Source organism: Aegilops tauschii, chromosome 6 (assembly GCF_002575655.3).
Source record: "Aegilops tauschii subsp. strangulata cultivar AL8/78 chromosome 6, Aet v6.0, whole genome shotgun sequence".
NCBI lineage: Eukaryota > Viridiplantae > Streptophyta > Magnoliopsida > Poales > Poaceae > Aegilops > Aegilops tauschii.
The window spans coordinates 158,085,448-158,156,189 of NC_053040.3; the positions used below are offsets into that span (position 1 = coordinate 158,085,448).

Sequence of the window (70,742 nt, forward strand, 5' to 3'; positions counted from 1 at the left end):
CTTCTCGTAGGGAGACGAGAGCGGATCCATAGTGGTGTATTGATATGGTGAATATGTGGACTCGTGTGCGCCACCTCAAAAGAGTTACTTGCAGTCGTAGTTTAGGATAGCCGCCGAGTCAAAGCTGGCTTGCTGCAGTTAAACTCCACCACCCCTTTATTAATAGAGATGCATATGTAGCTAGTTCTGATGTAAGTCTTGTTGGGTACATTTGTACTCACGTTTGCCTATTTTATGTTTTGCAGAGAGACGTCAGTCTCGCTAGTAGTTCCGTGTGGACTTCGACGTTTAGCTTGATACCTCAGCTACGATCTTGTGCCCTCGGCAGGATCTGGTAGATAGTCAGGCTTCTCAGCCTTTTTCATTTGTAGATGTCTGTACTCAGACATGTTAAGCTTCCGCATGTGCTTTGACTTGTATGCTCTGAATGTTGGGTCATGAGACCCATGTTTGTAATATCTCGCTCCTCGGAGCCTAATGAATAAATACTTTGAGTCGTAGAGTTTTGTTGTGATGCCATGTTGTATTTACACATATCGGGCATATTGTGTGTATGATTGAAATGCTTGGTATGTGTGGGATCCGACAACCTAGTTGTTTATCCTTGGTAGCCTCTCTTATGGGGAAATGTAGTCTTGTGCTTCCATGAGCCATAGTAGTCCGCTACAGCCCGGTTCACCGGAGTCCTGCTAGCCCAGCACTACTACTCCGGAACACTTGATTGGACGGCATGTGATTCACTTCGTTCCTGTGTCTGTCCCTTCGGGGAAATGTCACGCGGTGACATCCAGAGTCCTGCCTAGCCTGCTACAGACCGGTTCACCGGAGTCCTGTTAGCCCAGTGCTACAGCTCGGATTCGCACGCTGCTAACCGACATGCTCAATGTTGATTCATGTATGCCTGTCCCCGTAAGTTAGTGCCACTTTGGGTTCACGACTAGTCATGTCGGCCCGGGTTCTCTGTCATATGGATGCTAGCGACACTATCATACACGTGAGCCAAAAGGCGCAAACGGTCCTGGGCCATGGTAAGGCGACACCCATGGGAATACCGTGCGTGGGGCCGCAAAGTGATATGAGGTGTTACCGGCTAGATCGATGTGACTTGGAATCGGGGTCCTGACACTTCTGGCCTCTACTGTTCCAGACCATGCTGCCATCTTCACCATCTTTGATGATAGTTGTAGATTTCTTCAAGGACTAGCTAGTTCTGAAAATCGACAAGCTCCTACTCACCTGTCCACCATCGTCGCTGTCATGGTCCTCCTATGGGCCTTGCTAAATTTATCGCGTCTACATCACAAATACAACATACCAACATGAGAGCGGAGGCAGAGATATTTAACAGAAATTACAACCACATCCTCTCTTTTTGCAAACAAGACTTCGTCAGAGCTGCTTTTGCCACCAACTACGGTTGAACCTTGCCATCACCATGGAGGTTGGATAGGGTATGCCGGAACTTGCTTGTTTGATCTCTTGTTCCAAAGGTTGATCTTAATGTGGGCAAAGAAGATTGACATATAAGCATTCATGTAGCTTTGAAGTCCCTAAGGATACGAGATATGAATGGAAAAAACATATATCCACCCTCCTCCTTCTTTCCGCCTATACAGCGATGTAGAAGGAGGAGAGTGAAAGTCTGACGCATCGAATCAACCACTCCATGAAGCTTGCCAAGGGAGAGAACGAAACAAACTTCCTTCCTACTTCGCTAGCCACCGCCGCCGCGGAGAGGAAGGAACAATCCACTAGCAACGGATGCCACATGTAGGCACTAGAGTACATCTAAACCGCAACGCCAGTTGCCACCAAGGCTACCCTAGAATACTCATAAACCTAGCCCTAACATCTACAATGACAACCTCGCCAGCTATCCCACTCCCCTGCTAGCTGATGACGCCGCCCGAGGAAGAGGGAAGAGGAGATAAGAAGCTTCGTGGCGACTCTCAAGATGTGGAGGAGACAAAATGAGGGGCCTCCATTACCTCTCCCATGTCCCCCTTTATTTTCCATGTGGCGGTAATATATGGGTTTGATCAAATAACGAAAAAGGCAAAGTGGGTACTTAACCTCATTTTATACTAAAAAACTACGTTATGTTGAACTTATTCTATAGTTTTTTTAGTTAGACAAATAATAAAATACACAAAATAATTTAATCGAGCATGTAACAAATTATCCCTCAAAACACTAAAGGTGACCTTGGGAACTTTAGATATATGGTACCACACACACTCTTCTTTCAAACATGCTTTCAACCTTCCTCACTTTACCAAAAACATCGGCCCCATTCAATGACAACTCCATCAAATTACTTAGGGCTTTAATTTTGTAGTACATCAATGTAGGATCGAAAGTAGGTCTAGAGGGGGGTGATTAGACTACTTGACCAAATAAAAATCTAACCTTTTCCCAATTTTAATTGTTGCCAGATTTTAGCAACTAGTACAAGTCAAGAAATCAACCAACACATGCAATTCTAAGAGTGTAGCAGTGGAAAGTAAAAATTGCATATGAAGGTAAAGGGAAGGGTTTGGAGAAGGCAAACGCAATGTAGACCTGGAGATTTTTGGCGTGGTTCTGATAGGTGGTGCTATCGTACGTCCACGTTGATGGAGACTTCAACCCACGAAGGGTAACGGTTGCGCGAGTCCACGGAGGGCTCCACCCACGAATGGTCCACGAAGAAGCAACCTTGTCTATCCCACCATGGCCATCGCCCACGAAGGACTTTCCTCACTCGGGTAGATCTTCACGAAGTAGGCGATCTCCTTGCCCTTACAAATTTCTTGGTTCAACTCCACAATCTTGTCAGAGGCTCTCAAGCAACACCTAACCAATCTAGGAGACACCACTCTCCAAAAGGTGATAGATGGTGTGTTGATGATGAAATCCTTGCTCTTGTGCTTCAAATGATAGTCTCCCCAACACTTAACTCTCTCTCACGGATTTGGCTATGGTGGAAAGATGATTTGAGTGGAAAGCAACTTGGGGAAGGCTAGAGATCAAGATTCTAGTGGTAGGATTGGAATATCTTGGTCTCAACATATGAGTAGGTGGTTCTCTCTCAGAAAATGAGTAGTGGAAGTGTAGGCACGTTCTAATGACTCTCTCTCTCAAATGGAGAAGGGGGTTGTCAGGACCCCGATTATAAGTCACACCGATCTAGCATGTAACACATCATATCACTTTGCGGCTTCACGCACGGTATTCCCACGGGTGCCACCTTACCTGGCCCGGGACCGTTTGTGCCTTTTGGCTCACGTATATGATAGTGTCGCTAGTATCCATATGACAGAGAACCCGGGCCGACATGACTAGTCGTGAACCCAAAGTGGCGCTAACTTACGGGGACATGCATACATGAACCAGCATCGAACGTGTCGGTCATCAGCGTGTGAATCCGGGCTGTAGCAACTGGGCTAACAGGACTCCGGGAACCCGGGCTGTAGCAGACTAGCAGGACTCCGGAAATCACCGCGTGACATTTCCCCGAAGGGACAGACACAGGAATGAAGTGGGACACATGCCGGCCAGTCTAAGTGTTCCGGAGCAGTAGTAACTGGGCTAGCAGGACTCCGGTAAACCGGGCTATAGCAGACTACCATGGCTCACGTATATGATAGTGTCGTTTTGGCTCACGTATATGATAGTGTCGCTAGTATCCATATGACAGAGAACCCGGGCCGACATGACTAGTCGTGAACCCAAAGTGGCGCTAACTTACGGGGACATGCATACATGAACCAGCATCGAACGTGTCGGTCATCAGCGTGTGAATCCGGGCTGTAGCAACTGGGCTAACAGGACTCCGGGAACCCGGGCTGTAGCAGACTAGCAGGACTCCGGAAATCACCGCGTGACATTTCCCCGAAGGGACAGACACAAGAATGAAGTGGGACACATGCCGGCCACTCTAAGTGTTCCGGAGCAGTAGTAACTGGGCTAGCAGGACTCCGGTAAACCGGGCTATAGCAGACTACCATGGCTCAGTGGAAGCACCAGACTACATTTCCCCATAAGAGAGGCTACCAAGGATAGACAACTAGGTTGTCGGATCCCACGCATACCAAGCATTTCAATCATACAAACAATATGCTCGATATGTGCAAATACAACTTTGCATCACAACAAGACTCTACGACTCAGAGTATTTATTCATTAGGCTCTGAGGAGCCAAGTATTACAAACATGGGTCTCATGACCCAACATACAGAGCATACAAGCATCAAGCGGAAGCAAAACCTGTCTGAGTACAGACAACTACAAATGAAAAAGTCTGGGAAGCCTGACTATCTACAAGACCCTCCCGAGGGTACAAGATCGTAGCTGAGGTTACAAGCTATACGTCGAAGTCCACGCGGAACTACTAGTGAGACTGAAGTCTCTCTGCAAAACATAAATTAAGCAAACGTGAGTACAAATGTACCCAGCAAGACTTACATCAGAACTAACTACATATGCATCGGTATCAACAAAGGGGGTGGTGGAGTTTAACTGCAGCAAGCCAGCTTTGACTCGGTGGCTATCCTAAACTACGACTGCAAGTAACTCTTTTGAGGTGGCGCACACGAGTCCACATATTCACCATATCAATACACCACTATGGATCCGTTCCTGTCTCCCTACGAGAACGCCATCCATAGCACTCACGCTTATCTAACGCATTTTAGAGTATCCACTTTCACTTGTCTATGAACTGTATGGGCAACCCAGAAGTCCTTTTCCGCGGACACGGCTATTCGAATAGATGATGTTAACCCTGCAGGGGTGTACTTCTTCACACACGCTCTCGCCACTTACCACCATGTACACGTCGTGTATCTCGGCAACCTTCAAGCGGAAGCCTGGCGAGGGAGTCGGCCACGACCTGACTAACCACACAAGTCTCTAGTCCAGGTTTATCGCCTATTCGGGTTCCATCCGCAAGGAGATCCGGCCGGGGTGTCGCTCACGGCCCCAAACGATGTGAGCAGGGTTCCCAAGCCCACCTCGACGGATGGATCTACGCTTGGTACACCGTGCCACGGTGCCTAGTCTGTCCCAAGCCCACCTGTACCGGGTACCACTTGGTAGACTACTAACACAACCTACAAACACCAGAAACTAGTTGCAACTCTTGGACAGAGATCAGGTTGATTAATAAGTCGAGAGAGCTTGGAGCGCCCGGAGCCCAATGTGTGGTAGTAACTGTTCATGGATCACAAACACAGAATTCAGTTCCTGAGGATGGCTGCAATGAGACAACCCACCATGTACTCCTACATGGCCTCTCACCGCTACCTTTACCAAATCGTGTTCACACACTTAGCTCTCAACAGTAGGACATGTTCACACACCTCCAATTCATCCCCGATGAATCGGACCTGACTCAACTCTAAGCAGTAGCAGGCATGACAGACAAGCATGAATGAGTAGGCACATCAAGGCTCAAGCAACTCCTACTCATGCTAGTGGGTTTCATCTATTTACTGTGGCAATGACAGGTCATGCAGAGGAAAGGGGTTCAGCTAACGCAACATGTAACAGTTGAAACGTTGTTGTCCTAATGCAGTAAAAGAGAGCAGGAGCGAGAGAGTGGGATTGTATCGGAATGAACAAGGGGGTTTTGCTTGCCTGGCACTTCTGAAGATAGTATAGCTCTTCATCGGTGTCATCGATCTCATCGTCGGAACCACGTCTACTGAGGGGGAACAATTACCGGCAACAGAGAGGAAACACAATCAATGCAATGCAACAATATTATGCATGATCATGACATGGCAATATGCTGTGATTTGAGCTAATGCAACTAACAGCGATTTAAATGAAGTTGGTTTGAATACAAGATTCAAATTCAAACTCCATATGTGATTATTCAAATGCCATTTAATTGATTTGACCTGATCAGTAGGCATAATTTGCTCAAACATGCATGAAAATGGTATAGATGGATAGATTGGATTTTTCTGATGATTTTTCATATATAAATTATTTCATTTGGAGTTATAGATTAATTTCTATGGATTTTTGAAGTTTTGGATATTTTCTGAAATAAATAAATCATTTCTGATTTATTTAAAATCCCAGAAAATATTTACTGCGTCAGCATGACGTATCAGTGATTTCAGCAGGTCAACATGCTGGTCCAGGTCAAACCTGACCAGTAGGGCCCACTGGTCAGTGACAGAGTCAGCTACACAGGCTGACACGTGGGACCTGGTCAATGCTGATGTGGCCAAGTCAAAGGTGACAGGCGGGGCCCTCTGAGATTAGTACTAATTTAACAGAGAAGTTAAACTAATTAATTTAGGCACGGGGGCCCACTTGGCAGTGGCTCTAGGGGGTGATTAGCTGGGTCTTTAGGCCAGCCCGATTCGCATCATTGTGCTCAAAGGAATGAGAGAACCCCCAATAGAAAAATATTGGAAAGGAAAAATACTTCTAACATGGATCTGTTCCCATGCAATAGCCAAGAATTCTTGACGGTATCTAGCCGGAACAACCTGTTCTTCCTGAATGCCTTGATTCAAGGACAAAGAATTTCATGCTGCTATCATATAATATTCATCTCTATTTGGTGATAGATAAACCACCTGTCTCTCTTTTTTTTCTTTTGCTTTCTCAGCAGATATTTCATAAAACGGACTCTCTATGGATCCCCACAAGTGATCAATTCTCGCATGAATTGCTAAGGATCCAGTAAGTCCAACATTGATTCCTTCAGACGTGTCAATTGGACAAATACGCCCATAGTGACTCGGATGAATATCTCGTCTCCGAAAACTTGCGGTTCTCCCCGTCAACCCTCCAGGACCTAAACAACTCACTTTTCGCCCATGAACAGTTTGTGTCAATGGATTCGTTTGATCAAAAACTTGAGATAACGGGTATGAATTAAGTGGCCACATCGGCGGCTAACCGCCGGTGACACACAGACGCGGCGGCGGCTCTCGTTCCGGCGATTCCGGCGACGAGAGGAGGCGGGGTTGGTCTCTACGGCTGCTGCACGAGGAGGCGCTTCGATTGGTGGTTGTGGGTGGTGCCGGGTAGGACTGCAGCGGCGGCCGGAGCACGGCTATGCGCGGGCGCGGTGCTGCAGCTCGAGGGAGAGCGAATGGAGGCGCTAGGCAACACATAAAGAGCAGCAGAATCATGCAGGAGCAACTGGTTGGAGTGGAGGGGCTCGGAAGCACGGAGCTCACCGGCCATGGCGGCGGCCGGAGCTCGGGTTCGCGGGGACGGCAGCTAGCGAACGGGAAGGGAGGGGTGAGCAAGGGGGAAGGGGCAGGTGCTCACATCAGTCCAGATGAGCAGCTCAGCCGGCCCGGGGAAGCTCTGGAGCGGACGGAGCGGCTGGATCGATATCGGCGAGCCGAGGTTAAAGAAGACGGTGTGGACATCGCTTCGGGGCGTCCGGCGTTGCTTGGCTCGGTGGAGATGACGAGGACGATGTCGCGGAGCTCGTAGGCACGTCAGAGGGGCGAGGTGGAGACGGTGGCCGCGGCAGCAGCGATCGGTGGCGACGAGCTCGCTCAGATGCGAGAGAGAGAGAGAGATCCAGGAAAGGGGGTGAGAGCGAGGGAGAGTGAGAGAGAGTCAAGGGGGTCTGCGTGGCGTCTCCAGGGGTCGCGGGAGCAAGCAGGGAGGCAGGAGGTGGCGTGCGGTAGCCGTGCGCGCGTCGGGCACGCGCTGTGCATCCGACTGGCGGGAGGAAGAAGACCTCCCTGCCCCTGGTGGGCTGGGCCGGCCAGATGGGCTGCCAGGTGAGCGCCAGGTAAGTGCTTTCCCCGTCTCTCTTTTCTATTGTTTCAGTTTTCTATTTCTTCTGTAGCTTCAGGGCTTTATTAAAAATACCTAGACATTCTCAAAAATCATGAAACTACTCATGGCTAATGTTTAGAGTATATCCAACAGTAACATTTTAGTTTATGATTATTTGGACATTTAAAATATTTTATGGCATTTAAATGTCCAAATGCAAATAAGATATGATTTAATCCAGTGACCTTATGATGTCCTAGTAAAGTGTGCACCATTTTTGTCAGAGGTGACCAAGGCAAAGATGATGAACATTTTAGAAGGGCATTTCAGGTTCATTGAAAAAGATTTTAGTAAACCGTAGTTGGATTAAGGGGGGTGCTGGGGGTTTTTGTCATCCCCATTTCAACTTTCTGAGTAAAGTAGACATGATGCATACACTCTAATGCATATACTGACTAGGGTTGTGATAGGGGGGAAGGGGTATATATAGCCTCCACACAAAATCCAGCCGTTACACACATTTGACCCAACTCGGTCAGACCGAATAGAAGAACTCGGTGGGACCGATTCAGTTCAAAATGTGAACGTTAGGAATCTTGGTGGGACCGACGAGAACAACTCGGTGGGACCGATGTGCTAGGGCTTAGGGAAAATATCAACTCGGTGGCACCGATTGCATGAACTCGGTTAGACCGAAGTGAAGCAATAAGCCAATAGAGAGGATGTCAAGCAAACTCGATGGGACCGATTGCACATTTCGGTGAGACTGAAATAGTTGCAACAGGAAACAGAGAGTTTGCAAGGCCATCTCGGTGAGACCGAGATCTGTATTGGTGTGACCGAATTGTCTAGGGTTTCTGGCAGTGGCTATGTCAAGAGAACTCGGTGGCGCCAGATAGAATGGTTTGGTGGGGCCGAGTTTGACTTTGGGCTTTGGACATATGTGGAAATGAGAAAGTGGATGAGGGTTTTTGGAGCAATATCACCAAGCACTTTGAGCAACTAGACCATTAAGCAACACCTCATCCCCTTTTAATAGTATTGGGTTTCCTATGGACTCAATGTGATCTTGGATCACTAAAATAGAAATGAAGAGTCTTGAGCTCTTGCCAATCTTTGTCCTTAGCATTTTGAGGGGTCCACATCTTAGTCCATGCCATGCCAATCATTGAACTTTCTGAAATATTTAACTTGAAAGGATATTAGTTCAATGAGCTATATGTTGTTATGAATTACCAAAACCACCCGGGGATTAGCTGCACTTTCAATCTTCCCCCTTTTGGTAATTGATGACAACATATAGATCAAAGCTTCGACAAATGATAATATGAATGAAATACATCGTCCTTTTGAAGTATGTGATAAGCAAGAGCTCCCCCTAAATTTGTGCAATATTTAAAGTTCACTTTTAAATGCAAATGCACAATCGATTAGGATCATGGGTCACTCTTCCATGTCACATACATCTTGGTGGAGCGCTCAAAATGATAAGATTTAAATAACATGCACTCATCACCAAGGGTAAAAGTGATTGATCATACACAAAATCGTGGATATAAGCAAGCAACCACACATTAAGCGTAGTATGATCAAACACATGATCACATAAGTATCTCACGAGCATAGCACAAATAGTAGCATAGGAATCAAACAACCAAACGATTAAAGTAGAAGAGAAGCAAGTAAAACCAACTCTCTCTCTCTCTCCCTCTCTCAGCCTAAGATCTATACACTTTCTCCCCCTTTGGCAACAAGTTACCAAAAAGTTTGAAAACGTATAGTGTTATACGACACTCAAGGCACGATCTTCTGGAGCTCCTGAAGGGGTCTTCTGGCTTGTTGCTCTGGTGTGCGTAGATGGTGTGGAGAGGAGGGCATCTGCAAAAGCTTCGGCAGATGTCTGTGGAGCTGGAGGAGTTGACACTGGAGGTACAACCGTGGCAGTTGCTGCAGGTGCTGAAGTAGTAGTCCTAGAGTCTCTAACAACTGGCACTGCTGATGACCTTTATGCCCTTGGCACTCTCTGTAAAGTATCTGGAGTTGGTCTATCCTCCATGTCCTCAGCTTCTTCTTGGAGCTTCTCCACAATAATCTGTATCTCAGTGACCTTCACATCTAGGTCATGGAATTTAGTCTCAATGCTCCTCTCAAGACTTTCCTGATTTTGAGTCAGGGTGGCCAAGCCCTTCTCAATTCTCACTGTAGCCTCAAGCAGATAACTGAGTTGATCTTGCTTGGCCTTGAGCATCACTGTGGAGGCATCTGGTGCACTTGCTGCCTTTGCTGCTTTTGCAGCCTTTGCTTTCTCTCTCTTCTCCTGGGCTTCTGCACAAGTAGGATGGGAAGGATCCATGACAACCTCGTTGTCCTCAAAATCTGGCCTCAGGGGAAGATGCTCTCTATCAAGAAGATATGTCCCAATTCCCATCTTGTAATTGATCAACATTTGAATGTGAGGGGCATATCCACAAGATCTCTTTTGATCAGCAGCTGTTCTCTTCACTTTCTCAACAATCAAACTCATTACCTTGAACTTCTGAGGTACATCAAACAAGTGGAGCAAGTTGATGGAGTGACCACTGATCATTATATGATCTCCTGACTTGGGCAAAAGAGTGTGCCTCAATATAGTGTTGATTGTGGCCAGGCCAGCAAGCAGGAAGTAGATAGATCCAAACTTGTGAGTCTCCAGGGCATCATCAGGAATAGTGGTGTACATGTTAGCCATGGAGTTGTGATCCTTCCTAGGCTTAGCATACACATCAATGTCATTATCCTCTTCCTCTGGGGCATTGATTAGCTTGGCCCATTCCGAGATAGTTGATTGATATCTTGTTCCTTCAGTCATTTAGACAATCTTTCCATCAGGATAGAAGTGAGCAGGGAATAGAATTGCATGATCATCTCATTGTTCCACTTAGTCAACTTTTGACCAACAAATTTGTCAACTCCATTCATTCTGAAGCTCTCACGCACACTTGGGAAATAGTCCTCATTGTCATCAATGTATTTCCAGTCAACCCATTTCATGTCACATACTATGGGCTTCTTGTCCATAAGGACAGTCTTATAGAAATCTTGTTGTTCCTTTGTGTGAAAGCGGTAGTCCACAGTAGTTCTCCTCCTGGTGGCATAGGATCAGTCTTTCTCCAAAGTCTCAGACCTGCATCATTCTTAGCTTCATATTTTCTGCCACAGGATGATCATCACTATGATCTGGAATCTTGGGCTTGAGTTTTCTGAGCACTAGTGGCTCTTCTTCCTATTGAGCTTCAGGCACTGGGGCCTTATTATTTTCAGCAGCAGGGATGTTTCTGGTAGATCTCTTTGGTGAAGTGGTCTTGGGGGCTTGAGCTTGAGCTGCATGCTTGGGGGCAGACTTGGGCTTAGATGGAGCAGCCCTAGTCCTTATGACATCCCCCATAAGCTTCTGAGTCTTTGCAGGAGGTGCAACAGGCTCTTCCTCCTCCTCTTCTTCATCATCTTCCACCATGGAAGGTTTTCCAAGCACCTTAGGAGTAGTGGTTCTTGCCCTCTTCTTCTTCTTGCCAGCAGCCTCATCATCATTAGATTGTTCCAAAGTGAACTTCATAGTTTCCTGGGTTGAGGCTCTGACTTTGGACATTGGAGCTCTCCTAGATGGAGCTTTCTTGGGCATTCCAGGCTTGGTAGCAGCAGCATACTCTTTCTTGAGTACTTTCTTCTTGGAGGTCACTTCCTCCTCAATCAAAAAATCCTCATCCTCAGATTCAGATGTTCTCTTCTTATTTTGCCTAGTTGCTGCCTTAGGCAAGTTGCTGGGAGTGCTTCTTCTCCCCTCATCATAGCTGCTTGAGGGACTAGTGCCCTCACTGAGGTTGAACTGCTCTTCAGACTTGTTCTGACTATCATTGCCCTCTGACATTTCTGAAACTGACCCTGTGAATAGTTGGGTATAGATAGAGTGGATGAGCATCACAAAGTGCATCTTATTTTGCAAAAATATTGAGACAAAAACTTAATTTTAGTTTTCTGTAGAAAGCATTTCGGAGCTACCGATTTGACAAACTCGGTGACACCGAAGCACTAACAGAGTCTAAACACACAGCTTTGGTCAGACCAAAATGCAGTTCGGTGACTCCGAGATGCCAGAGTTTCACAGAGAAAGTGATTTCGGTCGCACCGATCAGTACACTTCGTTCAGACCGAGTTGTACTTGTGCAATGGCCAGGGCCAATCGATGTGACCAAGATCCTCAGATCGGTCGGTCCGAGATGAGTTCGGCGGAAACCTATCCCTATGTTTTTGTATCAAATCTATTCTAAGGAGTTCTTTTGGTGGATAGATCAATCTCATGCGTGGGAAGAACATAGGCATTATACTTTGTGCAAGAATCGGAGTAATGTAAAGCACAAAGGGTCAAATCTGTACCCTAACTTGGCGACGGACTTGCTACGGCGGAAACGGCGGTGAGGATTCCATTGACGGCGGCGGAGACCAGGGGCATGAGGTCACTGGCGACAACGGTGACGATCTGGAGACCAAGGGTACGACAGTGCTGGGAGGCACAGTCGAGTGGTTTGGAGGAGTTTCCAAAATTTCAACCCGCGGTATATATATACCCAGACGCTGTCGGTGTGACCGAGTGGAACGACTCGGTGGCACCGAGATGCAAAACCGCTAGCAGTTGCTGCAACTCGGTGTGACCGAATTGTTCAAATCGGTTGCACCGAGATAAAAACCTAGATCGACTTAATGATTTCGGTGAGACCAAGTAGGAGTGAGTTGGTCTGACCGAAAGGCATTAAGAGGTTTTGGAGGTTAAGCCCTTGACGGATTGGTGGCTCCGAGTGCTCCTCACCCGGAGGGTCCGAATTCGACTATTCAAACTTTGTGATGTAGCATGAATAGATATTGAGACGATAAAAAGCATAGATAGCTAGAGGGAGTACTTGGGCATTCTTTTTTTGAAAGGAAAGCGGTAGGGGAAGCCCCCCACAGCGATTTTTTTTAATAATAAGAACCCAAATTCGCGCCCGTGAGGACTTGAACCTGGGTGGCTGGGTTGCTTAGGCATTCTTGTCCATCCATTTGGCATAAAACAAAATCCAAACAATCAAAGCAACAAATGGATGTCCTCGAATGGAGAAAAATATGCAACCAACATGCTCACACAATAAGATGGCAAATAAAACATGTGGCAAAGCATGCACATACACTCTAGCATCTATCAAGCGATTGGCGATGACTAGGTCATCTATATATGAGTATATTGACTGAGGAGTCAGATGAGAACATTTGATCATAGGTCATACTCATCGTTTAAGCACAAGTAGGGTTGCCACTTTTACATAAAGCATTGGTGTGTTCACACCATTAGAGTTTCTTTAGCTCAATTCTTAGAGCAAAGCTCTCCCTAGATGTGATATCCCTCCTTAGAGGGATGAACCTAACCTTGGGTTTTGTCGATGATGACTTCATGTAGGCGTTGAAGATGTGGATCCTCAATGTTGATGTAGATCATTTGGAGCAATCCATTGGAGTGAGTTGCACTTTCAATACCTACATGGGTTAGTCCCACAAGGAACACACAAGGATATCCATAGAGATAGAGTGACACACACATATAATGATGTCCATGAAAGCATTAGGTTACCTTGTCCCTTGTCTTGCCAACAAGAGGGTTTGTGACTCCATGAACTAGTGCAAGATATCAAAGTTGATTGCACTTGTCCTTGCCAAAATGAATATGAGTGAAGTATGCTGGCGGAGTCACCCTCAAGAACTCTCTAGTTCTTCTTCTTTGGGATCCACATCAACTTGATGGGAATCCTTGGAGTTGTAGTCATACTTGATGAAGTAGAACTTGATGTAGTCTTGGGAACCCACTTGACCAAGGACTTAGGAGCTTCTTCAAATGAATCAATCTCTTCTTGAAGCTTGTCCTTGCCTTTTAGCTTGTGGTCTTGTAGTGGAAGATCATCTTGAGCTTGTGTTCCCTTGAAAGAAGTGGGGTCATACTTCTCTTGTTGAGGAACAAACTTCATCTTGGGGTATTGATCTTCTTCCCACTCAACTCCATTGGCATTGAACTTTCGTTCAAAACCAACACCTTGATTCTTTCGGTGCCTTCCTTGCGTGTGTATAATTTCCTCAAATTGCTTACTTCCGGCAAGGCTCTTGTAAACACCTTTCTCTATAATTCCCTTCAATAAGCTATTTTCTTGCTCAAGTGTAACTTGGCTAAGAGAATCATTAGTGGAATCAAGAGAACTACTAGAAGCAACAATATTGGATTTAACATGATTATTGCTAGTACTAGAAGAAGAATCTTTCTTGCTCTTGTTGCTAGATTTTACTTGTGGTATAAGTAGACAAGAGTAAACGCTTGGCAATGTAAGAAGAATTTTTCTTTCGAATATCATCATTGATTGCTTTTAAGAACCCATACTCTTGCTCTAAATTTAGCTTCTTGAAGCATAGCTTCTCATGAGTCATTATAATCTCTCGATGATCCTCTAGAGTTGTTTCATGAGCTAACTTAAGAGTGTTTAGTTCTTTAGTTAGACGCTCAATCTCCTTCTTATCATTGTCATTTGTTTTATCTTGATTAGCATGATTAATAGCAATTTCATCATAGTTTTCATCACTAGTGTTGTCAACAAGTAAATCATCATCACCTAGCAAATCATCTTCATCACTATTGAAATCAACATACTCGGGGTGTGATACCTTAGGGCCTTTAGCCATGAAGCGTCTTCCAATTCCTTCATTTGGTGAGTTAAATATGGCGTAGGAGTTGGATGACACAAGTGCAAGACCGGCAACACCTTCATCTTGAGTATATTCGGAGTCGGAGTGATAACTTATCTCGGAGTAGTTGTCAGAGTTGGAACCGGATACCCATTCACTAACGTGAGCATGATGTCTTCGTCTTGTGTAGCTCTTTGATGACTTGTCCTCTACGAATCCTTGCTTCTACGAGAGGGTCTTCGTTCATAACGATCATCTCTACTCCTTCTCTCTCTTGGTGGTGATTCATCGCTTTTACTTCTCCTCTTAGGTGAATCTTCTCTTCTTTTGTAGGGAGCCGTACACTCATTGTAGTAGCGTCCGGGTCTTCCACAATTGTAGCAATTGCGATCACGACTAGAAGATCTTTTATCATTGTAGGACCTTGATTTGGAACTTCTCTCTTTGCTTCTATTTTTCTAGAATTTGTTGAAATTCTTCACCATTAAGCTCAATTCTTCATTGAAGACTTGTTTCTCACTTGATGTTGTAGGAGCATCACATGAAGCTTTATAAGCACCGCTAGACTTGTTGTGGAGCTCTTCCTTATCCTTGAGTGACATCTCATGAGCAACAATTCTACCAATGACTTCCGTTGGCTTGAGATCTTTGTAGTTGGACATCATTTGGATCAAGGTGCACACGGTATCATATTTTACATCCAAGGATCTTAGGATCTTCTTGATGATGAATTTGTCAGTCATCTCTTCGCTTCCTAAGCCGGCAATCTCATTTGTGATGAGAGCAAGCCTAGAGTACATCTCAGTGACTCCTTCACCATCCTTTATTTTGAACTTGTCAAGTTGACTTTGAAGCACATCCAATTTGAATTCCTTGACGGACTCGGTACCTTCGTGCATATCAACCAAAGTATCGCAAATTTCCTTTGCATTCTCAAGGCAGCTGATTTTGTTGAATTCCTCGGGGCACAATCCGTTGAAGAGAATATCGCAAGCTTGAGCGTTGTATTGCAACATCTTCAATTCTCACGCGGACCTTCACGATACGGTTCTCTTCCATCCTCGAAGTATTCACCTTGCAAGCCAATGCGCACAATAGCCCAAACGCGGGGTTATGACCAAGAATATGCATTTTCATCTTATGCTTCCAACTAGCAAAATTAGTACCATCAAAGTAAGGACCTCTACAGTGGTAATTTCCCTCGCTAGACGCTATACTCTTCTAGGTTGTGAAACCAAGATTATGATCACCAAAGCTATGGAAATCAAGGAAAATGGAGACCAAAACTCTGATACCACTTGTAGGATCAAAAGTAGGTCTAGAGGGGGTGATTAGACTACTTGACCAAATAAAAATCTAACATTTTCCCAATTTTAATTGTTGGCAGATTTTAGCAACTAGTACAAGTCAAGCAATCAACCAACACATGCAATTCTAAGAGTGTAGCAGCGGAAAGTAAAACATTGCATATGAAGGTAAAGGGAAGGGTTTGGAGAAGGCAAACACAATGTAGACACGGAGATTTTTGGCGTGGTTCCGAAGGTGGTGCTATCGTATGTCCACGTTGATGGAGACTTCAACCCACGAAGGGTAACGGTTGCGCGAGTCCACGGAGGGCTTCACCCACGAAGGGTCCACGAAGAAGCAACCTTGTCTATCCCACCATGGCCATCGCCCATGAAGGACTTGCCTCACTCGGGTAGATCTTCACGAAGTAGGCGATCTCCTTGCCCTGACGAACTTCTTGGTTCAACTCCACAATCTTGTCGGAGGCTCCCAAGCGACACCTAACCAATCTAGGAGACACCACTCTCCAAAAGGTAATAGATTGTGTGTTGATGATGAACTCCTTGCTCTTGTGCTTCGAATGATTCTCCCTAACACTCAACTTTCTCTCATAGATTTGGCTATGGTGGAAAGATGATTTGAGTGGAAAACAACTTGGGGAAGGCTAGAGATGAAGATCCTAGTGGTAGGATTGGAATATCTTGGTCTCAACACATGAGTAGGTGGTTCTCTCTCAGAAAATGAGTAGTGAAAGTGTAGGCACGTTCTGATGGCTCTCTCTCAAATGGAGAAGGAGGTGGAGGAGTATATGTAGCCTCCACACAAAATCCAACCGTTAGACACATTTGACCCAACTCGGTTAGACCGAACAGAAGAACTCGGTGAGACCGATTCAGTTCAAAATGTGAATGTTAGAAATCTCGGTGGGACCGACGAGAACAACTCGGTGGGAGCGATGTGCTAGGGCTTAGGGAAAACATCAACTCGGTTAGACCAAAGTGAAGCAATAAGGCAACAGGAGGATGTCAAACAAACTGTCACGACCGGATTTTTGGGATAATAATTTCCCAGAAAAACGGCCTTTGTGCTCACCAGCCCCAGGATTACTGTTAGCTGATGAGGCACCAACTTGATACAAGAATTCCAAGCAAGGTACAAAAATATGTAGTACAAGACCATTGTGGCCTAGGAGTACAACATTTGGTTTCTAATGGTTGAGGGCGGAAGCGGTTGGATACATCTGCGTCTATGGGACTCCATTTCCCACAAGAACAGCTGACCAGGATAACTCCTATCTTCGCGAGGCTGCTATCGTCAATACGTAGGTTCCGAGGCTGTCACTGCGATGCTTATCTCCATGCGCGAAAATCTGGCCAAGACAATAGCCAGGGACAAGCCAGTGAGTACGTTTGAATGTATTCGCAAACATTAAGAACACGGGTATAATATGACAGGAGATAATCATACTCCGAAACATTTATGATGATAAGTCTGCCATGAAGTAAACAAAAATCTGTGATGCACGCGTGCAGAGAAAATATGCACGTGCAATACGGGAGTAAAAGAAATGCACTGAGCGAGTGTCTAAAATGGTTCCTCGAAAGGTTGCAAATAAATTATCGATGCCGCAGTAATAATGCCGGTGCCAAACGAGGGTCTGAATGACTCCTCGAGAGGAAACTGCAAGAATAATAATGCCGGTGCTAAACGAGGGTCTGAATGACTCCTCGAGAGGAAACTGCAAGAATAATAATGCCGCAGTCGGGCGTCGGGGCGACACCACATAAAGGGCTTATAACAAAAAAGAGAGACAGTGCGTGCCACAGTCGGACGTCTGAGCGACATCACATAAAGGGCTTATAAAAGAATAAATAAACCACAAGCATGCCGCAGTCGGGCGTCTGAGCGACACCATAGAAAGGGCTTATAAAAGAATAATCACAGTGAATATCCAGGAGGTAGAACCATCCCAGGGATACTCAATAAAATACATAATGTAAATGGTTAGTCCATATTAATAATAAAATTAAAGCATGCTCCTCAGATGTCACAGGTCATAAGTAAAAATCTAGTCTAGCCGTTTCTCCATCCGAATACCGTTACTATGATCCAGTTAACCGTGTCTCCATCCGAAAAACCGTCACTGAGTTCTAGTTAAATCGTTCTCCATCCGAATACCGTTACTAGATTCAACTCAGACTGTGGTCCTTACTCAAGAACATGGCTATCCAACAGGGTATATCCTCTGCAGAGGGAGTACTATTTTCCCACGAGTAACGGATTTACTTAGTCCATCGGGACTAATTCCGCCTACGGCCTTTTAATTGAAAACACGCCTGACCTGCACACACCAGCTTAACTCACCGATGTCTGGAATCACCCACGACACCTGCCAAGCAAAACTCTAAGTGGGGAGGCTACAACCTCGACGTAGCATGGGATCAAATTTCTATACGCGCGCTCTAAGGGGTGCCCCCCTCTCGGTCCCAACCGGAAAACACCCATGCCCCCGGACCAAGTGGCATGCCTATCGGAGGCCTCCGGTATCTTCCACTATGGCCTCTCTGTACGGTGTGTGCTTTGGTAAGGGGTTGACAACTTACTGAACCATACCCCGTCTGTGACAGGGACAAGTGGTGGTACCAACAAATAAGGGAGTTACTGATTAAGACTCGATCTACGACCGACACAGGTGGTACAAGTATCCTCCAACAATATTACCATTAGTGGAATAAATCACCACTCATCAAGCCTCACCATGCCATACCGGACCTACTCGTCTCGACGAGGGACTAAGGACAAGCTCGTGTCTACCCAAGACCACGACTTTCCCGGCTTCCTTCCGGTATGCATGAGGGGCTCACGAGGATGATCCAAATCGCTAGCGTATCCATTGCTGACCACAAAATATCTCCAAAAGGCACTTATGCACGAGACTTTATCGATACATAAAGATAACGCATACTCCAAGCCAAATGGTGTTGTAATCGTATCAGAACACCACAACAAAAATATTATGCCAGAGTCCAGAAATGCTTGCCTTCAAGAGTATGCAAGGGATGCACTTTTTGGAAGCTCTCCCTTTTCTCCAAAAATCCTATTTTGCAAAATATCCAAATAACAAATATTTCAAACACAGTACAAAAAGTTGTCTCAAATATTTTTGAAATAAATCTTAAAATAAACTAGATGAAATTTGGGAGAGGTAGGAAAAAGAATCAATTCATTTGGAGTTTTATTTTAAAAGTTATAGCCAGTCAAAGTTTGGTGAAATCTCTGTTTTTAATAAAACCAGAAAAAAGGAAAACGCTTCGAGGGGAATACGCTTTCGGGGTAGGGGAGACGTACTCGGGACTTATGCGTCTTCACTTAAAACAGAGAAGATGGCGCGCGGGTCACTGACAGTGGGTCCAGAGGGCCCACTGGTCAGGTTTGACCGTTCTTCCCCTCTCTCCTCTTTCTGCCCGACGGGAGCGGAACTCCGGCGATCGCCGGCGACGAACGGCGGCTCCTCGAGGGCATCTGAGGCCAGGGATGGACTGGCCAGACCGAGGCGGTCCCCTTGGTGGTCGCTGGGTCGTCGGAGGTGGAAGGAGTCGCCGGCGGCGAGCTCCGCAGCGAAGGGGGCTACGGTGGTGAAGTGGTTTTTGGGCTCCGGTGGTCTCCGATCAAGGCTGAGGTGCTGGGCAGCTCCGCTAGAGCAAGAGGAAGCGACTGGTGGCGTTGGATGGGCGGGGGAGGTTCTGGCTGCGGCGTATTGCACCGGAGCTCGGCGGCGGCCGCACTGGCCGGAGACGAGGAAGATGGCCACTACGGGTCGATCCACTGCTTGGGGAGCGCTAGGAGGAACGTCTGAGGTTGCCTGAGGTCTTGAATGAGCTCGGGGATCCCTTAAATAGGCGTTCGAGGTTGGACCGCGGCGGCTGAGGATAAGATCGCCGGCGACAGCCGTGCTGTAGCTGCAGGGCGACGTGGCGGCGACGAGCGCGTGCCGACGAGCTTCGGGATAAGGCCGGGCTGTTCACGGGGGCAGCTGGCGCGCTGGGGTGGCTTGGGCGGTGCCGAACATGGCAGAGGCCGCTGCCGACGCCGGCGTGCCGCCAAGGCGCTCTGCCAGCGGCGCTGCAGGGTGCCAGAGATGGCGTGGAGAGGGGGCGAGCTAGTGCGCGGTTCAGCGGTGGAGCAGGGGCCAGGGACGGGTCGCGTCGAGTGCGGAAGTGCGGCGCGGCGGCTCAGTGCGAGCGCGTGCAAAACGTGCGCCCAGCGCACGCACGGAACCTGCTCGACGAAATGCCAGGGCGGTCTAGAGCGCGAGGGTGGGGCTGGCAATTGACAGAACTAGGATAGAGGCAACTAGGAGTTCAGTGGACAAGGTTGCTGGGTCATTGGAGCAAGATCACAGTGCAAACAAAGAACTCATGCCAAAACAGACTGTACACACCAAGTGTTCGACAGAATGCCAAGTGCACTTAGGCAACTCTTGGAGTGGCCAAAATCTCCAGATCAGGGTCTCTTTAGGTGTGGAAGATGGTGGCAAGATCATAAGGGCAAAACCAGAAACTTGTTAGTGCAAGTTTTGCAAAACTCCAGTTTTGGACAGAAAGAAAAAGGGTTTATTGCATGCACTTAAAAACCTCCAATGAGTCCACTCTCCTGGACTTAAGGGTTTTGCAGGGTGGGCTAAAGGTAGGAAAAAGCTCAGGGTCACTAGAGCAAAATAAAACAAGGTTGCAGTACAAATCACCAAATTGGACCAGAATGCAAAAGAGGTTGATTCACTCAAATTTTTCAAAGAACATCACTGGGTTTTTGCATGAAGATGGATTGTATGCATCCACTGACATCTCCAAACACTTGGAAGAATTTTTAAAGAAATATTTAAATGGGTTGTAGTACAAAAGTGCCTACTGGACCAGATTGGAAAAGTTGGCGTAGAGCTCAAAATCTCCAATGGCCAAAAGGTATTTTTGCATAAAAGTGATGTGGAAACATTACCTGACATCCCAAATTTTGGTGGAAATCTTAAATGCATTTGTCAAATGGTTGTAGTGCAAAACAGGCTCCAAATTCAAAAGAAATCATTTTAAAATAATAAAGCTCTGAGAAAACAAATCTTGCAAATTTAAATCCACTGATAAAGAATTGTTTTATCATAGAGAGTATTCAAGTCCAACAATACCTTTTGAAAGTTTTTCCACCAGAGGTAAAAAAAAATCCAAAATAACAAAAGGGTAAATTTTGACAAATGGAAAAGTTTTATTTTCTGGCAAAAATTTTAATAAATAAAACAAGGTCAAAATTTTGGGGTGTCACACAAACTCGATGGGACCGATGGCACATTTCGGTGAGGGCCCTCCATTACCTCTCCCATGTCCATCTTTATTTGCCTTAGCCTCATTTTATATAAAGAAAACTAATCCCCCGCTCCAAAATAAGTGTCCCAATTTGTACAACTTTTCTATAGTTTTTTCAGTTAGACAAATAATAAAATCTACAAAACAAATTAACCAAGCATGTACTCCCTTCATAAAGAAATATAAGAGCGTTTATACGACTAAAGTAGTGATCTAAACGCTCTTTTATATTTCTTCAGAGGGAGTAACAAATTATCCTTCGAAATGCTAAAGGTGACCTCGGGAAGTTTAGATATCCGGTACCACACAAGCTCTTCTTTTAAACATGTTTTCAAGCTCCCCCACTTCACCAAAAACATCGGCCCCATTCCATGGCAACTCCATATCAGTTTGGTGTTTTTAAGAACACCATTTCCATTAGCTAGACTACAATGTTATCAGACAACATTAATACAACATTCGATGCAGCCACATACAGAAAAAATACACTAAACTAAAGCCAGCAAAAGAAGAGTAAATTTAGTGTTCGTCACAGGATTCCAGCAATATTTATCTCCCTTTTGCTGACATCGGAGGAACAGAGTTCCAATCCTCACAGCCCTCTGATGCTACCGACGAAGGTCCATTTGATTTAACCCATGGTGATAATAGGTTTCGGTTTCTCCTCCTCCTTGTTCTCAGCCGCTACAGCATGCGGTCTGCGCTGATGCTGCACAACCGCAAGTTGATCCACGAAAAGCAGTTCCCGTAAGTGATGGAGCTGCTCCCTCTCTTTCTCCATCAGCAGCTCTTTCTGCTCAAAACGGCTTATCTTATCCTGGATTTCCTTCATCTGAGGATGATTTAAAGCAATAGATAACAAGTCAATATAGAGTTATAGACACCAACTTTTAAGCAGTAATATCTTGAAACCCCTATGTTGATACCTGGACATCCACTATGGCCGATAAAGATTGCTCTATATCTTTTTGCTCCTTTTGAAGTTGCACTTGTGCATTTGTGGATGCCTCTTTGAGTAAATCGTTGGCTGAAAACCCATTAGTGTAAGAAGATTCTGCAGAGAAAACTAATTGAGCCAAGAGAAGAACCTTTTGAATACTCAGAGTAAGTATTTCTAGGAAAGAATGGCAAACTAAATCACAGTGTGCATTTCAGCATGTAGCAGCAAGAATGTGAATTTGAATCGTGCCACATAAGGAACTTGGATACAGGTCCATAGCCTATTCTTTGCACATGCACCGATTATAACTTATCTTGTTGCTCCCGGAGCCAGTAGTGAATTATGTGAAATGTAGCAAAACTATCAAATACATGTACGCATTCATGTAAAAACAATTATGTGAAATTTATTGATAACCATGTATTTGACCCTACAGAGTTAGGGGACTGGCACCGCCACTGCCTAGCGCATTACTTGAGCACTCTTGTTACCACACCCGTCAAATTACCATTGTTTGCACAGTGACAAGCAAAGCAGTACGTTCATCAACAATGCAACCTCAATAAGATAGAAGACGTCAAACTCATATGGGTTAGAGAGCACAAGTTGCTACCTTCTTCTTTAGTGCTGCTGATTGGAGAATCAGTCTGGTTGTCATTCATATCAACCTGGGATTGTGCAGAAATAGCTGCTTGCGCTGCCGCCGCCGCAACGCCTGAGCCAACAATTGCCGACAAGAACGCGACCTGGTAAAACAATGCAGTTCCATGATTTGCTCCATCAATAAATTTCCACGTTCAAACTAGATGACCATATAAGGCTATTCAGGCATGATGGAGACCAGCATGTACACTTGTTTTGTGTACACATGTGCAAAAATTCTATGAATAGAAAATTCAGGAATTATTTTTAATTTCCTTGTCAAAAACTATCTTGAAGTTCTCGTAGTGTTTTGTGTCTGAAGAAAAGAACATAAATTATACTCCCCCCGTCCCAAAATTCTTGTCTTAGATTCGTCTAGATACGGATGTATCTAATACTAAAGTGTGACTTGATACATCCGTATTTAGACAAATCTAAGACAAGAATTTTGGGACGGAGGGAGTACATCAGAACCTGAACGTATTCAAGTACAGTACGTGTTTTCCATCTGTTCACATGAATAGCACAGCATAAGTGGAATGCTCAAGATATACTACAAGTTACTACTAATTAACACAAAGACCTTATACTCCCTCTGTCCCAAAATTAGTGTGTTAACTTTGGTACAACTTTAAGCTATAGATTACCATGCTCTATGCTTACTGCTGCAACACTTGATATAGTAAGTTAGCAACATGTGACATCCACATGTGGTACCAAAACCGAATTGTACTACGAACTAATCGTTACATGTTATCATTTCATCAAGTACAAAACTAGAGAAGATACCACGCGCGCTGCTGCAGGAATATGTTGCAATTATTTCAGTGATATTCGGTTATATGAAACATCACTATAGGAAATAATAATATGAGAAATGAAACTAAAATACATACAATTTATTGTATTTGATGATTATATAGTTGTAGAATATTTAATGAATATAAGTAGCATGCATGGTGCATATTAGGGTGGGCCTTTTCCCATGCATGGTGGTATGTTGAGTTGGCATAGTTGCGTGTCAAGGGAACTAAGTTAGCGGGGATCAATTATTTAGGTATATATAGGATGAGTGAGAAGTGCCCTACTCTTATGAATCATTAATTCTGAATGCTGAACTGCTTGTACCAGTCAAGGGAGTTAGCAGCTACAAAAACAGGGCAAAGTCACAGATACAGACCTGAGCCATAATTGGATTGCTTGCATCTGCCAGTGGTGTGAGACGGGGTCGTTTTGGGATCTCTGCTCTAGATTCATTATTAACATCATCATCAATCTCAAACTCCATTTTCTGCTCCTTGGATCCCATGAACTGTTCTCCAAAAGATAATCGGATGAGTCTAGCAATGCAGTCTTTCTCTGAGCGACTACCAACATGCTCAGAAACCTTCTTCCAGTCTTCTCCATAATGCAAGACAGCCTCAAGTAGGTGAAGAGTTTCCTTGTCTGTCCAATCTGATTTGGCGTCTTCGCTAATTTCAACTTTCTTGAAGTCCGCTGGAGTAAGACCAGGCCGATAGTTGCCACGCACAAAACATCTACAACATATGCTTATATCCGCCTGATCATAAGCAAAAGTTAAGGATAGAAAATAGCAACTCTTCTAATTAAAATAGACAACAAATTGATAACAGTTCCAGCTAAATATAAAGAATGATGTGACGACAGTAGCTCAACTGATACAATATAGCAGTCATGGACATAAAACAAAATCAAGAGGCAAACACAGGCCAAATAAAGTGTTCCAAGCTTCACAGATCAAAAGTTAAAATGGATGCAATTACTACACTGTTTGCAAATATTTAATACTCCCTCAGTCCGGAATTAGTTGACGCTCATACAGACGTATCTAGCACTGAAATACGTCTAGATACGTCTGTTTGAGCGTCAACTAATTCCGGACGGAGGAAGTATATGATTTGTGATAATACCCTCCCGTTCATGGCATGTTTAAGTGAACTGGAAGTAGTTCAAAATGAGCTGTAGTAATCCATCTAACACAGTCAATCCAAGAGTGGCAATGCGCAAAGACACAGTAGTACAGTACAAATAAAAACAAAAGCTTGATAATACAATATTCATATGAAGAGCAAGTACACTTGACTTAAATTTATAAGCAACTGTATACATACATATGCAATTACCAGTTCCCAAAACAAAAGATACACCATTAAGTTGTCTGTTTGCTCATCTGTCCCAGCGCCCTTTCTATGGCACATATCAAACCAGCTAAGCCAAAACCAACGATCAACCAGGAATATCTCCAATCCGAGCACACAAATTTCTCAACACATGGGCAAACTCATAACTAGCAAACAAACGCTACCCCCGTGGCTTTCTCTATCAGATTAAGAACCATTTACAAGATCTGCCTGGACGTTGAAGAAACCAGGATAGGTTGGGATGGTGTCAGGTTTAGAAGAACTTTAACTGGTGAGATTTTGGAGATTTCGGAAGAAGTTAGGGACTTGCATGAGCACATTGAACTTAATAATGTGGCGGATTCAGTTAACCGGACACTAGATCCAGCACATTGTTTGTGAGGCGGTGCGGACAGTTTTGCTTGTGGCTGTGCTTTTCACTGGCTTGTGTATGGTAGTTTGTAAGGTTGCGGTATAGGATATTCTGTTTTCCACATCGCTGGTTTGCTGGTAGACATTGCCTTTTGTTTTCTTTCCTTACTTATCTTCTGGCATGTGTACCAGTTACTTTCCTGTTTACTTTCGTTGCACTGAACTGCTTTGATTTCTGGTAATGAAACCAGAGTTTTTCCCCTTGTTAAAAAAAAACCGTTCCCCAATTACATTGCATAAATAATATGAATATCCATAATTTGCAGCTTAATGTAGTGCTTTTTATAATGGCACAAAACCCAAACAGGTTGCTATAGCCAATTGGAAATACTCATATGGATGAGCTAAGATAGTTCTAACCAGATACTACAAATGATGCATACGATGGACATATTACATAACCTGAAATGCAAGTTTACACAGCACTTGAAAAATCAAAACAATGGCAAATCACTCACCTTCTCGCAGGTGAAATAGGCAGAGCCGCAGACGCTGCGGCACCCTACACAGAGCTTCTTGGGTGTGGTTGGTCCAGCAGGCAATGAGGACTGAGAAGTCGTCGCCTCCTCCCTCTTGTCTTTCCCCTGCTTCGCCCCCAGCGGGGGAGCACCATGGTTGATGAGCCCCCATTCCTCCAGGAAGTCAAACACACGGCGCACAGAGCCAACGTCGCCGATAAGGCCCCGCCTGGCCTCGGTGAGCGTGAGCCGGCGCGCTGGCCTTGCCCGGAACCTCTTGACGAGGGTGTTGCGGTAGTACTTGTAGGCTTCCGGGCCCCGGGACCCAGATACGGCCGCGACCTCCCCTTCGAAGAACTCCGGCAACAGGCGGCGCTCCGTGTCGCTGATGCTGTCGTAGGAGAACCACCCTGCAAGCGGAGCCCTCTGTCAGATAGGGTTCTAGGTCTTCGCGATTACAAGGGGAGAAATTGCTGGTGAGCGCCGGACGGGGGCGGGGCGGAGAGAGGAGGTCACCTGAGTAGCTAGGTACGGTGATGACGTGCGATGAGTCCTCGGCTGCGGCTCCCACGGCGGCGACTCCGGCGGCGATGGCGGCCGAGCTGGAGGCGGGAGGGATCTCCGTCTTGAGGGTACCGGCAGTGGACGGGGGCTGGGAGAAGGGTGGGGCCTTGAACGGTGACTGCGCAGGCGTCGGCGCGGAGTTGGCGGTGACCGGGGGCACCGGAGCCGGCGGTGTGGCCATCGGAGACGGGGCAGCCGGTGGAGCGCTCTCTCTCGGTCCGTTTCCTCCGACGCTGCTAAGCGTGTAGTTTGGACCTTATCTTTTTTCCTCGCAACGAGGCCGTTACGTTATGGTTTGGGCCTTCGGAGATTTGGTTAAAATAGCCCAACTACGCAGATCCCACACAGAGCGCTCGCCGTGCGCTCGCGCGTGATGCAAGTTTAGTCCCACCTCGCCTGCGCTGAGTGGAGGGAGCCGCGAGAGGCGTATAAAAGGAGAGGCAGGGCAGCGGAAGAGCTCATACCTTTCTCGGCCTTTTGGCTAAGATCAAGTGTAGTATCTGTTCTTATCAGTTTAATATCTGATATATGGGCCATGTGCCCATAATGATATTAAATTTATTTTTTGTGAGGGTGGTGGGTCGACCACAGTAGCTTGCTACTGGGGCCCACACGCGTCGCCTGGGCGTTGCACTGCTGCCCTGGCCCGGCGCACCCCAACCAAAGCAAATGAAAATTTGTCAGTCAGGAAAACAGACAGGGCAACCTGTTCTTTCCTTTCAATGAAGTGTTCTTTGGCTTCTCCACCTTTTGCTAATCTTAAACTAAATAACTATTTTCTTGTAAACTGGTAAACAAACAACAAAGTGAATTAATACTATAGATAAGCCGGGGAGATGTACCGCATACTTCGAGAGAATTTCAACTAAGCAGAGATGCCTCATTATCATCAGCCAACTCTTATACAAGTTACAAAAACTCAGTGCCAAAAATACTTTTTCCAACACAGTGCCAACGATACTTGTTTAATCATACCATTTCAAGGTATCATAGTGTTATTCATGCATTCTGATCAACTGAGTAGAAGTACAGACCACTACTTGAAGGATTACATATGACAAACATTACAATGTTTTCGCACCACCACTTGACATGAGCGAGGCAGCAGCAGCACCAGCGGTGGGGACGATTCCAGTTGAATTGCCTGGTTTAGAGAGATGCAGCAGCCTGCAACAATGTTCGTGCTCCCACGTGAGTGACGATTACTCAAAACAAGACATGTGGAGATTATCGAACTGAAGTATCAAAATTCAGGCTGACGGTACTTACGGCGCTAGATATTCACAGAACGAGGTGACAGCTGAAACAACATCATTGTAATTGTTAGCAGCGGCTGGAGCTGTGATCTCCACCAGCTGTATTCCAGGAGTGACCTGCACAGCTTCGTCGGTCGCATGGAGCTTTGGCATCTTGTTAGCAGAAGTCACAGTCACAGTGAACTGGGCACCTCGCTGGAAGCGAAACGCAAAGCCAACCTTCAAGATTTCATGATCTAACTTGTAGCCGATGCCGTAGAAGTAACGCAACACATTGCTGCTGGCTTTGCTTTCTACGATTGTACGCACAAGAATTGAGATTTGCTCTGCACCGGCACCTCTCATGGCACCACCAACATGTCTTATGGTCCTACATACAAATATTGCCAGCTGCAGATTAGTGTAAAAATTACGAGGAAGAGTAAATTTCAGCAGCTTAACACAATCAGTTACCAGGATGGTGTAGGCTGAGCTAAATCACACAACAAACGAACCTCTGATGGGACAGCTCCTGTACGACTGAAAGAGGTCAGCAGATATAACAAATTTTTTTTTTTGCTAAAAAGAAACAATTGCTTATGATCCTGACAACAGAAAGATAAAAACTAACCTAGCATTGGTACACTTTTAAGACAGAGCTCATGCACCCTCACACGTTCCTTTGGGACACCAGAGAGACCCTGGAGAAGAACCTCCAGAGCTTCAACATGCTGCATAGTGCATACCCAAAGGAAAAAAAAAGTTAGTAATGGCATTCACATATAAAAACTATATGCGGTCTAAATGAATGTGGAGATGAATGAAATCACTTTACTGTAAATAAACAACATATAATTATGTGATTCCCCCAACTGTACAACAATATTTTATATTATATCACAAGTAGTGCTCTCAAAGTGGAGAGATACAGTTGACATACCATGTATGGTGGTCAGCATGATCTACCCATCATTTTTGTTATATACTTTTTTGTGTTCGAAATTCATGCTAAGTGTCCATCAACTTGTCATGGAGATAATGAATCAATAAAAACTAGCATTAATTATTATTCTCTATAAACATAAGACTCAGATATCACTTCACACTTAAGGGAAGAAATGACAACTTTATTATCTTCTCAAGTAAACATTAAGGAGAGATAAGTCAGCTCAGCAGGTGAAATATTTTTTATGTAATTCTAGTTCAACACGAGGTGGCTGACCGACCCATGGATAGCATAGATTACCTTTTTTTCTAAAGGAATAGTATAAATCTTACAGCCATAGAGACTCTTTTCATGAGAAGACAATTGATAAACCAGTGTATACTGACAACTAAAACAACGAAATCAATACCCTAGATGAATGAAGTCAAATATGTGGGACTGAATTTTCCTTTACTGTAAAAAACCCACACAAATTACGTGATTCCTCCAACTGTACATCAAATCTATCTATTATATTATAATATCAGAAGTAATGCCCTCAAAGTGGAGCAATGGTTAACATATCATGGTCAGCAGGATCTAAATATCAATTTTGTGACATTTTTGTTAAAAGTGTCATGTTGATTCATTCTGACAGAGTAAACGGCGCCAACCAAGTTTTCATGGGGAGTTGGACATAATGAATCAATGAAAAACTCTAGCAGACAAGTACATTTAAATCTTAAGACAAGTACAGTTAAAAGGACCCCTTTTCATGAGAAAATAATCGATAAATTAGGTGGAGATAGTTGTGCAGACAACTCCAACAAAGGGAAATCAATATCCAAAACTTGTCATTACAGACGCCTGAAAGGCCAAAGGGCCTGTATGCCAAAATTCGTATCAAATACACATACAAGAGAGCACAGAAGGTCATGTCTGATCAACAAAGTTGGTGCATGGCAAGAGGCAACAAGAAAGAAAGGTGCGCCATCCTACGACGAATCATAATACATGAATACTATACATAAATCATCACTCTGCCTATGTCTTGACATATGATTTTTCCTGGCCATTGTTCAAATCAGTCATGCATTACAGCATCCTTGACAAGTTAATTCCGTATGGAACAGTCAGACAGCATATGCTTTTTGCAACAAGTAGAGTTCACTTGAGCTACCCTAGCAGCAATGGATAGCTACTGCACACATGAATGAATCGCTAGAAAAACACACAAAAGAGGCACAGTACCTGGGTCTCGATGATGCCCTGCACCACGCACTCCATCAGCCAGGGGCGGATCTAGACGGCGTGCCGAAATTGTGAAGGTCAGTGGGATTTCACTACTAGCTGGATGGAGACAACCTCAGATGTCAATCCCAATGGTCAAAGACTGGGACGGGTTGGAGACAGCAGGAACGCGATGTCGCGGCGAGGAAGAACGGAGATGGCGGTGGGGGGCGGGAGGCGGAGGTGTTGGTCGTGGGGACGGGGGCGGGAGCGCGGCGTCGGCGGCCGCTGTTAGGGCACGACGGGGTTGACTCGGAAGGGAGAAGCCGAGGCGACGAGAATACCAGAAAGCGCAGGGAGCAAAGTGGTAAAGCGCATTAGTTCGGTAATGCCCCGCCGAGGAAAGTTCCGCAGTGGCCCTCGTGGGGAGTGGGAATCCCAGTCCTACCCCTCCTCCTTCCTCTCTTCCACTCCACGCGCACGCACGCACGCACCGGTCACCACCTCCCTCGCATTCCCATTTGTTCCACCCCTCTTCCTCGCCCTGTCCCTCTCTCTCTCTCTCTCTCTCTCTCTCTCTCTCAGATCTCTCTGCCTCCAATGACCACCGCCGCGGCGAAGACCAGCGCGTAGCGGCCTCTCTCCCCCTCTCCTCCGGGAGCGCCCCATTCCCGCCATGGCGTCCCCCACGGCGCCGCTTGGCGGCTCCACCCCGTCGGGCCGCGTGCTCGGCCCCGCGCTCGACCGCATCATCAAAAACGCCGCGTGGCGGAAGCACTCGGCGCTCGTCGCCGCGGCCAAGTCGGCGCTCGACCTCCTCTCCTCCTCCTCCTACCACTCGCCCGACCCAACCTCGCCCAACCCCTCGCCGCTCCTCGGCCTGCCCGTCGCCGCGGCCGCCGCCTCGCTGCACGCGCTCATCCTCGCGCTCGAGTCCGCCTCCCCCAAGGTCGCCGACCCCGCGCTCGACTGCGTCGCCAAGCTCCTCTACCACCGCCTCCTCCTCGGCGACCTCGGCGAGGCTGCCGACGACTCACCCGCCTCCAAGCTCCTCGCCGCCGTCCTCTCCTGCGGCGCCCTTAACGACGACGCCATGGAGCTCGCCACCCTCCGCGTGCTCCTCGCCGCCGCGCGCTGCCCCTCCATCGCCATCCGCGGCGACGGCCTCGGCCAAATGCTCAAGACCTGCTACAACATATACCTCAGCAGCAGCAGCGGCGCCAATCAGATGTGCGCCAAGCTGGCGCTCGCGCAGGTGCTGGTCATCGTGTTCGCGCGCGTGGAGGTGGACTCCATGGACGTGCGTGTGCCGACGGTGTCCATCGCGGACATGATGGATGTGTCCGATCACCGCCTCAACGACTCCGGCATCGTGCAGGTGGCACAGGGGTTTATAAATGATGCCATGGAAGGGAGTGACGTCCCGGAGCCAGGGACCCCGGTGGCGATGGCTGAGGTCGATGAGAAGGATGATGAGGGGATGAGCAAGATCAGGGAGGATGGGTTAGCACTCTTTAAGAACCTCTGCAAGCTGTCAATGAAGTTCTCAACACCAGATAACCCCGAGGACCAGGTGCTGTTGCGAGGGAAGGTGTTGTCTCTCGAGTTGCTCAAGATGGTTGTGGACAATGCTGGACCATTCTGGAGAATCAATGAAAAGTATGATCACAATTGCTCTTGTTTCACTTATATGCATTTTTAACAATTTAGCTTACTGCATTATCTATCAACACAAATATTGTTACTGCAGTCAATTGGAAGAGTGTTGATGGCTCAAACAACTATGTGAAGGAAGGCATAAAATAGGCAATGTAGAAACATACACTAGTACTAGCTCATGAATTCACACCTTTTCTTTTATTAGGGTATATTAATATTTTGATCCAGGTGGGGTTTGCTTATGTATCTCTCAACATGTTTTTATGAGTTTTGTGGTACGTATAATCAACATGATAATGTGGCATGGGAAAGAAAATATGGTATTGGTTTATGGTAATAGATGCAAATTTACAAGACTTTGAATCCTTGCTGAAAGAGTTAAAGGTTATATAGCTATGGAGGTTCAACGGAACTAGTGTGATGTCTGTGCCGTATTTTGGTATGGAAAAACATATGTGCCAACTCGTTACTTCATGCCCTCTGCCCCGCCGTGACACTTGGCTGATGTCAGCCCAGCCTGTGTCATGCCTCTGCCACTGTGAGCGTCCTATGCCACACCCTTTGCCTGCCCACCAATGGTCATGCTTTGTTCTGGCCCATGCCATGACTTGTGTTGAAGTATTTGCTTGTTTGGAGGTATTTTCTCCTTCCTTTTTTTTATAAAGAAATTTTAGGATGGTTGAAGGAGGGTGAGAGCACTGAATGCAGTAAGTAACCACCACTGCCGCTGCTCTCCGAACTCCATTATTTTGTAGTAGTATAATAGAAGATGTTCATCATCTAGCACAAGGTGGAGAAATGGCGGTGGCAAAAATGTGTTCTTTGTTCAGCGAACTTCTTGCAAGTGCATACATGGAACTTTTAACATTTATGAACGTGTATCCATGAAAATGGGAAGGAATAATTCCAACAGAACAATCGAAACCCTGTGTGGTTGAGGTTGTGATTGTACATGTACTTGCAGGATATGAATATGGCTATTCACACAAATTCTGGTCAATATAAAATTATGTAGGAGAGATTACTAGGTTTTCTTTAGTTATTTTTATAAAGGAACATCCCATTTTAGTGTGATCTTGACAAGAGAGTTAAACTTAAATACTGAAGTTTTTTTTCTTTTACTGCAGGTACCTTGGAGCAATAAAGCAGTATCTTTGTTTGTCCTTGTTGAAAAACAGTGCCTTGTCAGCAATGAGTATTTTCCAGCTTTTGTGCTCCATATTTGTGGGTTTGCTGTCAAGATTTAGATCTGGGCTGAAAGAAGAAATTGGAATATTTTTTCCCATGCTTGTCCTAAGGGTTCTTGAGAATGTCCATCAGCCTAGCTTTCTGCAGAAAATGACAGTTCTAAATTTGTTGGAGGACATCTGTAAAGAATCTCAGGTTCTTATTGATATCTTCGTCAACTACGATTGTGATGTTGATGCACCAAATATTTTTGAAAGGTATGCAAATATCGTCCTGATGTGTAGTAAATTCCAGTTATGCTGCAAGTTCTAAAAATGAAAACAATAGAGGGCTGAACCTAGTTTCATGGGCCAAGTCAAGTAAGCAGGGCTGAAGACAATTTGTTTGTTAGTTTTTCAATCTTCTTCCTTCTATGCTTAGAGTAAGTGGAAATGACCTACTTGATCAGCAAGTAAGCGAGCGGTAGTTCAGTATCAGTTTACTCTCATAGAACCCAGAAAAAATAATACTCCCTCCGTCCGAACAAGCTTTTTCGACGGAGGGAGTATGTGTTTTGCTTCAGCTGAACATTGTAGTCTTAGCTTAGCCACTACCAAGACAAGTTTCTTATTGATATCTTTGTGAGCTACGATTGTGATGTTGATGCACCAAATGTTTTCGGAAGGTATGCAAATTTCTTGCTGATGAGTAGTAAATTCCTTTTATGTTGCAAGTTATAAAAAAATGATAAACAATAGAGGGCCAGGGTAGCCTTGCATTAAGCTGAGAGCACAGTTCTGTGAAAATTGTGGTTCTCTCTCTTTTCGTCACATATTAAAGCACTTCTAATTCCAGCAGATATTTGCAGGATTGTCAATGGACTTCTAAAGACCGCTCTCGGGGTTACTCCTGGAGCCACAACAACATTAACCCCAGTCCAAGACCAAACATTTCGGACTGAGTCAGTCAAGTGCCTTGCTACCATACTCAAATCAATGGGTTCATGGATGGACCAACAGTTGAGAATTGGTGATTTTTCACCCAAAATTTCCGAGGTCTCTTTAAATTCGCTAGACAGTCCTAACATTGGAGAAGATGGGAGTGGAATTGATTATGAACTGCAATCTGACTCTTATAGCCCAGATACATCTGATGCTTCCTCACTTGAGCAACGTCGTGCTTATAAAATAGAACTTCAGGTATGTAAATGTTTGTGTGCTTAGTTTATATTCTCTCCACCTGTAGTGTGTTTTGAGGGAGCACATTTTAGTTACTGATGTTATATTTCGTCCTGCAGAAAGGAATTTCCATGTTTAACAGAAAGCCTTCTAAGGGTATTGATTTTCTCATTAAAAGCAAGAAAATAGGTCAATCCCCAGAAGATGTTGCTTCTTTCTTGAGAAACACTGCTGGTTTAAATGCAACAATGATTGGGGACTATTTGGGTGAAAGAGATGAATTCCCTATCAAAGTTATGCATGCATATGTCGATGCACTGAATTTTGAAGGTATTGACTTCGGTGAAGCCATTAGGTATTACCTGCGAGGTTTCAGGTTGCCTGGGGAAGCACAGAAAATCGACCGGGTCATGGAAAAGTTTGCTGAACGATACTGCAAGTGCAACCCGAATTCTTTTACCAGTGCAGATACTGCATATGTTCTTGCTTATTCTGTAATCATGCTCAATACTGATGCTCATAATATGATGGTCAAGGATAAGGTTTGCCAAATGATTACTTTCATCTGTTGTCAGTAATAACATGCATGCTCATTGATAGGGTTTTCCTTATGCAGATGTCTAGATCTGACTTCATTCGGAACAACCGAGGAATTGATGATGGAAAGGATTTGCCTGAAGTTTATCTGAGTACATTGTATGACCAAATTGTAAAAAATGAGATCAAAATGAGTGCTGATTCATCAGTTCCACAAAACAAGCAACCTAGCAGTGTAATGAAGCTCTTGGGCTTAGACAATATTATAAACCTTGTCAACTGGAAGCAGGCTGAAGATAAGGCACTTGGAGCAAATGACTTACTCATCAAGAACATACAGGAGAAATTCAAAGCAAAGAGCGCGAAATCAGAGTAAGACTGACAATACTCTGCTATAAACAATAGTTTTGCATCTGTTGCTAGACAATTAATTCAACCTTGTGCTACATGCAGATCTGTATTTTATGTTATTACCGATACAACCATTTTGCAATTCATGATGGAGGTTTGTTGGGCCCCTATGATGGCTGCATTCAGCATGACGCTTGACCAATGTGATGATAAGGCTGCAACGTCGCAGTGTTTGCAGGGATTCAGATACGCAGTGCATGTCACCTCCGTAATGTGCATGCAGACGCAAAGAGATGCCTTTGTGACATCTGTAGCCAAGTTCACATACCTTCATTGTGTGGCAGACATGAAACAGAAGAATGTGGATGCTGTGAAGGTAGGAACTTGAATGGCTAAGCAGTACGTTGATGTTCTTTTGCAATTTTTGACCAATGCATAACATGATTAGAAGGACCATATTATGCAAGGCATATCAGGCACGGCTTCTGTTGATCAGTTTAGCATGTATTTTGAGTTTGTACAAAGATAAATGAGGTGGTTCATTTTTTAGAACACTGAGAGAACATGATCTAGGTTGCTTTTGAAAGGTGATGGAGAATACTTTGTTTGGGTGGTAATGAATAAATACATTTACGTGCACACTCTACATTTGTCAACAGAGCTTTCAAACTGTGCGTTAAATTATGCAGCAGAAGGAATACCACAGTACATTATGAGTCTTATTCAAACCTTTTTTTTTTTGCAGAGGCTTTTTTCTCCCATTATTTGGTTCTTTTTCACCACTTTATTCTTTGTTTTCCATACTTGCACTATATTGGAATTTTCAAGAATAAATTGTGTATGCCTATGTAGCCTCTTAATTTTTGTTGATGCCACACTTTGATGACTTCAGAAGTACGTAGGAGCTTGAACTTATCGAAGTATTGAACGCTTGCACAGGTGCACCATGCACTGTATCATACATATACTCTTAAGCTATCATTTATCGTCAATGATGTATGAAGTAATACTTGAATCTAGTATGAGTCTCTTTGTCCATTTTATAACGAGTCATAATTTTTCTACTTAATGTTTTTCACAGGCTATAATATCCATTGCAATCGAAGATGGTGATTATTTGCAGGAAGCTTGGGAGCATGTGCTAACATGTCTTTCACGGTTTGAGCATTTGCATCTTCTTGGAGAAGGGGCACCTACGGATGCTTCCTTTTTGACAGTACCTCTGGTTGATTCAGAAGAAAAAACACAGAAATCAAGTACCAATACAGCCTCAAAACGAACTAATGCTCTTCAGAATCCAGCTGTCATGGCTGCTGTTCGAGGCGGTTCTTATGACAGCACAACAGCAAAAAATAATGCCTCAGCTTTAGTTACTCCTGACCAGATTAACAACTTCATATCAAACATTAATCTATTAGACCAGATTGGCATTTTTGAGTTGAATCATATATTTGCTCATAGCCAAAGATTAAATAGCAATGCAATTGTTACTTTTGTGGAAGCTCTTTGCAAGGTCGCAATCACAGAGTTGCAATCACCTACAGATCCTCGTATCTTCTGCCTAACGAAGATAGTGGAAATTGCGTAAGATTTTTGCAACACCTATTTCCAGAAATAAAGTTACGTCATCAACACTTTCTGAAGTGTTTTAACTCAGAGCTTGATTTGTGCAGGCATTACAATATGAACCGCATACGTTTGGTGTGGTCTCGTATTTGGAAAGTTCTATCTGATTTCTTTGTGTCTGTTGGGTCGTCAGAAAATCTTTCTGTGGCAATATTCGTTATGGACTCCTTGAGGCAGCTAGCCATGAAATTTCTTGAAAGAGAAGAACTAGCAAATTATAATTTCCAGAATGAATTCCTGCGACCTTTTGCGGTGGTTATGCAGAAGAGCAATGCTTCAGAAGTACGAGAACTTGTGGTTCGATGTGTCTCCCAAATGGTTTTGAGTCGTGTTAACAATATAAAATCAGGATGGAAAAGCGTTTTCACGGTGCGTATGGTGTTCTATGGTTATTCTTAGTTTGCCTTGATTATTGTAGCATAACTTTATAGAAGCTAGTTCGACAAATAAATGGAACATTCCTAGTTTACCACTCAATATTTATGACGTTTTATCTTACAGGTTTTTACTGCGGCTGCTGCTGATGATCGAAAAAGCATTGTTCTGTTAGCATTTGAAACTATGGAGAAGATTGTCCGGGACTATTTTCCATACATAACTGAGACTGAAACCACAACATTTACTGATTGTGTTAAATGTCTTATTACATTCACAAGTAGTAAATTTAGCAGCGATGCCAGTCTCAATGCTATTGCTTTTCTTCGGTTCTGTGCTGTGAAACTTGCTGAGGAAGGATTTGTCTGTCATGACAAGGATACCGACCATCAATCAAATAATTTGGATTCTTCAGAGGGGAATGCCATAGTGCACAAGGATGATCATGTTTACTTCTGGGTTCCTTTGCTTGCTGGTAGACTACCTTTTCTTTCACAGAGACTGCTATATTAGTTTGGAAATGCATCACATCCGTAATATTGTTCTTGTTTGAATTTTCACTTTTCCAGGTCTAGCTAGATTGACAACCGACACACGGCCAACTATCAGAAAAGGTGCAGTAGAAGTACTCTTTGACATTTTGAAGGACCATGGAGAACTCTTCTCTCAGTCCTTCTGGACCAATATCTTTGGATCTGTTATTTATCCTCTATTTAATAGTGAAATCTGTACACCCAATGGTCAAAGTGATAGCACTGAGGATGGTTCATGGAATTTTGAAACTAAAACAGTGGCTGTGAAATGTTTAGTGGATCTGTATGTTACATTTTTTGATGTGATGCGGCCAGAACTCACTAGAGTTACCTCTGTTGTTACCAGTTTTATCAGAAGCGCTTATAGACAATCTGCTAGCATTGGTATGTCTGTTTTTCAGCGTTTAACAGAAGGGCTTGCAAGCAAACTCTCCAAGGACGAATGGAAAGAGATCTTATTATGCTTTAAAGAATCAGCAGCACATACGTTGGTTGTTTTCGACAAAATAGTTAAGATGATGCAAAATATTGAAATTCCAGAAAGAAACGAGTCTTACTCTGAAGCAGAGAAATATTCAGATCCTGACATAGAGGATGAAGAGGAAGCTAATATGGAAACATCGTCTTATGCCATTGTCAAGATGAAGAACCATATGTCTCTGCAACTCTTAATTGTTCAGGTACTTCAAACCTTGTGCCAGTTTAATTTGCTGATCGCTTTGTATATCATCGTAAATTTTGTTCAATACTCTGCTTTAATTGCACACACAAATAAAATAGGAATTAGAACAAATAAAATACAACAAGAAGTTTGCCTTCATGTTTTGTGTTCGACATGCCAATAGTTATATTAAGATCACACTCACCATTCTGTGGCTTCTCTCCAGGGAATTGTTAAGTTGTATGAGACACACAGGAGATCCTTCTGTGCTGAGCATATGGGCATAATTTTGGAGATGCTATCAGCCATTACGTCCCATGCAAGTGAAGTGAGTTCTGAATCTGCTTTGCACATCAAATTCCACAAAGCATGCTCCCTTCTGGAGATATCTGAGCCCGCAGTCATCCATTTCGAGAATGAGTCTTACCAGAGCTACCTCAAACTTCTGCAAGCTTTGCTTCACGACAACCCATCTTTGTCACGAGAAATGAACATTGAGTCACAAATTATGCTTGTTTCTGTGAAAATACTACGGAAGTATCTGAATTGTGCAGGTCAGGAACCATCCAAGGATGCTTCTTGTAAAGATCCAGTTGTACACTGGGCGCTGCCTTTATCCGCTGCTAAGAAAGAGGAACTGTCTGCTAGAACCCCATTGGTCCTTCATGTAATGCGGTTACTTGGTGGTCTAGAGAGGGAGTGCTTTAGGAGGAATTTGCCCCTCCTTTTCCCTTTATTAGCTAATCTCGTTCGCTGCGAGCATAGCTCTAGAGAGGTTCAAGTTGCACTGTATGATGTCTTTCAGTCATCAATAGGCCCTATTATTTCAGTATAGCTTATATTGATGGTTCACCAATTGTACAATTTTGTCACTCCATCGTGGTAGGGTAACTTGATTGATGGTTACATAGAAATATGGAATAAGAAAAAGATTACAGCTTGACAGTGCCGTAAATGATTCAAACCTGTTCCTCCAGCATTCTGGTGTTGAAGGTAAAAACCTCTTCCTGTTTCTTGGCACGTCAACTTATTTTCAAGCATAGAGCAGGATATTAATATACTCTTGTCAGTGTTGCAGCATCATGTAACATCGACTCAGATACCTGGAGGGAGGAGACCTTTTGAAGGGCATTTGCCCTTCTTTCATAACATTAATTTCAATTCATGGGGGTTATCGTCGACGCCCGCTGGCATTGAAGGCAAATGGATATATTGTAACAAAGTATGTCTGACTTGGAGGTCCTGCATCAACAGCTATGGAGTACTTCTACAAGGGTGTTCACCAGTGACCAAAATTTTGGGATGTAGCCTTTCTTTTCCCTTTTGACAACAGCCTTGTATAGGGTTTTCTTTTGAACCAAGACTAAAATAAAGAGTCTCATCTATCAAGTTCTTCCTTTTTCCCAATCTTTCTGCCATCTTTGAATTGCGATCACCGTGTCTACATGGCCATAAACATGAGGATTTAGCTCTTAATCGAAATAGATGAATAATGTGGTTTAAAACGAAATAGAAATTTCTGAAAGGGAGGGTAGGTGTATGACACAAGCTGCTCTCATCCTGTAATTCTTTTGTGTTATTGCTAAGTAGCTAACTGCTCTGGAAAGCGAAGGTTGGATATATAACACACTTAGATCACTATCCATGACTCAAGTTCACCGACTTCCTTGCTGAAAACTACCGCCCAACGAGCCATCAACGCTCAAGGCATTGACCAAGAAAATGACATTTCGATGGCACAGAACATTAACTATTCTGGTAGGAGTTTCACAGTTTTTTTTTCTTCTCTTATAGGAATGTGACAAGAATCAGTTCCAGACACGCCTTTTGACATATGTTCATTTGCTTTTGGGCGTAAAAAAGAACATGTGTCCATGTTTGAAATAAGTAGGAGTAGCATTACAAGAAAGTGGCAGCAGGCAGCAAAAGTGAGATATACAAAGTCAACTTGTGCACCCACCACCAGAAGGGTAACTACCAACTAACTACTCCCTCTGTAACTTTTTATAAGACGTTTTCAGAGTCCACTACGAGCTAAAAGTCGTATGGTCGTCATCCTGCACAGGCTGCTGCTGCTGCTGCAGGTAGGACCTCTTGATGAACTCCAAGCAGTCAGCAATGGCCTGGTCGGCATGGAAGGAAGCCGAGCTCTGCCTCCCCCGCAGCGCCGCCGGCCGTGCCGCTGATCTCGGCGCGGGCCGCCTCCTTATCCCAGGGCAGCACCTGAGCTCCTCCATGCACCGGACGACGAGGCCGGCGAGCCGGAACAGCCGCACCCGCAGCCGGAGCAGCGACCCCAGCCGAACGTGCCGCACCCGGCGCCCTCGCCGGCCCTGCCTCGCCTCATGGACCATCGCCATCGGGTGGCTGCACCTGGTATCTTCACTACCGCTGGCCTGACCGGAACTCTATGTGGTGTATGTAAAGTCCACCATGTGTGCGCGGCCTCTTATATAGGCGCGGCGCCGGCGCACCGGTAAGCGCCGAGTGTTTGCCCGTCGTTTTCTTGTTCGCTCAAGCCTTGTGGATGGAAAAATGGCGCCGGTCAGGTGGTACAGTAAGTAAGACACCGTGTGACGCAGGGGTGCGGCCAGAGCCGCTGTTTTTAATACGTTATCGCCTGCATAAACTACTCGCCTGGAAAATTTCTCTTGGCTCCATCCTCTTTCGGAGGAATGCTCTCGTCATGTCATGCTGTGCGGCCCTTGATCCTGTCGTGCACCAGGCTGCTGCTGAATGCTGATGCGTTGTAGATTGCACCGCTATCTGAATCAGAACGGAATCCGTGTGCCCCTCCACGGTTTCGTTCGTGCTTGTTAGTTAATCCAGCAAGATGGAGAGTACAATAATAATAGCTTTAAGAGGACAACCACACACACGCGCGCACGCGCACACGCACACAAATTATTCAAAATCTTGGGCTTGTGGGTTTTGACACGCCTGATCTGTCCCGTCCTGCATGCATCAAGACCCTTCAGGAAACAAGGCCCAAATGGCAACAATGATGGCTTCGGTTTCGTCGTTTTCTTCTTCTGTACCCTGTTGTGGGCCTTGACAGGACCTGAGAAAGTTTGCAGCAATGTAATAGAGATCCATGGACGAAAATCATGCTTTTTAATTTTTATATACGAGCAAACAAAGGTCATGCGAGCTGTTGCCAATGGCAGCTTGCCATGACTAAAATACTTGATCCAATGTGTCATGTACCCACTTGCATCAAGTCACGTTTTGTTTTGTGCACTTGCGTATTATTTGGAGAATCTAAATGCCTTCAAGGTTCTTTATTTGCTAGGAAATAATCGGGCTGTCTCAACATTGATTTGACCTCTCTGGAATTCAGACAAAATAAAGAGATAGTGCCACTAGAAGCTGGCAAGATCAAATTACTTTGTGAACCTCTATGCAATTTACGGACATCCAAACAAAACAAAATCAATGTACAAGATCCTCAACAATTCGTGTACAGGGATCACAACAATCGAGCCTACATGCTTGGTGCATCTATAAGCTTTAGAGTCTAAAGCTTATTTGGCATAAAGGCACAGATTCAAACAAGTCGTCAACAATATTACTGTTAATTATCTAAGGCTGCTCAGCGGGAAGTTGCGCAGCGGATTCTCCTTAAGCAATTCTGTTTCCCTGTACAAAGAAGAAAACAGGATGGTCAAACATTGACAAAGAAAACATAGTATGTGGAAACGAAAAGTGCAGCAGTAAACTGTTCTTACTTCTTAAGGTTTTTGCTTGTTGCTTGCCTAAGCTTCAGAACTGATGGTTTTGGACTCTTTGGCACTTGAGACGGGGCTGGTTCCCTAAGATGATCGAAAGGGAATTTAGAAACACTTTCTGTTTATATAGTGCTTCATAAAAAAACTGATAACTTAAGGATGTCGTATAACATACTCGGCACATTCTTCATCTACGAAGACCTCAATGGAGTTGACACGAGCGGGCAGAACTGCTGGCCGTGCTGCTACCTTCGGTGGAATCTGTTCAATGAAATTTCATCATCAGTTTATAACTGAACGGAAGAGGTCATGACGGTCTCTCTTCCATTATCTTAAATTAAATTTACTGAACGGATAGTAGTCTGTCCTTCAGAAAAGTATCACTATCACAGATAGTAATCTGTATCTGTTCTTTGAAGAATTCTAGTGGCTCCACAAAAATACCTTGTGCGAAGTCCATCTGGCAGGCATCATGTTATTTTCTTTGTTTCTATCTGCTTGTGTTCCAAGGGTGTTCCACACCCTGTCTTTGCTCCTAGCTCTCTCAAGGCCCTGACTTGGCAATGGATTCTCTTTGTAAATTGAAATCGGTGTATTAACATCGATTCTGCGAATGTGCCAATACAATCAGTGTTAGTCAAGAAACCCTCCTGGTTTGGCTAGATACCTTGTTTGATTACATGCTAATGGTACTAACCTTTGCAGCTTTACCCTAGGTTTTGCCAACAGGTGGGAATTCTCTGCATGCTGACCTCCTGCCACATCAAATTCAAGATTAGTTTACACCCAGACAGTCACTTGAAGTTGATGCTGAACGACAGTATAGCACAACACACTTACTAGTTTCACCACGGTTCAAGTCACTACCGAATTTGCGTACGGGCTGATCGTCACTTGCGGTATCATCCTGTTACAAGAGATAATAAACGATTCAACAAAGAGTGGAGATCAGAAAAAAAAAAAGAGGTCGCAATCACAAATAGAGCACCTCGTGTTCCTTCTTTCTGGTTGATCTCCCAAGAAATGCCCTGTATGTAGTTTCCAACTTCTCCACAGGCTTTGCTTTCCTGATGGAAAAAGAATGAACAACCCAAGGATAAAATTTCACCAGCCCAGTCAATTATATACACAATTGCATAGTTAGTGGAAGAGAAATGAGGTAATCATAAGACAATTCCTTCAATGTACAAAAAGAGAGGCAAGTAGTACTCTGTAGGTAAAGTGTGTAATGGTGCATACAATCTAGACCGAAAGAACAGTAAAATACAGGACTCCAGGAAATTTAGGATAGATCGCTTGCAGACTGGAAACTAATATGTAACAAATATCTACACCGACACTCTCAGACTATCAAATTAACAATTGGTATTTTTAGACGAAATCAGCAATTGGTCTTAGTAAACTAATATCCTGTAAGACATATTTTTACGAGTGCTTGAATCTACAAAGTAATCCCAAATCCAAGAACCTTCGAAACATAGAAGTGTCAGTTTCTCGTAAGAAGAATCTCACCTAGCTATTCCAAGATTAAAGATCTCGTCAGCTTTCTTAAGCTTGTTCTTCGACTCCATTAGCGATGCATAGCGAATGTAGAAAACAGCATGGCCCTCACCAATCTGGTTGGACTCCAGGAACCTGAATATCACCTCAGCGTCCGAACAGTTCCCAGCCTGCAAACCAAACTGCAGGTCAAATATACACGCTTCGGAAGTACAAAATAGACAAGCCGAATTCAGTCAGCATCTCACATATTCTAACCACACTTTGAGGTACCGGAGATCGTCCTTGTACCGCTCATCGTGCCAAAAGGCACGCACACACTGCTCGTAGATCACGACCAGCCCTGAGAACTCCCCGCCGGCCGGGAACGACTCCTGAACCCATTTGATGCACCTGCACACAGGCAAAGCGGAGCAGAGGAGCTATGAGCACCGAGCTTGTAGAAATCAATGCAAGGAGCAATCTTTGCACTCCCAAGTTCCAGCTAGCGTTTCCTGATTAGTTCCATCGAAGAAACCATGCGCGGAAAGGGGAGGATGGATCAAGTAGAACTTACTCTACCCATGGCTGGAGCGGATCCTCCCCTTGGTACTCTTCGGTTGCTTCGATCATCCTCCTGGATCAGTCAATTCATCAAACACCGTACAAGCAAGAATATCAGACACTTGTCCAAGAAACCCGGGCCAGAAAGTAAAATAAAAAGGAAATTAAATCCAAGAACCACGAAAGTCCGTGCTGAGAAAGAGCCGTACCTGCGTTCGGCGAGGAGGGCGGCACGCTGGGCGGGGTCGGTGTGCGCCTTGAGGGCTTGGTTGAGGAGGCCGACGTTCCGCCCGCGTTTCAGCGGCCGCACGTTCTCCTTGAAGGTCTCCCACTCGCCGCACACGGCCACCGGCGCCATATCCGGCCCTCCGCCCAGCAGCGCCAGAGTCTCCGCGTCGAGCGCCGCCAGGTCTCTCGCCGCCGCCGCCGCCATGCGTACCGCTCCGAAGCCGACCGTTGGGAGAGGGTAGGTTTCAAACTCGTCGATTGGACCGTTGCGTTGAGGAGCGGGCGCTGCGCAGGGTTGGCTTATATACAACGGCTGGGCTCTTGTCGGTTTTGGGCTTGAAAAGTACGGGCCCAGATCTACGGCCCACCTGATGTATGGTATGATTCTTCTTCATGCATCGAGAGGCCGAATTATTTTACTGCATTGTTTTCCCCTCTCGTTAGGGTTTTGCCTTCCTCTCGGCGGCGGCGAGTCCACCACCGTAGAGACATCGCGTCCCCTCTCCCCTTCCCCTCCGATCCGGCGCCGGGGGTAACCCTGGCTTGCAAGAGGGGATCGGGAAGGTAGGGAACCACCGCCCGCGGAAACTCTCTCTCGGGCAAGAGATCTAATGGACGACGGCGCTTCAGGATCAGGCTCTGCCACTTCCGATCTGGAGGGGATGATGGAAGAATTGGGACTCAATGAGGACAACCTTCAAGATGTTGTGGTCGAGGAGGATGAACTGTCGGAGGAAGCAACAAGATGGATGGCTCTCGCACGGGTGCACACAAACAAAGGTTACGGCCAGTAGTGGTTCTATAGGAACATGAGAGTTGCATGGGACTTGGTGCAAGAGGTGAAGATCCGACCCCTTGAAGAGAATCTGTACACTTTGCAGTTCTCGTGCCTTGGTGACTGGGAGCGAGTAATGCAGGAGGGGCCATGGGAGCACAAGGGGAAAGCCGTCGTGCTTGCACATATGATGGCTTCACCCGACTGTCTTCTATAGCTCCCAATAAGATAGACATCTGGATGCAGATTCATGACTTGCCGGACGGGTATTTCTCAAAAATCAAGGCTTTATCGGCAACAGTGGGCGAGTTCATATATGCAGAGCCAAAATCTCTGGATTTCGAAGGAAACTTCTATAGGGTGAGGGTCAGAATTGATGTCACCAAACCCCTTAAGAATGTTGTGTCACTTGTAGTCAAAAGGAAGCAAGAGGTAGTCCGCGAGATCTTCCGGGTGAAGTTTGAAAAGCTACCGGACTGGTGTGTTGTACGTGGCCATCTCGGTCACTTGTTTAAGGAGTGCGGGGACGGGGTTCATAACCCAAAAGCCCTAGTTTTCAAGGATCTCAAGGCTACATGGTTCAGAGGTGTAGGAAGAGGACCGGGGGAAGGTAGAGGATCAAGAGGCGGAAGAGGCAGGGGACGTGCTGGCAGAGGTCAGGGTAGAGGAGCTCAAACTGGACAGCATGATGGTTTTGATGATTATGAGAAAACTGAAGACAACAACGATATTGTAATGCAGGAAAAGGAAAATAACAGGAAACGAGGGGCAACAATGCCAGCTGATGCGAAGACCCTGCTGAATAACACTGCATCCACGCCTAATGCTGACCAGACTCTCCTGCTCACGGCCCCTGAGATCCCACAGAGCCCTTCCGCGAAGCAGGATTTGAAAAGAAACAAGCCCACACCTTCAGCTGTAGATAAAGTGAACGGGATGAGTTCTTCAGTCAACAAACCTATTGATGCGCGTTTGGCGGGCCCCCATGGTGGGTCGCACCTAGCGCAATGAGTCTCCTTGTGTGGAACTATCGTGGGGCTGGCAACCACGCGACAGTCAAAGAGCTTCGGGATATGTCGAAGCAATAGGCCCCCTCTATCTTATGCATTTTGGAAACTCAAATAGAGGGTCCCATGTTGAAAATTTATCTAGCACTTTAGGTTTTGATAGAAGTTTTGCTGTTTGTAGTAATGGAAGGAGTGGAGGCCTTGGAATATTTTGGAATGATGCAATAAAAGTTGATATTGTTGGCTACTCTGAGTATCATACAGATGTTAAGGTTGATGATTTAATGGAATCACAGGTGAGGCTTACCTTTGTATATGGAGAAGCCCAGGTGGCTGAGAGATATAAGACCTGGAACATGCTTAAAGGTATAGTGGGGACGGGCACTGGCCCTTGGGCAGTCATCGGTGATTTTAACGAAGTCCTTCAAGCTTATGAACACGACGGCGTGAACAACCGTAGCCAGGCGCAGATGGATGCATTCCGAGATGCCCTAGATATCTGTGGGCTATCGGATATTGGCTATAAGGGCTTAAATTGGACCTTTGAGAAGAAAGTCGCCGGAGGAACTTACGCTAGGGTTTGATTGGATAGATGTGTGGCAAATGCAGAATTCACATTGTCTTATCCTGATGTTGTCCTTGAGCACAAAACAGCCGCCACATCCGATCATATCCCCTTACTTCTCAAGATTGGTGGTGTACGTGCATGTAAAAGGGGCCCAAAGCAATTTAAATATGAGCTTGCATGGGAGAGGGACCCAGCGCTGGATGGTCTAGTGGAGGCGGGATGGAACAATACGCAGGGTGACACGACATCACATGTAGCGGGGAAATTGAAAAGTCTGGGAGCTGATCTATCCCAGTGGGATTGGGAACATTTTGGGAATGTGAAAAGGGAGATCAGCCAACTGAAGAATCAGCTATAGATATGGCGCGCGATCTCAGGTCGGACGGGACCTTCCCATGCAGAAATCAAAGCTACAGACCGCCTGGTGGAACTGTATCACCGCGAAGAAATACTCTGGAGGCAGTGCGCTCGCATTGAGTGGCTTAAGCATCCACCTCCGTGCTAGCCGACGACGCAGGAAAAATCAAATTAAATCTTTGCTGAAGGAGAATGGCCAAAGTACGGAAGACAGAGAAGAGATGGAGTTGATGGCAACGGCGTTCTACAAAAACTTGTACACCTCCGAGGGTGTGCAAGACATGAACAGGGTCTTGGACACAGTTCCGTGCAAGGTGACGCCGGCAATGAACGAGCTCCTGAATTCACCTTATAGCCAGGATGAGGTAAAAGTGGCTTTGTTCCAGATGTTTCCTACCAAAGCTCCGGGGCCGGACGGGTTCCCTGCACATTTTTTTCAACGCCATTGGGAGGTATGCAGGGATGACATTACCAAGGTGGTACTGAGAATTGTGGAAGGGACTGAGTCAGCTGAGTGCATTAACGAAACTATGCTGGTTCTAATTCCGAAGGTAAAAAATCCTACTTTACTCTCACAGTTCCGATCCATTAGTTTGTGCAATGTACTTTATAAAATAGCCTCAAAAGTGATAGCCAACCGACTGAAGCAAGTACTCCCAGATATCATCTCAGAGGAACAATCCGCTTTTATCCCTGGTAGGCTCATCACTGACAACATTATTACAGCTTATGAATGTTTGCATTTCGTGAAAAGAAACAAGGCAAAGAAACACCAATCTTGTGCTCTGAAACTAGATATGATGAAGGCATATGACAGGGTGGAATGGGAGTACCTTCGAGCTATTATGCTGAAGCTGGGCTTTACAGAGCGTTGGGTTGGTATTGTGATGTGCTTGGTAAGTTCAGTTAAATTATCGATCTTATTTAATGGATGGAAACTTGAGGAATTCACACCTTCGAGAGGGATTCGACAGGGGGACCCGATATCACCATACTTGTTCTTGTTGGCAGCAGAGGGCCTTTCGTGCCTGTTAAAATCTAAAAGTGAGTCATCAAACATGAGTGGTCTCCAGGTGGCACCCAGTGCGCCACAGGTGAACCATCTCTTATTCGCAGATGACAGCCTGCTGTTCTTTAAGGCAAACAGTATGAGTGCTACTGAGGTGCATCAGGTGTTGGACGATTATTGTCAGTCTACAGGTCAACGCATCAATTATGGCAAATCATCCATCCTTTTCAGTAAAGGTGTCCCTGATAACGTCCGCAATGATATAAAAGGCATTCTGAATCCCCCGAATGAAACCCTCAATGATAAGTACCTGGGTATGCCTTCTGACATTGGGATCTCGAAGAATGGAGCTTTTAAGTATCTTAAAGATCGCCTTTAGAGCAATATACAAGGGTGGATAGCCAGCACCATGTCCACCGCGGGAAAGGAAGTCCTCGTCAAAGCGGTCGCCCAGGCTGTTCTGATCTACTCTATGTCATGCTTCAGACTACCCAGGGGGCTGTGCGAGCACCTAAATATGCTGATTAGAAAATTCTGGTGGGGCAATAAACAGGGGCAACGCAAACCGCATTGGGTATCATGGAAAGCTATGACCCAACCAAAGGGTATGGGAGGACTCGGATTCAAGGACTTTGAACTCTTTAACTTGGCCATGCTTGCCTGCCAAGCTTGGCGCCTTCTCCAGAATCCCAACACTTTGAGTGCTCGGCTCTTGAAAAGCATCTACTTCCCGAACACAGACATTCTCAATGCCAACCTGGGAAATCATCCTAGCCAGACATGGAGAGCCATAATGGATGGGCGCGACACCCTGCAGCAAGGGATTATAAAAGGAATAGACAATGGCCTCAGAACTAATATATGGAATGAGAATTGGTTACCCATAACCGAGATGATGCGCCCATATGGTTGTTTGACACAGAACCAGCCAACTGTTGTGGCCGAGTTGATGAATCCAATGAGTGCTACATGGAATATTGAGCGCGTGCGAGAAACATTCTTGCCTATAGATGTTCCGGTCATCTTGGGTATCCCATTGTGTACGCGCAATGTTGAGGATTTCTGGAGCTAGCACTATGAGAGGAATGGAGCCTTCTCGGTTAAATCTGCATATAACATGCTTGTTTCGACTCGGAACTGAAGGGAAGCTTGGCTATATGGCACGGCAAGTTCGTCGGGAAGTAGAGCCGAGGGAGCATGGAAATCGCTATGGAGGACGCGGGTTCCTGGCAAATTCCACATGTTCTTATGGAGGCTAGCTAAGCAGTCCTTGCCGACTGAGGATGTACGTTACCACCGCCATATGACGAACGACAGTGCATGTGGGCTATGCGGAGCTACAGATTCATGGCGCCACTCATTATTAGAATGCACCTCCTCTCGACGCACTTGGGCATTGGTTGATGAGGATATGGTGATGAACCTATTGGCAACCTCTGAACCTTCGGCCAAAAACTGGCTGTTCACTCAACTGGAATCACTGCCGCATGAGATGTTCGTTAAACTGGCAGTAACCTTATGGGCGATATGGACATCACGCAGAAAGGCTATCCATGAAGGGATTTTGCAGAGCCCACATGTTACCTTCTCCTTCATTAACAGATTCATGGATGAGCTAGCTTTGATAGGGGAGAGCCGGGTTGTCCAACACGCAACTACTCAGCTTCCAGCAGCAGGAAGGGCATCGAGGCGACCCAGAGCCCCACCTCCCCAATATGCAAAGATCAACGTTGATGCTGGAATCAGGAGGGGGGGAAGAGGACCAGCGGCTGCGGTGTGCCGAGACAACACAGGTAATTACCTGGGCAGTTCGGTCATTGTGATATCTGGAGTGGACGATCCAGCAACAATGGAGATGATTGCATGTCGTGAGGCACTTTGCCTAGCTGAAGATCTTCACGTTAATCGATTTGTAGTAGCCTCTGATTCCAAGCAAGTGATCCAGGATATAAACCAGGGTACTCTGTGCAGCTATGCAGCAATCACCATCGAGATTAAGGATAGAGCTCTATCTTTTTCATGTAAATTTACTTTTGAAGGTCGTGCCAACAACTATGAGGCACATAGATTAGCTAGATACTTTCTTAATCTTGCTTCGGGTCGTCATGTGTGGCTAGGCCAGCCCCATGACATAACTTGTATCCCACTTTCTGTGGTCTTCGATGAATAAATTTTGGCCCAACCCTAAAAAAAATCCAGAGGCCGAATTTCGTGTTTTGACCCTTTTAGTAAAGAATTTCAGGATCTGACCCCAGTTCGATTTTTTTTAAATCTAACCCTTTTGCTACCGACAGGAGGCTCGGCGGTAGGGCCAGGCAACCTACCGCCAGGTGGCCTGGCGGTAGCAAAGATGGCCACAACCGTGAACTAACAGCCAGCACGCCCCACCTTACCGCCAAGGGGGATGGCGGTAGGTTATGGGATCCTACCGCCGAGCCCCGTGGCGGTAGGGTCCTGGGTTTTTGGCTGCAAACTTGCTGTAACCGTAAACGGCAAATCCCTGGCGGTAGGGTGTGAGAACCTACCGCTAGGGGGCTTGGTGGTAGGGTCCTGTGGTTTCGCATTTTTGCAAGTTTTAGTGCTTGTTTTTTTCTAAAGTTTTATCACAGCAAAGATAACAGTATAGTATATATTTTAAGAGCCTAAAATATGCAGATCTCACACAATATAACATGTATCACACTCGAGATATTAATAGCAAACGGTTCCACATAGTTTCACAAATATCAAATAGCAAACGGTTCCACATAGTTTCACAAATAGCAAATAGCAAACGGTTCCAACTAACACATAGTTCGACAACCCCAACTAACACAAGTTGTTTCGCAAAGCCAACTAACCCAAGTAGGCCAAGACCACAATTACTTGCTTCTTCCCTTCTTGGAGGTACAGTCATCGTTCTTCTTAGAACGAGTCTCATCAGCCTTCTTCTTGTGCCCTCCTCGAGGAATCGGTTTCTGAAATGGCGATGGACTCTGCCAATCTTTCTTTGGCTGATTCCTCTTCGGAAGCTAAGATGGTTGAGTTGGTGGAGGTCCGTAATCTTCATCGTACTCCTCCTCCCCATTGCTCTCCTCCTCCCCCTGAACCAACCTAGAGGACGAGGCAGCATGGCTCGATGAAGCGATGTTACCCTGTGTGACTGTAGGATCATGAGCTTCAACTGAGCCAGCGCACTCAAGCAGGCCTACCAGCTTGCGACAATGCTTCATGAACTTCTACAGTCACGATGAAACAAGGACATAATACTGATCAGATTTATGATTGCAAATGAACAAAGAACATATGGTATTTCTAGGCGGCTGAAATGTTACATTCATCGTCTCCCTCATGTTGTTCTCAGAATTTCCGTTCCCGGGGGCACGACCTAGTGCATCCGAGCCATCAAAGATGCATCTGTTCAGCTCCCGGACTGTGAAGGCATAAGTCAATCACAATGACATACAACATAAATTACATACAACCACCAGTTCAAGACAAAAGAACACAACTTACCACTCTGTTGATTAGGGGTGCAAACTTCCTAAATCCACTCATGTCTCTGATGCTGGCCTGGTAGGCCTCTTCCTCGGGGACATCCTCCTCCAGCTGTGCGATATCTTTTGTCGTCCACCGAGGCCTGAGACGAAGACGGTGCTTCTGGCCATCTTCGTACCACCTCATGTGTTGGGCATATTCATCCCAGTCAGTCACTCGCCTCTCCCCATCTTTACGCCACCTGTGCTGGTTCCACTCCGTCACAAAAGATTTATGCTGCTCTCCCCAGTCTATGATCGACTGATTTTTCTTTCGGCTCGCCCTACAAGGCATAAACAACACAAAACATCATAAGAAGGTCAAACGCAAACGAAATCATGGTAACAGAGAACAATGCACTCACAAGTGGAGTTCATGGCGACGGATTCCCCTCTCCGGAGCCCCGAATGGACTCCAGATCAGCCCTCCCGAGAGATATTAGGGCTTGGCGGCGGCTCCGTATCGTAAAACGCGATGAATCCTTCTCCCTGATTTTTTTCTCCCCGAACGTGAATATATAGAGTTGGAGTTGAGGTCGGTGGAGCACCAGGGGGGCCCACGAGGCAGGGGACGCGCCCAGGGAGGTAGGCGCGCCCCCACCCTCATGGACAGGTGTGGGCCCCCTGGCCTTGATTCTTTCGCCAGTATTTTTTATTAATTCCAAAAATAATCTCCGTTGATTTTCAGGTCATTCCGAGAAATTTTATTTCTGCACAAAAATAACACCATGGCAATTTTGCTAAAAACAACGTCAGTCCGGGTTAGTTCCATTCAAATCATGCAAGTTAAAGTCCAAAACAAGGGCATAAGTGTTTGGAAAAGTAGATACGACGGAGACGTATCAACTCCCCCAAGCTTAAACCTTTGCTTGTCCTCAAGAAATTCAGTTGATAAACTAAAAGTGATAAAGAAAAACTTTTACAAAGTCTGTTTGCTCTTGTTGTTGTAAATATGTAAAGCCAGCATTCAAGTTTTCAGCAAAGATTATGAACTAACCATATTCACAATAACATTTAGGTCTCATGTTTACTCATGTCAATGGCATAATCAACTAGCGAGCAATAATAATAAATCTCGGATGACAACACTTTCTCAAAACAATCATGATATGATATAACAAGATGGTATCTCGCTAGCCCTTTCTGAGACCGCAAAACATAAATGCAGAGCACCTTTAAAGACCAAGGACTGACTAAACATTGTAATTCATGGTAAAAGAGATCCAGTCATAGTCATACTCAATATAAATTAATAGTAATGGATGCAAATGACAGCGGTGCTCTCCAGCTGGTGCTTTCTAATAAGAGGGTGATGACTCAACATAAAATTAAATAGATAGGCCCTTCGCAGAGGGAATCAGGGATTTGTAGAGGTGCCAGAGCTCAATTTTGAAATAGAGATAAATAATATTTTGAGCGGCATACTTTCATTGTCAACATGTCAACCGAGAGATCTCGATATCTTCCATGCTACTCACATTATAGGCGGTTCCCAAACAGAATGGTAAAGTTTATACCCCCCCTCCACCAACAAGCATCAATCCATGGCTTGCTCGAAACAACGAGTTCCTCCAACTAACAAGAGTCCCGGGGGAGTTTTGTTTGCAATTATTTTGATTTGATTTGCATAAAGCATGGGACTGGGCATCCCGGTGACCAGCCATTTTCTCGTGAGTGAGGAACGGAGTCCACTCCTCTTGAGAATAACCCGCCTAGCATGGAAGATACAGACAACCCTAGTTGATACATGAGCTATTCGAGCATACAAAACAGAATTTCATTTGAAGGTTTGGAGTTTGGCACATACAAATTTACTTGGAACGGCAGGTAGATACCACATATATAGGAAGGTATAGTGGAGTCATATGAAATAACTTTGGGTTTATGGAAGTGGATGCACAAGCAGTATTCCCGCTTAGTACAAGTGAAGGCTAAAAAAAGACTGGGGAGCGACCAACTAGAGAGCGACAACAGTCATGAACATGCATTAAAATTAATAAACATTGAGTGCAAGCATGAGTAGGATATAATCCACCATGAACATAAATATCGTGGAGGCTATGTTGATTTGTTTCAACTACATGCGTGAACATGTGCCAAGTCAAGTCACTTGAATCATTCAAAGGAGGATACCACCCATCATACCACATCACAACCATTTTAATAGCATGTTGGCACGCAAGGTAAACCATTATAAACTCCTAGCTAATTAAGCATGGCATAAGCAACTATAATCTCTAATTGTCATTGCAAACATGTTTATTCATAATAGGCTGAATCAGGAACGATGAACTAATCATATTTACAAAAACAAGAGAGGTCGAGTTCATACCAGCTTCTCTCATCTCAATCAGTCCATCATATATCGTCATAATTGCCTTTCACTTGCACGACCGAACGATGTGAATAATAATAATAGTGCACGTGCATTGGACTAAGCTGGAATCTGCAGGCATCTGATACAAAGGAGAAGACAAGGTAATATGGACTCTTGATTAAATCAAAAATAATGCATATAAGAGCCACTTCAACATTTTCATTATGGTCTTCTCCTCTCGACCCCCGAAGAAAAGAAAAGAAATAAAACTATTTACACGGGAAAGCTCCCAACAAGCAAAAGAAGAACGAGAAATCTTTTTGGGTCTTCTTTTTAATTATTACTACTACAAGCATGGAAAGTAAACTAGCTAAAAGCTACAACTAATTTTTTTCTTTTTTTCTTAAGGTTTATCAAACACACAAGAAGAAAGCATAAAAAGGAAAATAAACTAGCATGGATATTATAGTGAAAAAGTATGAGCACCGACAACTAGCATGAGTGTGTGAACATGAATGTAATATCGGTGAGAAATACGTACTCCCCGAAGCTTAGGCTTTTGGCCTAAGTTGGTCTATGGCCACGGCTGGCCCGGCGGATATCCAAAGTTATAGTTGGGGTTGTACTGAGATGCAGCAGCTATTGCCTCATGAGCTTCTGCTTGGAGGTGGGATGTCTCCGTCCTCCTCTTATACTCATTCGCCTCCTCCCTGGTTATAATAAATCTCCCTTTTGTCTGAAAGTCAAAGAAAGTAGGAGAAGGAAGAGCAATATGGAAAATGCGGCGCCTGTCAAACATTAGTCGGTATTGGAGAGGTTGTTCATTCCTCTCAATAAACTAATGGCGAACCATAGCCTCATATCCTAGATAAGTGGGAGGCAATTCCATATCACTTTCATGTATGTGTATCTCAAGAAAATTAGCCACACGGGTTGCATAAATTCCCCCAAAAAAGTCTCCACTTAAAGCATTATTATGCAACCTCCGTGCAACAATAGTGTAAGTGCATCTAGTGCCACCCCTAGTTGGTTTTGGAGTATTGACGACAAACCTGGTTGAGGGACTAATGTGTTTGTGAGAATTGCAGGATAACACAGGTGGTAGTCCCTCATTGATTCGGTTTACCTGCCGGAGATGACCCCTAAAAATGTTGAAGACATTGAAGACAATGGTGGTGTGTGAAGACAATCACATCGAAGCTTATGGCTCGAGAAGACATTCACGTGAAGACTATGGAGTGCGAAGACATAGCTGTTTTGTAGTTTCCTTTTCTTCTTTGTTGAGTCATAGGAACCACCGTACTATTAAGTGGGGTCCAAGTGAACAAAGTCAGAGTGACTGAAGTGATGCTCAACCAAATCCTAAGTCTTCGAGCGAAGACAATGAGAGCAAATCTTATCCAGAGCTGGATGAGTCAGCTTTACTTGTAGCTCAAGTCAAGCTACCGCGTGTGTTTGAAATCTGACCGTTGGAAGACGTGTCAGTTCCTTAGTGACCCAGGGTCATTTCGGACAAATCAGGTCGGGTTGCTTAGTGGCTATAAATAGCCCACCCCCTACACCATAAATTGGTGGCAGCTCAGAGTTAGTGCACGGCTTTTGTCATTTGAGAGCAAGCCACCTCCAAAGCTTTTGAGAGAGAGAAATCCTTGCGAGGACGAAGCCCAAACACCCAGAGCCAAAGAGTGTTAGGCATCACTGAAGTCTTTCTGTCCGCGTGACCTGAAGACTTGTTACACTTGAGGACTGTGAATCCTCCAGCCGGTTAGGCGTCGCGTTCTGAGCATCCAAGAGTCATTGTGGATCGCCGATGAACAAAGTCTGTGAAGGTTTGGAAGTCTACCTTGAAGACTTACCAGAGTGATTGGGCGGGGACTGGGTGTCCTTAGCTCAAGGGGAATAAGGTGAAGACATGGTCTTCTGAGTTGAATCTCAGCCTCCCTAACCAGACGTAGAACTGGTCCAACAAATCCTTGTCCTCTCCAAGAGATTGGTTCTATCTTCTCCCTATCTTTACTTACAGTTTGTCTTCGTGAAGTCATTGCCTGCTTGCACTATCTGTTTGACTTCACTATGTAACTACTTGTTCTGATTGGCTTCATACTATCTTCCATCCTGATCCATACTGCCTAGCTGCTAATAGTCTTCGTGCTTTCACTTCACTGAATACTTGACTATGGCTTGTCTAGTGTAGTCTACCTTCCGCTGCATATTAATAGGTTCATTTCTATCGTTTGTCTTCTAAACTCCCATGTTTTGAAGACTTTCATAAAAATCGCCTATTCACCCCCCTCTAGTCGATCACTAGCACTTTCAATTGGTATCAGAGCCTGGTACTCCCTTGTTCTGTGTGTTTCGGTTTAACCACCTGGAGTTTTAGCTATGTCGACTGCAGGGATAATCAAAGTCTCCGCTACGTGCCCTGTCTTCGATGGCACTGATTACCCCTACTGGAAGAATAAGATGCGCATGCATCTTGAAGCCATTGATGTCGACCTTTGGTATGTCGTCAAGAACGGTGTTCCCAAGGGCGGCGAAGGCGTCACTCCTGCTGATGTCAAGAAGTTCATTCAATTGGATTCTACTGCGAAGAACATCATCTGCGGTCATCTGACCAAAGGATAGTATGGCCGTGTGAGCGCTCTGGAAACTTCGAAGCTAGTCTGGGACTGGCTCTCCAAGGTCAACGAAGGCGTCTCAACCCAGAGAGATCAAAGGATCAGTGTCCTTCGCAACCTGTTCAACCGCTTCAAGAGAAATGACAATGAGAATGTCCAGCTCATGTTTGATCGCCTCACTGATATCACGAATGAGCTTCATGCTGTCGGCGCTACTGAGATCACCATGCATGAAATCGTCAAGACACTCCTGAGATCCCTTGACAACTCGTTTGATACACTAGCCCTGATGATTCAAGAATGCCCTGACTTCAAAACACTCGATCCATCTGACATACTTGAGAGGCTCAACACACATGAGTTTCAGCTATCTGAGAAAAGAGATATCTATGGTCCCAACTATGGATGTACTCGCGCTTTGAAGGCAAAAGCTGCTTCCTCATCTGAAGAAGAATCTGACTGCAGTTCTGGTGATCCTAAAGACATTGGAAAGGAGCTTGCTATGCTTGTGAAGAAGTTCCAGAAATTCACCAAGAAGAAAGGCTTCAGAAAGTCTTCAAGATCCAGCTCGAGAAATGATGAAGCTTCTACTCATGACCACAAGAAGAGAACATGCCACAAGTGCAAGAAACCTGGTCACTACATCTCTGAGTGTCCACAATGGGACAATGAGAACAACAAGAAGAAGAAGAGCAAAGAATATGATTCTGATGACAAGAAGAAGAAGAAATCCTCAAAGTCTTCTTCCAAGTCTTCCTCCAAGTCTTCATCACATAAGAAGAACTCATCTGGCAAGGCTCGTGCGTTTGTTGGCAAGGAGATGGATTTAGAGGAGGAGTCTGCTTCCGAGGAGGTGGAAGTGGAGTCTGAGGAGGAGTCCGACTCTGGTGTTGCAAGTCTGGCTCTAGCTACAGCCTATGTTGCCAAGTCCATCTTCAACACTGAAGACAATGGCTCCGTCACCAACACTGGTAATAATGACAAGGACGACTCCGCTCCCACCTACTGCTTCATGGCACGTGGTGCCAAGGTAAACTCACGCGATGCTTACTTTCAAACATCAAGTGAAGATGACTCTGATTGTGAATCCAAACCCAGCTACAAAACACTTGCTAAAATTGCAACTGAACAACAGAAAGCTATGGAACATATTCAAAAACTGCTAGACAAAAGCGATGACCTGTTGGACGCGGAAATGACCCGATCTCAGTCCTTAATTGAAGACATAAAAAATCTTCATGTTAAGTACGAGGAACTTGAAAGTCGTCATGAAACGCTCTCAACAACTCATGAAAAGCTTTCCTATGATTATCTTCAAAGGAAGCAAGAACTTGAGAAATTGAGAGCAGTTCATGAAGATCTTCAAAAAGAAAACGAGTCACTTCGCACTCAACACATCAGTCCCGCCCAGGAAGGATTTGAACCACCATGTCTAAAATGCCTTGAGCGTGATAACGCTACTTCTGTTGCTAAATGTTCTACTGCTGCCTCTGGTGCAATATCTTCAACTGTTGATGTGGTAACTAACCCCTCTACTGAGGATGCCACCACTATTGCTGATGAAAATGCTAGGTTGAAGACATTGCTTGAAACAGGGATGTACAAAAGTCTCAAAGGGCATCAGACACTGTGCGATGTCCTCAAAAAGCAGATTCTGAACCGAAACCCTAGGAAAGAGGGTGTTGGGTTCGAGAGGAAAATGAATGTTGATGGTTCTTACTGGAAGCCTGAGCAGTACCCCAAAACCACATGGGTTGCTACAAAGGAACCTTCAGTGGATCCATCCACCTTATCTGGCTTCACTTGTGCTAACCCTATTATCATTGATGAATCCTTTGATGCAAACTATAAACTGTTTAAGAATCAGAATGCTGAAGTGTTTGCCAGGTATATTGGTACTAACTACAGGAATGGACCACCTATGAAGAAGATCTGGGTGCCCAAAAGGGTTCTTGAGAATCTTCCTGTGAATGTCATCATGACACCACAAGGGAAGAAGACAAACCCCAGACCAAAGGCTTCATATGGCCCAAAGGCTTCATACAGACAGAGGACTCACCTGAGTCACCCTAACGCCAATGTTTTGCAGGAAAATCATACTCAAACTTATGAATATGAGCGCGTATCATCAAACCGCTATGTTCATAAGACTAAGAACTACTCTGCTTATTCATATGAGTACTATCCGCCTCCTGCAAGGCTATTTGCTAGGGCTCCAAAGCCGAAGTTCTCAGATGCTGCACTTAGACTCATTGCTTCTAAGCCACCCCTGAAAATGTGGGTGGTTAAGAAAAATTAACTTTCTTTTGCAGGGAAAGGTCTCCAGCCGGAAATCAAAGGCGTCTGATGCTTTTGCTGGGGACCTAAAACATCTTGTTGGGCGCAAGATAACATGCCCAAATGGTCTCACTATGTATTTTGTTCCTGAATCGATTGCCAATCATCCTATCAGTCCTAACCTTGATCTGAGCTTTGATAATCCTCTTGTGCATCAAATGTTTATGCTTCAGAATAATCTTGGTGAAGCCTATCCCCCTAACTGTACTGTAGGGTATGACACCTCATGCTTCAGAATGGATTATGGATAGCGGATGCACTAATCATATGACTGGTGATCGAAGTCTTCTCATGGACTCAACCTTACGTCCATCTGACAAGAGTCACATCACATTTGCTGACACTGGTAAAAGCAAGGTATTGGGTCTAGGTAGAGTTGCAATCTCAAAGGATCAGCACATGGATAAAGTGATACTTGTTGAATCCCTTGGTTTCAACTTAATGTCTGTCTCAATGCTTAGCGATTTGAACATGATTGTGATATTTGGAAAATATCGTTGCCTTGTTCTAATGGAATCTGACAAGTCTCTAGTCTTTGAAGGGTATCGGAAAGATGATTTGTACATGGTAGATTTCTCAGCAGGACCGCAACTTGCAGTATGTCTTCTCGCAAAAGCTTCAGAGTGCTGGCTCTGGCATCGGAGGCTAGGGCACGCTGGCATGAGGAACTTGCACACTCTTGCAAAGAAGAAGCACGTCATAGGCATCGAGGGCGTCAAGTTCAAGAAGGATCATCTGTGCGGTGCCTGCGAAGCTGGAAAGATGACGAGGGCCAAGCATCCCTCGAAGACAATCATGACGACATCTCAACCCTTCGAGCTGCTACACATGGACTTATTTGGCCCTACTCACTACACTACTATCACTACTACTGCTTGTCTCTATGGCTTCATCATTGTTGATGATTATTCAAGATATACGTGGGTGCATATAATCCTCTACAAGACTGAAGTGCAGGATGTCTTCAGACGCTTCACCAACCGTGCCATGAATAACTATGGCATCAAGATCAAGCATATCAGAAGTGACAACAGCACAGAGTTCAAGAACACAGGCCTCGACACTTATCTTGATATGCTGGGAATCACGCATGAGTTCTCCGCTCCGTACACACCTCAGCAGAATGGCATCGTGGAGCGCAAGAACCGAACACTCATTGAGATGGCTCGGACGATGCTTGATGAATACAAGACTCCAAGAAAGTTCTGGCCCGAAGCCATTGATACTGCATGCCGTGTCATTAACCGTGTTTATCTTCACAAGCTTCTGAAGAAGACATCCTATGAGCTCCTAACTGGTAAGAAGCCAAACGTCAGTTACTTCAAAGTATTTGGTGCTAGGTGCTGGATCAAGGATCCACATCACACTTCAAAATTTGCACCGAAAGCACACGAAGGTTTTATGCTTGGTTACAGAAAGGATTCGCACTCCTACAGAGTCTTCAACCTCTTTCACTATAAAGTGGTTGAAACTGTGGATGTGCGGTTCGATGAGACTAATGGCTCGCAAAGAGAGCACCTGCCAAATGTGCTAGATGAAGTTCCACCTAGTGAATCCAACAAGCTCATGGGAACTGGAGAGATCATACCTTCTGAGGCACAGCCTAAAGAGGAACTTATCATTACTGCACCTAATCAACCCGAAGACAATGCTCAGCCTGAAGACAACGCTCGAAATGAAGACAATGATCAGCAAGAGCAAAATCTTCGTCCAGTTCATCCTCGTGTTGCAAATGAAGTACAAATTGAGAAGATAGTGTTGGGGAACGTAGTAATTTCAAAAAATTCCTACGCACACACAGGATCATGGTGATGCATAGCAACGAGAGGGGAGAGTGTGTCCACGTACCCTCGTAGACCGAAAGCGGAAGCGTTAGCACAACGCGGTTGATGTAGTCGTACGTCTTCACGATCCGACCGATCAAGTACCGAACGCATGGCACCTCCGAGTTCTGCACATGTTCAACTCGATGACGTCCCTCGAACTCCGTCAGCACGACGGCATGGTGACGATGATGATGTTCTACCGACGCAGGGCTTCGCCTAAGCACTGCTACGATATTATTGAGGTGGACTATGGTGGAGAGGGGCACCGCACACTACTAAAAGATCCAAGAGATCAATTGTTGTGTCTATGGGGTGCCCCTCTCCTCCGTATATAAAGGGGGGAGGGGAGGGCCGGCCAAGGGGAGGAGGCGCGCCCAAGGGGGGAGTCCTACTCCCACCGGGAGTAGGACTCCTCCTTTTCCTATTTGGAGAGGGAGAGGGAAGGAAGAGGAAGGAGGGAGGAAGGAAATGGGGGGCCGGCCCCCTCCCAATTCGGATTGGGCTTGGGGGGGGGCCCTCCCTTGCTCCTTTCCCCTCCTTTCCACTAAAGCCCATTAAGGCCCATATACTTCCCGGGGGGTTCCGATAACCTCCCGGTGCTCCGGTATTATCCCGATCTCACCCGGAACCATTCCGGTATCCAAATATAGTCGTCCAATATATCGATCTTTACGTCTCGACCATTTCGAGACTCCTCGTCATGTCCGTGATCACATCCGGGATTCCGAACTACCTTCGGTACATCAAAATACATAAACTCATAATATAACCGTCATCGAACTTTAAGCATGCGGACCCTACGAGTTCGAGAACTATGTAGACATGACCGAGACACGTCTCCGGTCAATAACCAATAGCGGAACCTGGATGCTCATATTGGCTCCCACATATTCTACGAAGATCTTTATCGGTCAAACCGCATAACAACATACATTGTTCCCTTTGTCATCGGTATGTTACTTGCCCGAGATTCGATCGTCGGTATCTCAATACCTAGTTCAATCTCGTTACCGGCAAGTCTCTTTACTCGTTCTGTAATACATCATCCCGCAACTAACTCATTAGTTGCAATGCTTGCAAGGCTTAAGTGATGTGCATTACCGAGTGGGCCCAGAGATACCTCTCCGACAATCGGAGTGACAAATCCTAATCTCGAAATACGCCAACCCAACAAGTACCTTCGGAGACACCTATAGAGCACCTTTATAATCACCCAGTTATGTTGTGACGTTTGGTAGCACACAAAGTGTTCCTCCGGTAAACGGGAGTTGCATAATCTCATAGTCATAGGAACATGTATAAGTCATGAAGAAAGCAATAGCAACATACTAAACGATCAAGTGCTAAGCTAACGGAATGGGTCAAATCAATCACATCATTCTCCTAATGATGTCATCCCGTTAATCAAATGACAACTCTTTGTCTATGGCTAGGAAACATAACCATCTTTGATCAACGAGCTAGTCAAGTAGAGGCATACTAGTGACACTCTGTTTGTCTATGTATTCACACATGTATCATGTTTCCGGTTAATACAATTCTAGCATGACTAATAAACATTTATCATGATATAAGGAAATAAATAATAACTTTATTATTGCCTCTAGGGCATATTTTTTTCATATAGTTGATAGCATCAATGCACCAGGTCCACTCACTCGTTCAAGAGCAACACAGCTAGAAAATTTCTGTGGGCACTTTGCATTTGTCTCAATATCAGAACCCAAGAAAGTTGCTGAAGCCTTCATGGAACCTGAATGGATTCAAGCTATGCAAGAAGAGCTTCAACAGTTCAAGCTGAACAATGTGTGGGAACTAGTCAAGCGTCCTGACCCTCGCAAGCACAACGTAATAGACACCAAATGGATATATCACAGCAAGCAAGATGAGCATGGTCAAGTCGTCAGAAACAAGGCTCGTCTCGTTGCTCAAGGATACACTCAAGTTGAAGGGATTGACTTCGATGAAACATTTGCTCCTGTGGTAAGGCTTGAAGCCATTCGCATACTGCTAGCCTACGTAAATCATCACAACATCCTTCTATATCAAATGGATGTGAAGTGTGCCTTTCTCAACGGCAAGATTGAAGAAGAAGAAGTGTATGTTGCACAACCACCTGGCTTTGAAGATCCAAAACATCTTGATATGGTATACAAGCTTAACAAGGCATTGTATGGCCTCAAACAAGCCCCACGCGCTTGGTATGACACACTCAAGGACTTCCTGAAGAGCAAAGGCTTCAAACCTGGTTCCCTGGATCCCACACTCTTCACGAAGACATATGATAGTGAACTGTTTGTGTGCCAAATATATGTGGATGACATTATCTTCGGCTGCACTAACCAGAAATACAGTGATGAGTTTGGTCACATGATGCAAGAGCAATATCAGATGTCCATGATGGGTCAGCTGAACTTCTTTCTTGGTCTTCAAATTCGTCAGCAAAGCAATGACATCTTCATATCTCAAGAGAAATATCTCAAAGACTGCCTGAAGAAGTTTGGAATGCAAGATTGCAAAGGTTACACGACGCCAATGCCAACCAAAAGTCATCTGGGTCCTGACGCCAATGGTAAAGAGTTCGATCAAAAGGTATACCGCTCCATGATTTGTTCTTTACTTTATTTATGTGCATATAGGCCAGATATAATGCTTAGTGTTTGCATGTGTGTCCGATTCCAAGCGGCACCAAAGGAACCGCATCACTTAGCCGTGAATCGAATTCTTCGATATTTTGCTTACACCCCAACATTAGGATTATGGTATCCAAAGGGCTCAGAGTTTGATCTAGTTGGATTCTCGAATGCTGATTATGCTGGTGACAAAGTGGATCGCAAGTCTACATCAGGCACATGTCACTTTCTCGGACGATCACTTGTCTGTTGGTCTTCAAAGAAGCAGAACTGTGTATCTCTCTCCACTGCTGAATCTGAATACATTGCTGCTGGATCTTGCTGCACTCAGCTTCTATGGATGAAGCAAACACTCAAGGACTATGGCATCCATCTGAAACAAGTACCACTCTACTGTGACAATGAAAGCGCCATCAAGATTGCCAACAACCTAGTTCAGCACTCGAAGACAAAGCACATTGAAATTCGTCATCACTTTCTCAAAGATCATGTCATGAAGGAAGATATTGATATCATTCACGTCAACACTGAAGAGCAATTGGCAGATATCTTCACAAAGCCCTTGGATGAGAAAAGTTTTTGCAAGTTGCGGTGTGAGCTAAATATCTTAGAATCCTCAAATGTCCTGTGATTAGGCACACATCCTAACACTTATGCATGATGATGACTTAGATGTGCAACACACGAAGTAACGTATATCTTCAATCAATGAAGACTTACACTCTAAGTGTGAATACTTTAATGCAGAATTTGACTTCGGAGCGCCACGATAATTGTGCGTCGTGTCTGGGTCTAATACTTCCTATACGGTGGGTAACGCCACCACCAAAGTTTTGTTTGGAGTGTTTTCTCTTGGCGTTGCATTTGTTAAGTCTTCGCATTTGATTTATCTTCAACATTGATTTGTCTTCATGATGATCTTCACTTTGTTGATTTGGTCTTACTCTTATATACTTGCGTTCTGTCCTCTACAGCATTCACTTATAGCTATGTCTTCCTTTTGAATCTTTTGGACTAAGTGAATGTGATCGGACCCTAACCTCTCTATGCTTCTTTCTCAAATTCTGTCTATCCAAATCATATGCATTCTATTGAAACCGTCGAATGTCTTCTCTGCGTCCTTGTCAGTAGAAGATACAGAGACAATCATTAAATCTGTTTTAAATGCTTAACCCTTATTGCCTGAAACCCGGAGAAGGCGGAACGACCACCCGACAGTCCAGGCGTGCGTGGGAACATGGAAGAACTTCCAATGTGTTGCATGTTCTCCACGTGTCCTTCAGATGTGAACTGCCAGGGGCACCTGTGTAATTGCGTTGTGCTGTCCCTTTCCTTATAAATACACATCACATCACGATCAAAATCTTTTTTCCATCTGTCCACCTCGCACAAACCCTAGCGCCACCGCTAGCTTTCGACGACGCCGGGACGAAGCGCTTAGCTGCCGCGACCTCCCCGACGCCGTCCTCACGCCGGCCGCGGACATCGTCTTCTCCGACGCTGCCGTAGGTGTCCTCTGTCGCCAAGTTAGGGCACGCAAGATCGAACTGCTCGGCCTCCTCTCTACTTCATCTAGCAGTTCTTCGTGTGGTAATTAAAACTCACTTTTACTGCCTTTTTGATCCGATTGATTCATCCTTTTTCACCAAAAGTGGTTTCTCTGGCTACATAGTTAGATCTATCCTGTTCTGCATCTCATAATATGCCTAGTATATTCACTTATGCTTCACATATAGTTAGATTCCTCACTTGTACCTATTCTTGGATTCGTACAAATCTGGAACCAACTCCCAACATAAAGTGAATGTCTTTGCACTATGAGGTCAATGTCTTCTAAACTGATTTATCTTCAAAATCTTCTGAGAATGCATATGACCTCTTCCCCTTCCCTCGCATCTCTAATGCTATCACAGGTACATGTCCGTGGGAGAATCCCTTGGTTCTCATAGTCTGCATTCATTTGCAGAATTCTTACAGCATCACATTAACTCTCCCACGGAAGACTTTGACAGCTTTGAAGCCATTCAGTCTGAACTTCATGGCCACAGAAAAGTCTGCAAGGAAGGGCGGCAGGCAGCGCCGTGGGAGGACATCAAGGGATTTGCCACCAGATCTCTATGAGCTATACAAGACTGATGCAGAAGAGGATTACAATCAGCGCAAAACTCAAATCCAGTGGATTCGAAGATATTGGGCCGAACAATGGTTCAAATACAGGTTCACGACCCAGGAGTATGCTGAGAAGAATGCCATCAAGTGTCCTTGGGGTGATATTCTCTTTCAAAATCTTCAACCCAAGAACAGAGTTGAAGCTATTGCTCAGGGTTTCTACCCCTGTATGGTCCGTGGACCACAACCTGCCAATGCCGACCCATCATCATTGCTATGGTGTCGTGATGATAATCTTTTCAAGCGCAACTTTCAGACTGCAAAGGCATCGGCCAAAGAGAACAAGAAATCGCTGGGATTAGAATTCAACCCCGGTCCTTCTGCTCCTCGGGCTGAAGGCACACGCGATGCTGAACCCAATATCATCGGGCCCTTCTACAACCTTGAAGGTCTCATCACGCATATTGTTGTTCAGGGGGCAGCCGTGGATCACTCTGCAGAGGACGCTGACTCTAATGAAGCGCCTGCTCCACCGAAGCCTCAAAGGCAAAAGAAAACCAAGGTTTCAAAGCACTTTGCTGCACCAAGAGCTTCGCGTGTGAAGCCTCTGGCCACTGCTCCTCCTGCACCAAGTGTGCATTCTAAAGATCTCTCTCGCATCTCCAAGTATGAGAAGAAGAAGAAGCCCATGCAGACTACTGGTCAAGCACTGACCGCAGCTGCAGTTCTGAGGAATGAGCATGAAACCATTGATTTGTCTAGTGACGGCGATCTTGGCGATGATGCTCTCGAGCTGCTGATAAAGAGCAAGCAAGAGGCGGAAATCTTCAACGATCTTCCCCTTTTTGATGTGGACATCCTGAACAAGTTCATTGATGAGTGGTTTGACAGCCCAAACCTCAGTTTTGATGATCTTCAGCTCCCTATTGGCCTCAGTGTCTCCTTCCATGGAGCCATTGCTCCTGAACTGGCTCTAGCTCAGAGGATTGCTGAACTGAAGCACAAAATTGACTATGAAAAGGCTCAGTTCAAGAAGCACATGGCCAAGCTCAATGTGACTGATGTCCAAAACTTCAAGCAAATGATGCATGAGCTCAAGGAGGCGTTTCACAAGAAACGTGACGAAGCTAAAGGTTCTCGAGAGCGCACGAAACACCTCGCTGCCAAATGTGTTCAAGCTTACAATGAAGCTGAGAAGCGCAAGGCACTTGGGCGTCCTGGCATTGACCCCAAGATGGCTACCAAGAAGAAGAAGCCTACTGTGGCCCCAGCTGAAGCATCCAGGCGGGAAGAACCTCGCATTGTCTTCCCCGCCAGCATGACAGGCGTGAAGCCTAAGGTCCCCACAGTAGCTCCGGAACTCAAGAAAACAAGAACAGCCAAAGCCGAAGCCAGAAAGCGCAAGAACAAGAACACCACTGATGATGGTCCACCAACCAAGAAGAGAAAGACTAAGAAGAAAGATCGGGCTGCTCCCACAGAGCCCCTTGTCGTCGAGCCAATTTTAGTTGCTCGTCCCATGATACGTCTCCAACGTATCTATAATTTTTTTGATTGTTCCATGCTATATTATATTCTGTTTTGGACATTAATGGGCTTTATTATACACTTTTATATTATTTTTGGGACTAACCTATTAACCGGAGGCCCAGCCCAGATTTGTGTTTTTTTGCCTATTTCAGAGTTTCGCAGAAAAAGAATATCAAACGGAGTCCAAACGGAATGAAACCTTCGGAAACGTGATTTTCGGAACGAACGTGATCCAGAGGACTTGGACCCTACGTCAAGACATCAACCAGGAAGGCACGAGGTAGGGGGGCGCGCCTACCCCCCCAGGCGCGCCCTCCACCCTCATGGGCCCCACGTTGCTCCACTGACATACTTCTTCCTCCTATATATACCTACGTACCCCCAAACTACCAGATACGGAGCCAAAAACCTAATTCCACCGCCGCAACCTTCTGTACCCGTGAGATCCCATCTTGGGGCCTTTTCCGGAGCTCCGCCGGAGAGGGCATCAATCACGGAGGGCTTCTACTTCAACACCATAGCCTCTCCGATGATGTGTGAGTAGTTTACCTCAGACCTTCGGGTCCATAGTTATTAGCTAGATGGCTTCTTCTCTCTCTTTGGATCTCAATACAAAGTTCTCCATGATTCTTGTGGAAATCTATTCGATGTAATCTTCTTTTGCGGTGTGTTTGTTGAGACCGATGAATTGTGGGTTTATGATCAAGTTTATCTATGAACAATATTTGAATCTTCTCTGAATTCTTTTATGTATGATTAGTATCTTTGCAAGTCTCTTCGAATTATCAGTTTGGTTTGGCCTACTAGATTGATCTTTCTTGCAATGGGAGAAGTGCTTAGCTTTGGGTTCAATCTTGCGGTGTCCTTTCCCAGTGACAGTAGGGGCAGCAAGGCACGTATTGTATTGTTGCCATCGAGGATAACAAGATGGGGTTTATATCATATTGCATGAGTTTATCCCTCTACATCATGTCATCTTACTTAAAGCGTTACTCTGTTCTTTTGAACTTAATACTCTAGATGCATGCTGGATAGCGGTTGATGTGTGGAGTAATAGTAGTAGATGCAGGCAGGAGTCGGTCTACTTGTCTCGGACGTGATGCCTATATACATGATCATACCTAGATATTCTCATAACTATGCCCAATTCTATCAATTGCTCAACAGTAATTTGTTCACCCACCATAATACTTATGCTCTCGAGAGAAGCCACTAGTGAAACCTATGGCCCCCGGGTCTATTTTCCATCATATTTAATCTCCCGTCAACTAGCTATTTCTAATGTCGTTTATTTTGCTTTCTTTACTTTGCATCTTTATCATAAAAATACCAAAAAAATTATCTTATCATATCTATCAGATCTCACTTTCGTAAGTGACCGTGAAGGGATTGACAACCCTTTATTGCGTTGGTTGCGAGGATTTTATTTGTTTGTGTAGGTGCGAGGGACTCGTGCATGGCCTCCTACTGGATTGATACCTTGGTTCTCAAAAACTGAGGGAAATACTTACGCTGCTTTACTGCATCACCCTTTCCTCTTCAAGGGAAAACCAACGCAGTGCTCAAGAGGTAGCAAGAAGGATTTCTGGCGCCGTTGCCGGGGAGTCTACGCAAAAGTCAACATACCAAGTACCCATCACAAACCCTTATCTCCCGCATTACATTATTTGCCATTTGCCTTTCATTAAGGTAAAACCCAACCATAGCATTAAAGCATCAAGTCCTCTTTATCCCATACGTAGACAACCTACTTACTCAGGTATGTGCTTCTGTCACTCACGCCACCCACCATAAGCAAATCATGAACATATTGCAAACCCTACAGCGGGAATCCCTCACGCTTGCGCGACACGGAGAGCACCATAGGACAGCGCCAATAATAAAACATGCAACTCAAACCAATCACGATCATCAATTAACCCATAGGACAAAACGGGTCTACTCAAACATCATAGGATAGCCATACATCATTGGGAAATAATATATAGCGTTGAGTACCATGTTTAAGTAGAGATTACAGCGGCTAAGAGAGAGGTTACACCGCTGCATAGAGGGGGGAAGAGTTGGTGATGATGGCGGTGAAGTTGTTGGTGAAGATTGCGGTGATGATGATGGCCCCCGGTGGCACTCCGGCGCCACCGGAAGCGAAGGGGAGAGAGCCCCCCTCCTTCTTCTTCTTCCTTGACCTCCTCCCTAGATGGGAGAAGGGTTTCCCCTCTGGTCCTTGGCCTCCATGGCGTTGGAGGGGCGAGAGCCCCTCCGACATTGGATCTGTCTCTCTGTTTCTCTCCGTTTCTGCGTTCTCCTCTGCTGCCCTTTCACCGTTTCTTTTATATCCGGCGATCCGTAACTCCGATTGGGTTGAATCTTTCGCCCAGATTTTTCTCATAAAATTAGATTTCTTGCAGCAAAAGAAGAGCGTCAACCGCCTTACGGAGTGCCCACGAGGTTCCAGGGCGCGCCTGCCCCCCTGGGGAGCGCCCCCTGCCTCATGGCCCCCTCGGGCACCGTCTCGCGTTGATTTTACTTCCTCAAAATCATAAACATTCCAAAATAATTCTCCATCCTTTTTTATCCCGTTTGGACTCCGTTTGATATTGGGTTTCTGCGAAACATAAACATGCAACAAACAGGAACTGGCACTGGGCACTGGATCAATATGTTAGTCCCAAAAATAGTATAAAAAGTTGCCAAAAGTATATGAAAGTTGTAGAATATTGGCATGGAACAATAAAAAATTATAGATACGACGGAGACGCATCATATATTCCAACAATGGGCTTCCTCAAATGCCCTAGGTCTTCGTGAGCAAGCAAGTTGGATGCACACCCACTTAGTTTCTTTTGTTGAGCTTTCGTGCATTTATAGCTCTAGTGCATCCGTTGCATGGCAATCCCTACTCCTTGCATTAACATAAATCGATGGGCATCTCCATAGCTCATTGATTAGCGCGTTGATGTGAGACTTTCTCCTTTTTTGTCTTCTCCACATAACCCCCATCATTATATTCTATTCCACCCATAGTGCTATATCCATGGCTCACGCTCATGTATTGCGTGAAGGTTGAAAAGGTTTGAGATTACTAAAGTATGAAACAATTGCTTGGCTTGTCATCGGGGTTGTGCATGATGAGAGCATTCTTGTGTGACGAAAATGGAGCATGACTAAACTATATGATTTTGTAGGGATGAACTTTCTTGGCCATGTTATTTTGAGAGGACATAATTGCTTAGTTAGTATGCTTGAAGTATTATTACTTTTATGTCAATATTAAACCTTTATCTTGAATCTTTCGGATCTGAATATTCATACCACAATTAAGAGAATTACATTTAAATTATGCCAATTAGCATTCCACATCAAAAATTCTGTTTTTATCATTTACCTGCTCGAGGATGAGCAGGAATTAAGCTTGGGGATGCTTGATACGTCTCCAACGTATCTATAATTTTTGATTGTTCCATGCTATATTATATTCTGTTTTGGACATTAATGGGATTTATTATACACTTTTATATTATTTTTGGGACTAACCTATTAACCGGAGGCCCAGCCCAGATTTGCTGTTTTTTGCCTATTTCAGAGTTTCGCAGAAAAAGAATATCAAACGGAGTCCAAACGGAATGAAACCTTCGGAAACGTGATTTTCGGAACGAACGTGATCCGGAGGACTTGGACCCTACGTCAAGACATCAACCAGGAAGGCACAAGGTAGGGGGGCGCGCCTACCCCCCCAGGCGCGCCCTCCACCCTCGTGGGCCCCATGTTGCTCCACCGACATACTTCTTCCTCCTATATATACCTACGTACCCCCAAACTACCAGATACGGAGCCAAAAACCTAATTCCACCGCCGCAACCTTCTATACCTGTGAGATCCCATCTTGGGGCCTTTTCTGGAGCTCCGCCGGAGAGGGCATCGATCATGGAGGGCTTCTACATCAACACCATAGCCTCTCCGTTGATGTGTGAGTAGTTTACCTCAGACCTTCGGGTCCATAGTTATTAGCTAGATGGCTTCTTCTCTCTCTTTGGATCTCAATACAAAGTTCTCCACGATTCTCGTGGAAATCTATTCGATGTAATCTTCTTTTGCGGTGTGTTTGTTGAGACCGATGAATTGTGGGTTTATGATCAAGTTTATCTATGAACAATATTTGAATCTTCTCTGAATTCTTTTATGTATGATTGGTTATCTTTGCAAGTCTCTTCGAATTATCAGTTTGGTTTGGCCTACGAGATTGATCTTTCTTGCAATGGGAGAAGTGCTTAGCTTTGGGTTCAATCTTGCGGTGTCCTTTCCCAGTGACAGTAGGGGCAGCAAGGCACGTATTGTATTGTTGCCATCGAGGATAACAAGATGGGGTTTA

General features: G+C 45.0%; 5 protein-coding genes and 1 non-coding gene across 8 annotated transcripts; 2 read left to right on the top strand and 4 right to left on the bottom strand.

The window, feature by feature from the left end:
- Positions 1–11,008: 11,008 nt before the first annotated feature.
- On the bottom strand, positions 11,009–11,650 carry LOC109754854 (uncharacterized). Its single transcript, XM_020313745.2, has one exon. It carries the CDS (start codon positions 11,648–11,650, stop codon positions 11,009–11,011), a length of 642 nt encoding a protein of 213 aa, XP_020169334.2.
- Positions 11,651–21,433: 9,783 nt separating this feature from the next.
- On the bottom strand, positions 21,434–26,774 carry LOC109754844 (SWI/SNF complex subunit SWI3B). 2 transcript variants are annotated; one of them, XM_020313735.4, is made up of 6 exons: positions 26,249–26,774; positions 25,733–26,142; positions 23,882–24,262; positions 22,673–22,805; positions 22,046–22,173; positions 21,434–21,951 (listed from the first exon to the last, which is right to left on the bottom strand). In XM_020313735.4, exons 1-6 carry the CDS (start codon positions 26,475–26,477, stop codon positions 21,751–21,753), a joined length of 1,482 nt encoding a protein of 493 aa, XP_020169324.1. In that variant the 5' UTR covers positions 26,478–26,774; the 3' UTR covers positions 21,434–21,750. The 2 variants fall into 2 exon arrangements, with proteins under 2 accessions (XP_020169324.1, XP_040248210.1); XM_040392276.3 differs by having other exon boundaries at positions 22,046–22,146; positions 26,249–26,691.
- Positions 26,757–26,956, top strand: LOC120967737 (U2 spliceosomal RNA). The gene has a single exon (XR_005761454.1). It is a non-coding gene; the product is annotated as a U2 spliceosomal RNA (small nuclear RNA).
- Positions 26,957–27,231: 275 nt separating this feature from the next.
- LOC109754845 (mediator of RNA polymerase II transcription subunit 18) lies at positions 27,232–30,042 on the bottom strand. The gene is made up of 5 exons (XM_020313736.4): positions 29,708–30,042; positions 28,163–28,262; positions 28,006–28,063; positions 27,566–27,922; positions 27,232–27,463 (listed from the first exon to the last, which is right to left on the bottom strand). The coding sequence occupies exons 1-5, from the start codon at positions 29,741–29,743 to the stop codon at positions 27,361–27,363; spliced, it is 654 nt and encodes a 217-aa protein (XP_020169325.1). The 5' UTR covers positions 29,744–30,042; the 3' UTR covers positions 27,232–27,360.
- Positions 30,043–30,103: 61 nt separating this feature from the next.
- LOC109754842 (brefeldin A-inhibited guanine nucleotide-exchange protein 1) lies at positions 30,104–39,180 on the top strand. 2 transcript variants are annotated; one of them, XM_020313733.4, is made up of 12 exons: positions 30,104–31,345; positions 32,473–32,790; positions 33,381–33,711; positions 33,810–34,232; positions 34,307–34,599; positions 34,681–34,954; positions 35,660–36,162; positions 36,252–36,573; positions 36,706–37,054; positions 37,149–37,792; positions 38,000–38,766; positions 38,844–39,180. In XM_020313733.4, exons 1-11 carry the CDS (start codon positions 30,363–30,365, stop codon positions 38,606–38,608), a joined length of 5,049 nt encoding a protein of 1,682 aa, XP_020169322.1. In that variant the 5' UTR covers positions 30,104–30,362; the 3' UTR covers positions 38,609–38,766; positions 38,844–39,180. The 2 variants fall into 2 exon arrangements, with proteins under 2 accessions (XP_020169322.1, XP_020169323.1); XM_020313734.4 differs by having other exon boundaries at positions 38,852–39,180.
- A 1,976-nt stretch (positions 39,181–41,156) lies between these two features.
- Positions 41,157–44,039, bottom strand: LOC109754853 (mitotic spindle checkpoint protein BUBR1). The gene is made up of 11 exons (XM_020313744.3): positions 43,754–44,039; positions 43,558–43,617; positions 43,250–43,394; positions 43,014–43,171; positions 42,490–42,568; positions 42,342–42,408; positions 42,199–42,256; positions 41,946–42,108; positions 41,677–41,762; positions 41,502–41,585; positions 41,157–41,412 (listed from the first exon to the last, which is right to left on the bottom strand). The coding sequence occupies exons 1-11, from the start codon at positions 43,975–43,977 to the stop codon at positions 41,352–41,354; spliced, it is 1,185 nt and encodes a 394-aa protein (XP_020169333.2). The 5' UTR covers positions 43,978–44,039; the 3' UTR covers positions 41,157–41,351.
- Positions 44,040–70,742: the final 26,703 nt, after the last annotated feature.

Bases quoted from the DNA above. Each gene is read 5' to 3' on its own strand.
- LOC109754844 (XM_020313735.4), bottom strand. From the start codon at position 26,477: ATGGCCACACCGCCGGCTCCGGTGCCCCCGGTCACCGCCAACTCCGCG. The intron at 22,806-23,881 runs GTCTGTATCTGT...TTGTTTTACCAG, and splicing joins GCAATCCAATTATGGCTCAG to GTCGCGTTCTTGTCGGCAAT. The intron at 22,174-22,672 runs GTAGCAACTTGT...TTTTCTCTGCAG, and splicing joins CAGCAGCACTAAAGAAGAAG to AATCTTCTTACACTAATGGG.
- LOC109754854 (XM_020313745.2), bottom strand. From the start codon at position 11,650: ATGTCAGAGGGCAATGATAGTCAGAACAAGTCTGAAGAGCAGTTCAAC.
- LOC109754853 (XM_020313744.3), bottom strand. From the start codon at position 43,977: ATGGCGGCGGCGGCGGCGAGAGACCTGGCGGCGCTCGACGCGGAGACT. The intron at 43,172-43,249 runs GTGAGATGCTGA...TTTGGTTTGCAG, and splicing joins TCAAAGTGTGGTTAGAATAT to GCTGGGAACTGTTCGGACGC. The intron at 42,109-42,198 runs GTTAGTACCATT...GCACATTCGCAG, and splicing joins CCTAGGGTAAAGCTGCAAAG to AATCGATGTTAATACACCGA.
- LOC109754845 (XM_020313736.4), bottom strand. From the start codon at position 29,743: ATGGAGTGCGTGGTGCAGGGCATCATCGAGACCCAG. The intron at 28,263-29,707 runs GTACTGTGCCTC...TGCACTATGCAG, and splicing joins AGGGCATCATCGAGACCCAG to CATGTTGAAGCTCTGGAGGT. The intron at 27,923-28,005 runs GTAACTGATTGT...ATTTGTATGTAG, and splicing joins GCTCAGCCTACACCATCCTG to GACCATAAGACATGTTGGTG.
- LOC109754842 (XM_020313733.4), top strand. From the start codon at position 30,363: ATGGCGTCCCCCACGGCGCCGCTTGGCGGCTCCACCCCGTCGGGCCGC. The intron at 34,233-34,306 runs GTTTGCCAAATG...TTCCTTATGCAG, and splicing joins ATATGATGGTCAAGGATAAG to ATGTCTAGATCTGACTTCAT. The intron at 36,574-36,705 runs GTGCGTATGGTG...TTTATCTTACAG, and splicing joins GATGGAAAAGCGTTTTCACG to GTTTTTACTGCGGCTGCTGC.